This window comes from Choloepus didactylus, chromosome X (assembly GCF_015220235.1).
Source record: "Choloepus didactylus isolate mChoDid1 chromosome X, mChoDid1.pri, whole genome shotgun sequence".
Lineage (NCBI taxonomy): Eukaryota > Metazoa > Chordata > Mammalia > Pilosa > Megalonychidae > Choloepus > Choloepus didactylus.
In genome coordinates this window covers 188,127,272-188,197,431 of record NC_051334.1, presented here as the reverse complement: position 1 = coordinate 188,197,431, position 70,160 = coordinate 188,127,272, and the positions used below count along the sequence as shown (strand labels likewise).

The 70,160-nt window shown below is 42.5% G+C and overlaps 1 protein-coding gene across 1 annotated transcript; it reads left to right on the top strand.

Annotated features, from left to right (window-relative positions):
• The first annotated feature begins 26,424 nt into the window (after nt 1-26,424).
• LOC119522527 (PWWP domain-containing DNA repair factor 3B-like) lies at nt 26,425-29,795 on the top strand. The gene is made up of 2 exons (XM_037820945.1): nt 26,425-27,295; nt 28,769-29,795. The coding sequence occupies exons 1-2, from the start codon at nt 26,425-26,427 to the stop codon at nt 29,749-29,751; spliced, it is 1,854 nt and encodes a 617-aa protein (XP_037676873.1). The 3' UTR covers nt 29,752-29,795.
• The last annotated feature ends 40,365 nt before the right edge of the window (nt 29,796-70,160 follow it).

Here is a 70,160-nt window from a genome sequence, read left to right as displayed (position 1 = left end):
TCTAGGCATTTTTTCTCAAACAGCTCTGGGCTCTCTTCAAAATATCTTTGCCTTTTATCCTCACTAATTAAGACTCACCTTGAATGGGTGGTGTCACATATCCATGGAAATAATCTAATCCAAAGGTCCCACCCACAATTGGGTGGGTCACATCTCCATGGAAACAACCTAATCAAAAAATTCCACCCACAACAAGTTTGCACTCACAAGATTGGATTAAAAGAATATGGCTTTTCTGGGGTACATAATAGATTCAAGCCAGCATGATTTTCTACTCTGATTAGATTCAAAGGCACTAATGGTTCTATTTCCAATAATCAAGATGGCACTGACAATCCATGATTTGGCAGTAGAGATACACAAATATCACCATTTGATTCTGCTGATCATATGCTTATCTGAGGCAAGTCTCTGGGTGACAGTGTTTTTGATACTTCAACAGAGTTTTGTGGAGTTAGAAGGTATAATGATGTTGGCTGGTTTTTCCTAGATATGCTGACACAGTTACAAAAGAAAGGGATGAGCTGAAGGCTTCAAATTTGCTACTTAAAACCAGTATGAAAGATGTAAATGTTTCTGTGTGCCCTTAAACAAAATCTTATTTCCTGTGGCTACAGACTTGAAATCTCTGAAAACCAGACCCAGAGTCTCATTGTGTGGGTAACAAATTTACACCTTAAACTAAATTCTCAACTTTGCAGAGAGTCTGCTGTTACAGTGAGGGCATTGATTGGAAAGGAATAGGACCCTGAAAATTAGGATGGAGACATATGGGTTGATAATGATGGCAGTGGGGACATTGGAACCCTGGATTCTGCCAAGTCTTTGCTAGATAAACCTGTAATGATCTGCCCTGAGGAAACAGTGCCCCCCACCTCCAGTCTGCCCTGAGGAAAGAGCTCCCCAACCTCCAGCCTGCTTTGAGGAAATAGCTTCCCCACCTCCTGTCTGCCCTGAGGAGCCAGCCATTCAACCTCCACCGAAAGAGATTAATCCTTCAGTGCCTGCTAATCCTGTAATCACCTCCCCTGAGGAAGCAGCCTCACTCCTCTGTCTGGAGAGATTAATCCTGTTTCACCAGATGAAACTGCAAGGGAAGGCCCTGAGTTAAATGGCTTGAGGGATACTTCTAATTCTTTTCATGACCCACCCCCACCACCAGTCTTTGCTTCAAGACCTATAACTAGACTAAAGTCCCAGCAGACCCTGAAGGCTGAGGTACAAAGTGTGACCCATGAGGAAGTATGCTATACTCCAAAAGAACTGTATGAGTTTTCCAACTTATACAGACAGACAGAAACCAGGGGAATATGTGTGGGGATGGATATTAAGGGTGTGGGATAGTGGTGGAAGGAATATAAAGTTGGATCAGGCCTGAATTTACCGATATGGGCCACTAAGCAGAGATTCTGCATTCAACGTTATAGCTCAATGGGTTAGAAAGTGCATTAACAGTTTGGTAGTTGGCTGAAACATGGATCAAAAGGTGGATGATATTATCTGAGGTTGAAATGCCAGAAATGCTCTGGTATATGTAGAGGAGGGAATTAAAGGCTTAGAGAGATTGGAATGTTAGAGTGGATTTACCATGGAAGACCTGCTCACACACCCCTGGAATGTCCAGAGGACACACCTCTTACCAGGACTGTGACGAATAAATTTGTGAGACTAGCTCCATCATCCCTGAAGAGCTCTGTAGTCACCCTTCTCTGTAGGTCAGCTATTACTGTAGGAACTGCTGTCACTGAGCTGGAATCCTTAAACACAAGGGGATAATCAGATCCCAAGTGGGCAAAAGCCATGAGACAGCAGTTAATCACCAAAAACAAGGTGGATGTGGCTACCATAATGGAAAACGGGCTCAAAGCAGCAAAATAATCTGACTCATGGAGACTTATGGCATTGGCTAGTAGACCATGAAGTGCTTAAAAGTAAAATAGATGGGCAGTCTACTAAATTCTTGTTTGATCTGTATAAGCAGAAGAGTTCTAGGTCAAGTGAATCAAAGTCTAACTTGACTTACATAAACAGAGAGTCATGGCCCCTTAACCAATTCCCAGACGTGAGACAAGTTACAGACCCAGGACCCCTTGAATAAGGGCAAGGCTGGGTACCCTTGGGGAAGGACCCTGTTACACTGCCAAAAACTTACACTGTTAATCTTCCTCTCAGCCTTCCCCAAAGAGACCTACAGCATTTCACCAGAGTAACTGCATTGGGAAAAGGGAAATGATCAGATGTTTCAGGGATTATTAGACACTTCCTCAGAAGTGACATTAATTCCCGGAGACCCAAACATCACTCTGGTCCACCAGTCAGAGTTGGGGCTTATGGAGTTCAGGTGATTGATGGATTTTTAGCTCAGGTCCATCTCACAGTGGGAATATAAACTTTTTAAACTATTTGAATTGTTTCTCAGTACTTAATAGAAAAAGTAAGCAGAAAATCAGGAAGGCTACAGATGACTTGAGCTGCACCATCAATCAAATTGACCCAACTGGAATTTACAGATCATTCCATCCAACAACAGCAGAATACACATTCTTCTCAAGGGAATGTGGAACATTCACCAACATAGACCATATTCAGGTCATAAAATAACCCTTAACAAATTGGAAAGTGTGTAAATAATGCATCATGTGCTCTCTCAACCATAATGGAAATACAATCAAAATTAATGACAGAAAGATATCTGGAAAATCCCCAAATATGTGAAAGTGTAAAAAATACACTTCTACGTAATCCAAGGGTCAAGAGGGAGTCTTGAGGGAAATTAGAAATACATTAGATTGAAGGAAAATAAAATCACTACATATTGAGAGTCATAAGATACAGCTAAATCAGTGCTTTGTGGTAAATTTTATAGCATTAAGTGCTCATATTAGAAAAGAATGAAGTAAACTCAATAACCTAAACTTCCACCATAGAAAACTAAAGAAAGGAGCAAATCAAATATAAAGCAAATCAAAGAAGAGACACAAATTGTCAAAAATGAAAGTTGGAACATTTCTCCTAAATATACAGCATTAAATGAATAAAAATGAAAATACCACAAACAACTCTATGGTCATAAATTCAGTAACTTAGATAAATGGTCCAATTCTTAGAAAAGTAAGCAGAAAATTAGTAAGGCTGATTTTTTCCACTTAACAAACTACTGAAACTCACACAAGGAGAAATAGATAACCACGATATCCCTGTACCTATTCAATAAATTGAATTTTTATTTTAAAATTCCCAAAACACACAACACCAAGCTGAAATGGTTTAACTCATGAATTTTACTAACATTAAAGGAATAAATAATTCCAATTCTACACAATCTCTTCCAAAAAAATAGATCAGGATGGCACACTTCCAATATAATTGGAAGGCCAGCATTGCTCTCATATCAAAACCAGACAAAGACCTTGCACAAAAAGAATGACAGAGAATACCTTTCATGAACATAGATGAAAAATGTTTTCAAAATATTGGAGCACCAAAACCCATGCATAAAAAGCATAACACATCATGACCAGTGTTATTCATCCCAGGAAAGCAAGGCACTTCATCAGTCAAAAATCAATCTATGAATTTCACCATGCTAGGAAACTAAATAAGAAACAACATATTGATTGATTGCAGAAAAGGTATTAAGAAAATTCTACACCCATTTTTAATAAAAATTCTCAGCCAAACATGAATAGAAGAGAATTTCCTCAACCTAATAAAGAGTATCTATGAAAACTCTATAGCTTACATATTTACTGGTGATGGACTGAAGGCTTTCCCTGTAAGCTCAGGAACTAGACAAGGATGTATACACTCACCGCTGTGGTTCATCCTAGTACTGGAAGTCTAGCTAGCAAAATGAGGGGAAAATAAATAGGACATATACAGATTGGAAAAGAAGAAATGTAACTATTTTTATTTGTAGAGGACATGATTGTCTATGTCAAAAATCCCAAAGAATATACAAAACTTAAAACACTGGAACTAATAGGCAAGTGTACTAAAGCTGTGGGATACAAGGTCAATACACAAAAGTCAAATATATTCCTATATAGCGACAATGAGCAATTGGAATTTCAAATTTAACAAACAAAAACCTACAACACTAGTTTAATTTCACTGGAAAAATGAAAAACTTATGTGTAAATCTAAAAATATGTATATATTCAGGATATTTATCCATAAAACTTCAAAACAATGATGAAAGAAATCAAAGACCTAACAAAGTGGAGAGATATACCATGTTCATGGATTGGAATACTCAGTATTGTTAAGATGTCAATTCTCCACAATGCAATTATTTTTAAATTCCAGCAATATTATTTAAGCAGATTTTAAAATTTATTTGGAACGAAAAGAAACTAGGAGAGTCAAATAGTATCTGAAAAAGAACAAAGTCAAGGGACTCACATTACCCAATTTAAAGTCTTATTATAAGGCCCAAGTAATCAAGACAACATGGTCATGGGGAAAATATAGGCACATATATCAATGGAACAGAAGAGGGAGGCCAGACTTAGGCCCATAATACTGTAGTCAACTGATTTTTGCCAAAGGTCCAAGAGTAATTCAATGGATAAAGGTGAGTCTTTTCAACAAACAGTGCTGGTACATTTGGCCATCCATTTTCAAAACAATGTACCTAAATGCCTACCTCATGCATTTTATAAAAAATAACTTAAATCATCAACCTAAATATAAGAATAAAAGTATAAAACTTCTGGCAAAAATATGGGAAAACTTCTTCCTGTCATTGTTTCCGGCAATGAGTTTTCAGATACATCAAAAGTATGACCCAAGAATGAAAAACTAAGTTGGACTTTATCAAAATTAAAAACATCCACTCTGCAAAAGATACTGTTAACTTCCAATTTCAGCTGCCATATGTAAAGAGCTCAGAAGACGTTACTTCCATCCTTACCACAACACAAAGTTGGGCAAAATGAAAATCCACTCTAACCCTAACCATAACCCTAATGAACTAAGATTGCAGGGTAAATAGTCTAGAGAGACTGCTGCATACTGACAGTTGCAGACAAGATCTGCCTACCTGGAGAACAAGTGGCTGGAGCCACAATCTAGTAATTTTGAATAATTGCTGGTGACTGAGTGTGGACCAGTGTGAGAGTGAGAAATTACTTGGGGACCAGTCTCAGGAGCCTCTCAAACTTTTTTGGGCTTTGCCCCCAGGACTCCACCAGGTTCTCATGGTGACGATGTGAGAAAGATCCCTTGGTGGCTATGGCAGGGGGAGGGGAAGAGGAATAGTCATTAAATACATCAACAGCCTTCTCCATAATAAAGGTTTACTCTCAGAGAAAAAGGCTTTTATTTTGGGTAAGGAAGTCAATCTTCCAACTCCAGTGCTCTATCCTTGCTGTCTTACCTTGGGGAGTAAAATATAGTCAACAGAGCTTTAAGGAAATAGATTGGGAACACTGCAGACAGAGAACAAAGTAGGAGAAAGGGAGGAAAAAGGATATACCATGGAGAAACACTTGTGAAAGTCACAAACCCAAGATACAGACCCACTAAAAGACTGCGATTCAATTGGCACATATTTCATCAGTCTAATTATTCATTCCCTCTCTCCCTCCCCCCCATAATTCTCTCTCTCTCTCTCTCTCTCTCTCTCTCTCCTCTCTCTCTCTCATCTCTCTCTCTCTCTCTCCTCTCTCTCTCTCTCTCTCTCCTCTCTTCTCTTTCTCTTTCCCAGGAGCATTTATTGCAGAAAATTGGTACCTGTGGTACTTGGGATATTAGTTAATTAATTTCCATTGTTGCATATACTCACCATTACTTGATTTAGTGGATTTAAACCGATGTTTCTTTGGGGTCTTCTTTTACATTTATCCAAACACAAATTAGATTGAACTCTTTTTATTCTTATTAGTCATTCCTTTTTCCTTTCCCTTAAAATATCTGTTTAGATGTCTTCCTCTTTTTGCAATGAGTAGTATGTCCTTCTTATTGCTTGGCAGAAATTCTTTATGATATTATAGAAATTAATATTTATGGATGTGTTTCTTTGTCTTTTAAAATAAATTTATTATTTTTATTTGTTCCTTTGTTTTGTCTTGTTTTTATTGATATCATATATGAGTGTTGCACTTATTAAATTCTTTTTCTATATCTATCAAGTGGATAATATGATTTTTCTCTTTAATTTGACAAGTATTTATATATTTCTATAATGTTAAACCAAATTTACATTCCTATGATAAAACTAACTTTATCACATGTATTAATCTTGAAACACATTGCTTGGTTTTGTGTGTTCAGCATTTTGTGTCCGTTTAAATAACTGAGATTGGCTGGTAATTTTCCCTTATCATACTTTTCTTATATTGTTTGGATTCAAGGTTGTCCACGTGGCTTTCTCCCTCAACTCCTTCAAGTCTTTGCTCAGATAACACTAACCAGCTCAGTGAGACCTTCCCTGCTCACAATTTTAAATACTTGATAGGGATTATGGTGAATTTGTAGATCACTTTGTGTAGTACTGACATCTTAACAATATTAAGTATTCCTACTCAGGAACATGGTATCTCTTGCCATTTATTTAGGCCACCTATAGTTTTTCAGCAGTGTTTGTAGTTTTCAGTGTACAAAGCTTTCACCTCATTGGTTAAATTTATTTCTAGAAATTTTACTCTTTTAGATGCTGTTGTAAACGAAATTATTTTCTAAATTTCCATTTCAGATTCATCATTGCTGGTGTATAGAAACACGACTGATTTTTGAGTATTAATCCAGTAGCCTGAAATTTGGCTGAATTTATTTATGAACTCTCCCAGTTTCCTCAGGGATTCTTTGAGATTTTTTATATAAATGAGCATTCTATTCACATATATAGAGAGAATTACTTCTTTCTTTCCTGTTTGGATGCTTTTTATTTCTTTTACTTTCCTAATTGCTTTGGCTATAATTTCCAATCTGATGTTCAATAACAACGATTACCTTTAACTCATTGCAGTTATTTATGAGAGTTGAATTATCATCTTTGATTAGATGTTCCAATATCTGGGCATCCTCAGGGATAGTTTCTCTCACTTTAGTTTGTTCCTTTAAATGTGCCATATCTTCCTGTTTCTTTGTATACCTTGTGATTTTCTGTTGAAGTCTGGACATTTAAATATTTTGATATGCTAACTCTTAAAGTCAGATCCTCACCCTCCAAAGGGTTTAGTAGAGTTAGGCTTTGTGTTGAGGTTCTTCTTCAATGCTTAAGCCGGTTTATATTGAAACCGTAGTTCACCCCATGGTTATAGTCAGGTTCTTCTCAGGTCTTTCTCAGACTAATTCTTGCCCTGGGCATGTGAAGTAACCTTCAAGATTTCCCCCAATATGTGCAAATGTTCCTGGATGTCCTAGTTTCCCCTTCACAAAAAGAGATTTATGTCAAGTGTCTCTGCTCAGGCCCCAGGTGCTCTATGTCTCAACCTCAGGCTTTTGCTCCAGGTGACTGTGGTTTTCTTGGCTTCACCCTGTCCCTCTGCACCACTTTTCTGACTCAGGTAAATTGCAGGTTAGGCTGCTCAAAATGAGCACCTTGAATTAGTCTTCCAGGGAGCAGATTAAGTCAGATATACACATATACCAAAATTTGTATGTTAGGTGTACAAATAACCATACACCAATGGCTTGCACTGGGGTTGCAAAGTGTTGCCCTGGGAATGAGAGCTACTGAGCCACCATCAGTCTCATAGCCTTTCACACCAAGCCAGGGGAGGGGGAGATCCATGGCAAGTGAAAGCATCTTACAGTTTTCCTGCTACTTCTTTTTCCTGACTCAGTGTAGACTTTGCAGCTGTCTACTCTTGATTGTTTTCTAGAGTTCTGGGAAAGTTGATTCTGATAGAGTTTATTTGTATTTCACTGATTCTGATGGGGGTGGGGGCATTCACCAGAAGCAACTTACTCTGACATCTTGCTGACGTCATTCTTGTTCACTAATACTTTACTTAGGATTTCTACATTAGTATTCATAAAGGACATTGACAAGTACTAATATTTTTTGTTGCTGCCATTACCAGTTTGAGGTAGTAATAGTATACTCGCTTCATAAAATGAACTTGGAAGTTTTCCTATATTTTCTATGCTTTGAAATAACTTATATAGTACTGGGCTTAAATGTTTGGAGTAATTCGCCTGGGAAACTATCTGGGCTGTTGATCTAGTGTAAGGTAGTTCCTTGATATTTTCTCTCTACTTTTTGTAAAAGTCATTCATTAAATGATTTTTGTCTTGCTTTTTGTCTTTTGTGAGTCAAAATATATATTAACTGTGTGTGCAGTATGGTTGTAGAAGAGCCTTGTGGTAGTCACTGTTCTCTTGACTTGAAACCTCCATTTCCCTTCCAATTCTGCCTGCAACTGACAAATGATGTTGATTTCATTAAAGGTTCTGCTTGGTGACACTTTGCACATCACACAGACAAACCTCCTAGACATCTCCTTTAACCAGAGCTCTCTCCCCCATTGTTCTAGTTTGCTAATGCTGACAGAATGCAAAACACCAGAGATGGATTGGCTTTTATAAAAGGGGGTTTATTTGGCTACACAGTTACAGTCTTAAGGCCATAAAGTGTCCAAGGTAATGCATCAGAAATCGGGTACCTTCACTGGAGGATGGCCAATGGTGTCCGGAAAACCTCTGTTAGCTGGGAAGACATGTGGCTGGCGTCTGCTCCAAAGTTCTGGTTTCAAAATGGCTTTCTCCCAGGACGTTCCTCTCCAGGCTGCAGTTCCTCCAAAATGTCACTCTTAGTTGCACTTGGGGTATTCGTCCTCTCTTAGCTTCTCTGGAGCAAGAGTCTGCTTTCAACAGCTGTCTTCAAACTGTCTCTCATCTGCAGCTCCTGTGCTTTCTTCAAAGTATCCCTCTTGGCTGTAGCTCCTCTTCAAAACATCACTCACAGCTGCACTTGCACTGAGTTCCCTCTGCCCGTCAGCTCATTTATATGGCTCCATGATCAAGGCCCACCCAATGGGCAGACCAACACTCCATGGAAATTATCCAATTAGAGTCATCACCCACAGTTGGGTGGGGTGCATTCCAAACAAACACTCAAAGAATTACAATCTAATCAACACTGATAATGTCTGCCCACACAAGATTACATCAAAGATAATGGCATTTGGGGGGACATGATACATTCAAACTGGCACACCCATCAACCACCAAGTCCCCATAGGAAAGGCTTATGGCAGCTGCCAGCTCTCTCCCACTATTTCTCTTACTGCTCACCTCCTCATTACACTTCCCCCCTATTTTTTCTTTTTCCCATTACCCTGGATCTTCAATACTGGATCTCTCTATCCCTTTATTATATAAACAATGTAACTTTCTCTTGCTTCCATTGCATCTCCACACATAGCCCCACTCATCAATTCAATGAAGCCCCCTTAGAAGGCTTGAAAAGGACTAGATTGTATATAACTAATTCACATTTTTGAAATCATAATTTTCCAAGTTAGTCTTCTAGGAAGATGTCTCAAGGAGCCTTGTTGATTACCTTTTGGTGCCCCTAGTTCATTCACTGAACACTTTGGCATCTAGTATAGTCTTCTCACCATGATTCCCAACCTCATCTTCTGGCCTTGAAGTTCATTCATATCCTCATTAAAATGATATGCTCCTGCACTCCTGTCTTAGTTTGTCAGGCTGATATCATAAATACCACACCCTGGTACTTAGCACTGAGAGTGAGGTGCTGCTATTACAAGTAGCTAAACATATGGAAGCAGTTTTGGAATTGGGTAATGGGTAGAGGCTGGAAGAATTTTGAGGTGCCTGGTACAAAAAGCCTAGATTTCTTTGAAGGGACTGTCAGTAGGGATATGGATAGTAATAGCATTTCTGGTGAGGGCTCAAAACTAAGGGGAAGCTGTAGAGAAATTGTGTCATTTTAGAGAATAAATAATTCGTCCTGATCAGAATGTTGGTAGAAGTATGGATGTTAGGTACTTCTGGTGAGGCCTTAGAAGAAAATGATGAAAGTGTTATTGGAAACTGGAAGAAAAGTGATCTTTTTTATAAAGTAGCAAATAACTTGGCAAAATTGTGTTCTGATGTTGGATGGAAGGAAGAACTTGTAAGCAATGAATATGGATATTTAGCTGAGGAGGTTTCCAAGCTAAGTGTGGAAAGTATGGCTTGTTCTCTACTTGCTGCAAGAGGAACAAGTGAAATGCGAGAGGAAAGACATAAACTGAGGACTGAAGTCTTAAGCACAAAGGAACCAGCAATTGATAGCTTGGAAAATTCTCAGCCTAATCAGATAGTGTACACTGAGACTAGGTGTGCTGGTTTGGATATATTATTTCTCCCAAAAGCCATGTTCTTTAATGCAATCTTGTGAGGGAAGACATTAATCTTTTGATTGAGTGTTTCTATGGAGATGTGACTCAATCAACTGTGGTCGAATGTTTGATTAAATTATTTCCATGGAGATATGGGCCCCACCTACTCATGGAAGGTCTTAATTCAATCACTGGAATCCTATAAAATAACTCACAAACAGAAGGAACTCAGAGCAGCTGAGAGAGACTTTTGGAGAGAAGCTAAGAGCTGACACTGATGCTGACACTTGGGGATGCTTTGAGATGTTTGGAGATTCTAGTCCAGAGTTTGCTCCAGAGAAACTAAGAGAGGACCCCCAGATAGTTTGATGGACAGGAGCTGAAGAAGCTAAGAGAGACAAGCCCAGAAACATTTTGGAGAAAGCCATTTTGAAACCAGAATCCAGGAGCAAAGGATCAGCAGACGCCAGCCATGTGCCTTCCCAGCTAACAGAGGTGTTCTGGACATCATTGGCCTTTCTTCAGTGAAGGCATCCTCTTGTTGATGACTTAGTTTGGACACTTTTATGGCCATGGGACTATAAATTTGTAACCAAATAAATCCCTTTTATGAAAGCCAATCCATTTCTGGTATGTTGCATTAACAGCAGCATTAGCAAACTATAACACCAGGGCCAGAAGCAGCTTTATCAACTCCTAGTAGTTGAGTTGCCAAAGAACAGGGTTCCACACAAGAGTTTAACTGAACAAACCTTTGTTAAGAAGAATAGGCATATGGACGCAGTCAACCATCTCAGGGGAAGTCAGGATTGGAAATGCATTTGTCCAGGAAGGATATGTGGAAATCCTTTTGCCTGATGGCATGAACTCCCCCTTGAACTACATGAAAAACTAATAAGGTTTTTGAGAATTCTGCATGAACAAAGCACTTCTACCTTGGACTTAAAGGGACAGAGACAGAATGAAATGAAGGAAGAAGGAAAAATGACTTCAAGGGCAGAACCATGGAAGCAGAGGTCTGGACAAAAGAGCTTTCTTTGGGCCAAAAGGGAAGGACTTCTGACCAAGTATTTGAGTAAGGTGGTATTTCCTCCCCAGCTCTTGGAGGAGAAGTGCCTTAGGTATGGCACTTGTAGGGAATGGGTCTTCTGCCCCAATTTTGGAGGAGAGTTCATCTGGCACCTCAATGTCAGAGAGGGTGGGGTCTATGTCCAGGTGTTTGGGCATAGTTTGCCCACCACCCCAAGGCTTGGAGAGGGTGGGGCCTACACCTCAGTTTTCAGGCAGAGCAAGGCCACTACTCCAGTGCTTACAGTTGGTGGGGCCTAAGCCCCAGCATTCAGGGAGAGCATGGCTGCTGTGCAAGTGTTTGAAAGGGTGGGACTACCACTCCAGCAGACTTGGAGGACAAAGCATCAATTTTCAGATGGCCCTCAGCTATTGAAATCTGATGGAGTTTGTCCTGCTGGGTTTCAGACTTCGGTGGGACCCATGAACCCTTTTTACCTTCCAATTTCTCCCTTCTGGAGTGGGAATGTCTATCCTATGCCTGTCCCTCCATCGAATTTTGGAGCAGATAACTTATTTTCTAGTTTTCACATTCCCAACAAACACAGAGGAATTTTGCCCCAGGACAAACTATTCCCATAACTGATTTTGATGAGACTTTGAGCTTAGAGTTGCTACTGAAATGACTTAAGACTTTTGGGCTATTGAGATGGGATGAATGCATTTTTCATGTGGGAAGAAACTGTGTTTTTTTTGAGTCTAGGGTTTGGACTGTGGCAGAGTGAATTATGCATATCAACAAACACATATTCTTAATCTTAATCCACATCCCTGTAGGTGTGAACCCATTGTAAATAGGACCTTTTAAAGACGTTCTTTTTAGTAAAGATGTGGCCAACTGAAACAGGGTGGGACTTAATCCAAATTACTGGAGGTCTTATAAGGAGAACCCGGAAGTTACAGAAGCCAGAAAGGAGAGGACAGGAGGCAGAAATACAAGCTAAGGAAACCCAAAGATTCCTGGCTACCTGTACCAGAACACTACAGATTTTCAGGAAAGAGTGAGCCTTGCTGATATCTTGATTTTGGACTTCTTCTAGCCTTGAAACTGTGAGCCAGTAAATTCCTATCAGTCAAGCCAACCCACTGTGTGATATTTCTCATAGCAACCTGGCAATCTAAGACAACTCCATTCAAATTACTCAACTTCTAGGGCCATACCTCAAAGCTGTTCCAATTTCATATTTTCTCCCTCAAACATCCTACACTCAAACCACTATCTCCTGTCTTTACAGCTTACTTAGTCATCTGTTCTCACTGTAACCATTCACCAACCTCATCAAGACTTCCATTCCACTGACCTTTTTACTTTTCTTCTATCTCTGAGGCCCGTCCTGATTTCTTAGGTTCAACGGCTATCATTTAAGTCAGTCTCACGCCAGTAACCCCCTTTGCTTTCACTGCATTTGTCTGATAAAATTTTATGTCTGCAAACACCCAAGTCTCTTTCTTTGTGCCTGCCTGCCCATACTCCAGTGCCTCTGGGGAAAATTACCCAGTTTTAAAAATCTGTACTAATTTAAACTTATGATTATCAGCCACAGTTGGGCCTGCGTCATTTCCCTCAAATTCTCTAATTTCCATCTTCGCAAGTCATTCTCCCCAATAGCCATTTTAAGCTTTCTCTACTCTACTTAACCTTCAACCCAGCTGCCTCTCCTCACAACCCCTGTGTCATGCTCAGCACTTGACCTTATTCTTATTTTTCTGAGAAAATAATTTACACAAATCCTCTAAATTTTTGCCATCAAACATACAACCTATCTGCATCTGAGTCCATCCTCTTCTCCTGTGTTCTAGCTTCCACGGGCTCTTGCTTCCAGGAAACTTGCATTAGCCACTATTTTTCTCTTTACTATATCTTCAGCCTCTATTTCTCTGCTCCCTCCTTCCCATTAACATTTACACAAACTCAAATGTCTCTCAACTTAAAAAAAATTCCCTGGGCCTTTTTCCAAACTTTGCCTCACTCCCTCTTCCCCTTAGCAGTCAAAGCTTGACAAAGAATCATCGGCCCTTGTTGCCTCAATTCCCTCATTTCCAATACACTCTGTAACCCACTCTAAACCAACTTTGGCTCCTACCTCGCCTCCAAAATGTCTCTAGTTCTGAATTCACCGGTGATCTCCATGTTGCTGAATCCAATGGGCATTCTCTAGTCTTTATCTCACTTGATTCTGAGCACCATCCATCCAACCCTGTTGACCACATTCTCTTTTTTCTTCCCTTCTTCCTGTCTTCCTCTGGCTTCCATACCTACACATTCTCTTGTCAACCTATTATCATTCTGGCAACTTCTCAGTATATTTGTTAGCTCTTCCTCCTCCAATGGACCCTTACACGTTGGAGTTCCCCAAGACTTGGTTTTGCTTTGTTCTATTCTCATTTTATACTTTCTCTAAATGTTTTCATATATGCACATAGCTTTAGTTACCAATTACATCAGAGTTTCTCAAAGTGCAATTCATGGACCAGTCTGTATCAGGATCACTAGGAAGTTGTGAGGGGAGGAGGGGGCAGATATGAAAATGCAGATTCTTTGACCCTATCCAAAGCTTACCAAATTAACTCTGTAAGGGGTACTGAGAATCTGCGTTATAAAAAAGTTATCCAGGTTATTCTCATACCCACAAAAGTTTGGAATCAACATTTGTCAAGGTCTGTCAGTGTGACATTAACAACAACAACCCACCATCTCCACCTAGTGGCTTGCTGACACCATTGCTTTATTTTCCCCAAAACACTTCATGAATGTTAGGGAACAATTAAAAATGAGTCAAACAGAAAAGAAATAAGGAAGAAAAGGTATGAAGTGGATTATCTGATCCATGAACAGCCAATATTGGATTATGTCATCTTTGGACTTTTCTAGCTCCAAATTAGAGATTGTCTATATTAAAGTATTAAGTGTAAATCAACTACTAATTATAAAGGCAATAAATCTTCACTGTAAAACAATTTCTAAAAATATGGATAATTTATGAAAGAAATGAAATTCATCCATAATTCCACTACCCAGAGATAATACTCAATTTTAAATTGGGAGTATTATTTCCTTTCATCCTTTTTTTCTATGTGTATGTGTGTGTGTAAATTTCCCCTAAATAGTTTGTAAATATATTTCAACTTTTGTATCTGCCTTAATTTGCTACTGGCTCTGCAATAATTTTCTGTCTATAATCATGCATTTACCTTTTTCATCTCAAATTTGGCAAACAAAGCTTCCAAGATTTTATTGAATCTGATTATACTTTCAACTTCATAGTTCAACAGGTTAAAGGTAAAACTATCATCTACTATTCTGCTTCAAATTTTCTTCCTTATGACTGTCTCATTGGTCCATATTAATACACCAATGTATTGTATAAGGGATGATTGATGATGATTCCTAGATATCATCCTGTACTAAAAACTGCTTTATTTTTTACTCATCATAAACATTGAGCTGCTTTTTTCCTAAAGTGAACTTTACTGAAGATTATCTATTGTTTTCCTTCTTTATTCATGATAAAAAATTTCCTAAGATTGATCTCCATCACCTTGGCATTTTACTAATGAAAAGAGCATATAGGAATCTGAAAAATTCTGGAGCTTTCACTATGTGCTTCAACAGACCATTTATAGATAATTTATAACAGAAACACCAAGATTTCAAGACTGGTCTTAGTACTAATTCTTAGAAGACCACATTGTTAAATAGTTCTCCATGTAGAACATTGCCTGTTTACTCCCTCTATCGCAAAATGTGACAAAATGCTTTTTCAATTTTTTTTGGTAGCCTGTAGTGCACAACCTTGTCAAGGGCATTTCAAAGCATAAATATTACATCCCTTGTTTCTTTATTCCTAGTCTCAAAGCATTCAAGGTGACAATCAGGCTTTTAGAGAATGTCTTGGTAGATGAAATATTGGTGATGATCTTGAGGTACGTGTAGGAGTTTAACAGATGGATAAGGAAGGAAAAGATGGTTAAAGCAATGAAAACAGCGTTTGCAAGTGTAGAGAGGTATAGACGCACATGGCAAATCTGGGGAAATGCAATGTGGCTTATACACAGGGTATGTCTAGGGATGGAGCTGGCAGGGGAGGAAGAGCAGAAACATGGTCAGAAAGATAGCTTGGGGACCAATTGTGAACCATAAGAGCCAAAATTCAGGGAGCATTTATTATGTGACAGGTAGTGTACTAAGTGCTTTACAAACATTTCTTTGAATCCTTTCAATAATGAAATCCTGACAATTATGAAAACCTTACGCGAAAACAGAGCCATAAAGTTCACTATATTCTCATCAATAGATGTTTGATAATGTTTTCCAATTTCTTTCAAGTATGGTAACACGGCTCCAACTTGAGTAATTAATCCAGAAACTTGATCTTCCATGTGCTGAACTCAATCTTTATTCTGTGAAGCTGGGGTGTAGTGTTTTTTATCAGCACGATACCCATTACCTACTTCTGGTCAAAATCTCCATCTCCCTGGCCACCAAAGTGGCCAGGTATAGTACTTCATCCCCTATAAGTGTGTTCTAGATTGAAGCCAGAGATAAAACTTCCCACTTCTTTGGGATACATGAGCCAGGAGTTGCCACAACCTCTATCATGATGTGCAGAGAGTGGCAGGGATGGATGGTGTTGAGCTTAGAGTCCTTGCAGGGTATCTAACTCCTGAACCCCTATTTTTTTGTCCTTAAGCAGATTGAGTTAGATTCGTCTCTTGTGACCCATGTTTCTTAGTGACTAAGAGTGAATTTGGGGAGAAATTTGAGGTTGAAATCCTAGCTCTGCCACATAATGACTGTGAGACCTTGGGCAAGACACCTAAGTGAGTGACACTTCCCGCACTGGGAAAATGGAGATGTGGTGAGGATGAAATGAGATTATGAGCTTAGAGTGTTTAGTTCATCAGTGCTTCTACTGGCCTAAATTAGTGGATTGCAATATGACTTTACATGTAAAACACACACAGAATAGAACTGTTTTAGAATACTAAAATTCAGGCACCACAAATAACTTTTAAATCCAAGTTTTTAAGATTTCACACAGTAAGACCATGTGTATTTGTATTTGATCAAAATAATATATGTTCATTTTAAAGAATTCAAATAATAAGAAGATCATGGACTGTACTTTTTAAAAATCTCCCAAATCCCACCACCCACAATAGATCATCATTGCCATTGAGCAAACCTCACTCTTTCTCCCACTCAACTGTGAGCCTCACTGCTGACTTGTCCCAGGTAGTAACTTTCACTACTCCCTAGTTAGAAGAGTGAAAATGTAAAAGTATCTACTCAATTTACTTGGCTCCAAAGCACAGGGTATCAGTGAGACTTCTCAGAATTTGATCAACTCCCCAGAATGGCCTCTGTCGATGTAGAGAAAATTAAGATGTGTAGTTTTTCCTTGATCACCAGTTTTTAAAGTTCTCTGTAATACTTTATGTCTCTTTATTTATTTGATTTCTGTTGGAAAATTTCTTTTACTGTTATTTTGTTTTTTCCCTATTTTTGGGTTTATTTTATTCAGTATTAGGGAGGGAAATTCAATGATTCTATTTCAATCTATCACAACAGCTTCCACTCAGTGAAAAGACAACCCACAGAATGGGAGAAAATATTTGCAAATTGTATGACTGGTAAGGGTCTAGTATCCAAAATATATAAAGAACTGTTACAACTCAACAACATAATGACAAAGAAAAAACAATTAAAAATGGGCAAATAACTGATAGACAGTTGTCCCAAGAAGACATACAAATGGACAATTAGCATACAAAAAGATGCTCAACATCATGAGTTATTAGGGAAATACAAATCAAAACCACAATGAGAGAGCGCATCAAATCCACTAGGATGACTGCAATCAAAATGCCAGATAATAACAAAAAAATGGAAAAGCTGATACCAAAATTCATACGTAATTGCAAGGAACCATGGATAGCCAAAACAGTCTTGAAAAAGAAAAGCAAAGTTGGAAGACTCACACTTCCTGATTTCGAAATATACTATAAAGCTACAGTAATCACAACAGAGTGGTACTGGGATAAGGATAGACATACCAACAAAGGGAATACAATTGAGAGTCCAAAAATAATGCAATACATCCATGGTCAATGGATTTTTGATGAGGATGCTGAGACCACTCAAAGGGGAAAGAATAAGAATGCTGCTAGAATAACTGGATAACCACATGCAAAAGAATGAATTTCAACTCCTACCTCACACCATATACAAAAATTAACTCCAAATTGATAAAAGACCTAAATGAAAGACTAAAACTAAAAGTCTTAGAAGAACATAGGGGTAAGTTTTCACAGCCATGGACTTGGCAAATGGATTCTTAGATACGAAGCCGAAAGCACAAGCAGCAAAAAAAAAAAAAAAAAAAAAAAAAAAAAAAAAAAAAAAAAACATGTAATTGAACTTCATTAAAATTTAAAACTTTTAAGCATCAAAGAACCTAATCAAAAGAGTGAAAAAAAACAATCCATAGACTAGGAGAAAATATTTTCAAATCATATATCTAGTAAGGGTCTGGTAAGAATTCTTACAACTTAACAACAAAAAGACAATCACCCCAATTAGAAAATGAACAAAAACTTTGAGTAGACATTTCTCCAAAGAAGATAAACAAATGGAACATGCACATGAAAAGATGGTCAACAGCATCAATCATTAGGGAAATGAACATAAAAACCATAATAAGATACTATTGGAGGTGGGCAGGATGGCGGAGTGGTGAGATGTACGTTTTAGTTACTCCTCCAGGGCAGTAGGTAGAAAGCCAGCAACTGCGTGGACCGGACACCGCAGAGCAATTTGACTTTGGGCATACTTCATACAGCACTCATGAACATGTGGAACTGCTGAGTTCAGCGAAATCTTTGATTTAAAAAAAAAGAGTTAATTAAAAAAAAAAAAAAAGGAAAAAATAATATGCAGAGCCCCCTTGAGGAGCTGGTGGAGAATGCAGGGGTATTGGGCTGCCCCACCTCGATGGTTGCTGATGTGCTCACAGACATAGGGGACTGGTGGTTTGATGGGTTGAGCCCTCTACCACAGGACTTGCCCTTGGGAAGACTGCTGCTGCAAAGGAGAGGCTAGGCCTCCCTATAATTGTGCCTAAGAGCCTCCTCCCGAATGCCTCTTTGTTGCTCAGATGTGGCCCTCTCTCTCTGGCTAAGCCAACTTGACAGGTGAAATCACTGCCCTCCCCCCTACGTGGGATCAGACACCCAGGGGAGTGAATCTCCCTGGCAACGTGGAATATGACTCCCGGGGAGGAATGTAGACCCAGCATCGTGGGATGGAGAACATCTTCTTGACCAAAAAGGGGAAGTGAAAGGAAATGAAATAAGCTTCAGTGGCAGAGAGATTCCAAAAGGAGCCGAGAGGTCACTCTGAAACAGCAGAGACAAGATGCATTGGGTCAACTGGAGCAGAAACAAGATGCTTTGGATCAATTGGAGAAAGACTTGTTTGGCTTTTCTTCCAAAGGTTCACATCCAGACCATTGAGATACTGGTGCCTGAGAAGTCCAAGTTATATATGGCCCTGACTCACACCCAGCAGGCAGTCAGGCAGAAAGCAGGAGAGTCAGAGGATCTCGTGAATTGCCTGCAGTCTTCCCATCAGAGCACAGGATGGCTGGAGCGGACCCTGTCTGCTGTCTCCACTCAGCTGAGGCAGATGGACAGGGTGAGTCCCAGCTTCCCTGATGGGGCAGTTGGCCTAAAGGTCCCTTCTGCAGGATGGAGTGCCTTGATGCCTAGAAAGTAGAATGGGATGTTTCTTGCTGCTTTCATTTGCTTTGGGGGTGCTGCCCTAGAGGGAGCACTGGATCTGGAGCTGGAAGTCTGAGCTCTAGCCCTACCATTACCTGGTTTTAGCCTCAGGAGAAGGGACAAATGAAGGTGCAGAACAGCGTTTGTGTAGAAAGGGGGGAGTATGTATTTATATTCACATTTTTATATATATGGTTGAATATATATATAATGTGTCCTAAAGGATTCACTGGAAACTCAGGAGAGGAACAGGGCCGCTAGGAGACATTGTACTTCTGTACCTTTGGACCAAGTGAAAGTGTATTATCCACTCAAAAACTGAAAAACGTTAAAATACAAATTTAATTTCTGCCTCCATGTCTACCCTCCCTCACAAGAAAAAAAAATGTGGTTATAGAGTTAGACAGACCTGGATGGTCAAATCCCAGTTCTGCCTGTGTGACCTTAGGCAAGGGACTTAATTCTGGGGGGTTGCTGTCTGTAAAATAGGGCAGCTAACAGTAGCTGCCACATATTGTGGTTGTGAGGAATAAATGGTATTGTGTGTATTAAAAATAAATAAATAAATAAATAAATAAATAAACAAACAAACAAAAATCCTGTAATTTTTATTAATACACCCCTATCATTTTACGGTAGGAAATTAATTGAGAGTGCAGGTGTGGAGAAGAAATGAATGGGCAGAAAACTTTCAGTCTGGATCGGTAATCTCTCTGTTTTTAATTTTTTATTAGTAAACTCTTAGACAAAAAAAAAGATACTATTCATACCCACTAGGCAGGCTACAATTAAAAAATTAAAAAACTTAAAATAACACTTGAAGGAGATAATTATGAAAAAAAATTGCCAGAGGGAATGCAGAATGCTGCAGGCACTGTGGAAATTGTTTTACAGTTCATCAAATAACTATATTTTTCAAACAAAAAAAAAATAGTGAAAAGAGCGGCATTGTTTTGTGGTGTTGCAAAACTCTTTAATGTATGGCTGAATAGGAGAGAGTTGGATTGTCTTACCTGCTTCTTCATTCAGCCTATGGTTTGACAGAAGTAGATGAAGACATTTGGCTTTCCAGATATTGGGTGAGGAAAGCAAGACCTCACTGACCGGCCTAAAACTTCTCAGGGGCCTCTCCTCAGGGATCTCAAAATGACCATGTGAGAACTGCTGAGGTAGTTTTCTTTTGTGATCTTTTATTAACCCTTTGAGGGTTATTACTTTATGTGACAAAAGTGGAGACTAGGGAACAGAGAGGTTAATCTACCTGCTGAAAGTCACACAGCTGGAGAGTGGCAGAGCTGAGACTCAAACCACCTCTGTCTTTCTGGAAGTCTCTGTGATTTGAAAAGATGGGCCATGAAAACAGCCCACTGTTTGTCCTCGCTGAGAAACCAGACAGGTTAGGTTGTTTTCATGACTCTACGACCCTTCCATGCACCCTGAGAACCTGTTGACACCCCAGGTTTGAGTTGGACCAGAGGCGTACATCTGGTTCCCAGGTGTATAGGAGTCCAGCTCGGCCCCTCCCTGTGGATTGCGTATGGAATGGGATGGCCGTCTTGCTCTGGAGTCTCCAGGCCGGGCCCGGTGGTTTGCTGGAGCTCGCTCACACCGGCGCCTCAGAGCAGATTCCGGGTGACACTTGCCAGCTCCACGTTCAGTGGCCTTGCGATGGGGGCTTGACATCGCCCATTGGTGGACGATTTCCACTGCAATCGGGAAACCCCGGAAATCAGAACTGTTCCCCACACAGCACACTGCCCGGGACCGACTGATCACGGCCGCCTCCAAGCCGATCCCCGGGAGGAAGAGCCGCGTCAGAGCACAAGTCCGGGATTGAGTGCCGTTCTCCTGTGGGTGTGCGTGCCCCCTCACGACGGGCGTGCGCCCTCACGATGGGCGTGTCCCCTCACGACGGGTGTGCACCTCGCTACAGGCGTGCACCTCACGACAGGCGTGCACCTCACAACAGGTGTGCACCTCACGACGGGCGTGCACCTCACGACGGGCGTGCACCCTCACGACAGGTGTGCACCTCCTCGCTACAGGCGTGTCCCCTCACGATGGGCGTGCACCTCGCTACAGGCATGCACCTCACGATAGGCGTGCACCTCACAACGGGCATGTGCCCTCACGACTGGCGTGCACCTCACGACAGGCGTGCGCCCTCACGATAGGCGTGCTCCTCGTGATGAGCGTTTACGGTGAAAGGCCGTGCGCCATTCTCCTGTGTGACTTCAGCATTTGCTGAGGGCACGGATCCCAAATGTGGGAGACTCAACCTTCCGTCCCTCTCGCCCTGGGTCACCCTGGGGGAGTCTCTTCCCTTCTGGGGACCCGTTTCGTCCTCCTAGCCCTACTCATACACATTGTCCAAACGTAGACCCGGGCTCCTTCGGTCCTGGCAAAACCTGCGTTTCTGCTCTGCCTTCCCTGCCGCGCAGGCGCCTTACGCGCACACGTTTCCTCCTCGGCCTGTCACGGAAAGTGACCGAGGGTTCCGGGGCTCTCGCCTGCACAGGGTACCCGGCCTCGTGTGCGGTGGCAGGGTGAAAGGTCATTCAGACTCCTGGATGCTGGCGTCATGTGTCTCCAGGGAGAACACGACCTGTTCACCTTTACTTCACTTCCCACCTAACCCACTGTGTGAAAAGCTCCCGGGTCCCCAGTGCCACGAGAACTTGGGGGATGGTCTCCAATATTTCACTCATTCATTTATTCATTGGTCTGGGTGGGATGTAAATCACTGGCATGAAGACCAAGGCTCTGCCTCTGAGGAGGTAGTTGGACTTCCTGGTTTCCATGGAAACCTAACGGGCAAGGAGGACGTTTTGTTGACATTCTGGTTTCTGTGACAACTGGGACATACCAGTCTTTCCTGGCAGCAGAAACATTTAACAAGGATGTTTACAGACCAGAAGGATGGAAAAACCACAGAAGTGCCAGGACTAGTGGGTGTCTACTGCCAGTGTGAGTTTCTGTGTATGGGGGGTGGGTGTGTTTTGGAAGTGTGTGGCATTTAGTTGAATGTTAGAGGCTCTAATCACTGCTGTTTATTGGAGAGGCAGGCAGCTCCTGCTGCAGGGAGGACGAGAGGCTGGAGTCACCTGTCTCCCCCCCTTCTCCCCATTTCTGACACCTAAGGTGACACCTGTTGTGTGAGGGGCTTGCGATCTGAGCAGAGATCTCCAAGTGTTTCTGATCTTACACCCCTGCTTAACAAAGACTTTTCTGTGGATCCTTGAACATATAATTTTATTCCTTTCCACCTACCTACAGTAAAATATTTTTATGTGTAAATTATTAGAGAGACTCGGAAGTCATCAAATGATGAGATAAAATGAGTAGGATGGAAGTTCAAATGTAACTTACTGGATCCCGTGGGAGGATAGTTCACTTAAGCTGATGAGCTGACACACAAATTTTAAAAATCTTCTCCAAAAGATAAATTCCTTGTTATCAATCCATTAATTAAAAATGGTAAATGCCTTCCTTTATTATATAAGCATGCAATGCAATCTTTTAAAAAGTTCTGGCTTTGCTGTTGTATGTTTGGAAGTGGATGCTGCTGAAGTTATACTTATTTCTGTTCTTATAATGTTTCAAAAAGAAGGCATGGTCTCAAATGGGCCTACTACTGCTGTCTTTGTCAGGACACAGGCTTTAGGAAGAAACAGGTGCCAGGTAAAGGATACACAAGTCTCTCGGCCCCAAATCCTATGATGCAGAGACTGGGCATCTGCCAGTCCCAATCTGCCTACTAGGTCCCTGCCAGCCCCATTCTGCCTTTACCAACTGGCTCCCTGTTAGGGGCTTCCGGTCGGGGTCTCCAGAGGGAGATGGGAGGTCTGCAGGGAGGAGCAGCAGCCGTGCCTTCCTCTCTGGCCCTGCTCCCCTGGGTCACCCCAATGAAGGCCCTGCACACAAGTGGGGCCATGTGATTTCAGGAAGGGCAGATGGTCCATCATCTTGATCTCCTCCAAACTCCAATGACTGTCCTCAGAAAGACCAGCCACCAGCAGACGGTGACCTCTCCCTCCTCAGGGCTCTGGGTCCCGTCTGTGAGGGTGGCCGCCTCTGAGATCCTGAACCTCCCCCAAGAGCTCACCCGTTCACCATCATCCTCAGAGGGGTCTCAGGTTCCTGGGGTCCCTTCCCCGACACCTCGAGAAACATCATCTACCTGGGTGGCCAGGCCCCTTTCCTCAGAAGTCTGCCTCCAGCTCTGAGGGGACCCTCCTCCCAGCTCACGGGGTCTCAGAACCACCTCATCATTCCTTGGTTTCTCCAGACCTAGGAGTGCTTGCTTCCTCCCACCATTGCTCTCTCCTTGTGACCTCTGTGCTCCCCTTTTGCCTTTTTCAGGCTCCAAATAATCCTATCAAGTTCTCTCCAATTAATCGTGTTAATCATGTTCCTTTTCTGTCTGCCATTATAAGATTTCTCTTTTGATTTTGGTTGTGACGAGTTTTATTATGACGGGCACTGGCCTGTTTGTATGTGTGTGGGTATGCATGTACTTATTATGCTTGGGTTTTTAGGACATTTGGATACACCACTTGATATTTTTCAATACTTTGGAAAATTCTGGGCTATTTCTCCTTCAAATGTTCTGCTTCCCCATCTCTTTTCTTGTGCTCTAATTGAATTTATTTTATGTTGTTAGGTATATAAATTTTAATAATGGCTATTTCCTTTGATTAATATAGCCCTCTGAGAACTTTTCAAAGATATTCTACTTACATTCTATTTTGAATGGTACCATTTTGCTACACTTGTTTTGTTTTTCTTCACTTACATCAGATGTTATGTTTCATATCTCCTTAGGTTATTTATAAAGTAATAGTGGGTGCAAACATACATATAAATACATGTATATGCATCTTCTGTGTAATATTTTACAATATGAAGAGAAAAATAAAGTGTATCCTCACACCAACTTCCATCCTTGATCCACTTCTCTTTTCAGTTTAACAATGTCGTGAGCTCTCACTTTACCATTAAAGACTTGTTTTCATTACATTTGTCTTTTTATCCTGAGATAAAAATAGGCTGCATTGTTCTCCATGTGAATGCATGTTTTCCCTAAACCAAATAGCATTTGTGATTCATCAGTCTCTAACCAGATAATTTTGACCTGATTTTATTCTATGCCAATACATTTAGGTCTGCATCAATCTCTGTAATGCATACATAGCAAAACAATGTTGGCAAAGACTATAGAGTTTTCAGGATTTCCCCTGGATAGCACCTCGCTTCTGTCCAGTTTCACTGTTGTTCTTATGATGAACTATAACGCAATGACTTTCCTTGTGAACACAGGCAACTTTTTATCCTTCTGCACAACAGAGGGAGACCAGCATGTCACTCTCTCACCTGCAAGTTAGCAATTAGGGAGGTTTCTGCCACAAAAAAGGGGAAGTTACCCTTTATTTTTTAACCCGAGCATCATGCATGTTATTATTACATTTACAGATATTGCACGTCCCCACTGCAACAGGTGAATATGGACTGGAGGGGAAAAAAGAGCATCTTTGAAAGAAAGTGGACCTGATGTAGAAAAATATGTATTTACTTGAAAAGGGTTTCAAATATGCTCTTGAGTGAGGAAATACAGTTTTATGTAATATGTGTGGGGATATGTATATGGCTGCATGGATAATGCATTCAAAGAACACACACCATCCTATCTATAGTTATATGTCTTATTTATATATATTGATACATATTTTATAGTCTCTGTAAACACATTTAGGATCAGAAAACATATTTAGGATCAGAAAACACATTAGCGTTAAGGACCACTTTGGTTTCACACATGCACCTTGCGATTGCATGCAGATGTGCAAACACATCCAATGCTACTACTATTAAATCTGTTTTCCCAAGATAGCATAACGTGGGAATATTGTGAAACGCAGCAGAAGGAGGAAAATAAACATGACATCTGCATTATGGACGAGATGAAGGTAGTGTTTCTCTTTCAGAATGACGTGCGTTCTAAGGTTCCAAGTAGAGGGAATTCTTAATTAATGCCCATTTAACTGGCTTGATTTCCTTTCTGCTTCAGGATGTCATAGATTCACATTAGAGGCTGATCCGACCTGGCTATCTCTTCAATCCCTGAAGAACGGTGTGCTTCAGAAGACAGGGCAGGGTAAAGGGCCTGCTGGACGAGCAGGGAAGGTAGAGCATTTGGAAGAGTCAGCCCAGGTCGTTGGGCAGGAGCCCTGTGAGGATCACGAGAGCCAGGTCACAGAGAAAGCCCACCACCATCTACGTGCCCTGGGGTAAGACTGTTCCCGATTCACAAAACACTTCATTTCAATCCTTTCATGTTGGGGTCTCTGGGGGACAATTTATTTTTATTCTTACTCTACAGCCACCTCTGCTTATAAACAGGGGTCACAGATTTGGTGTTGAAAACAAAAATTTTAAACCACAATATAGAAATGGAGAATGGCATGTTCATCCAGTGTCCCGCCTCTCAGGCAGCCCTTAGTAACCAGGATCTGCAGTAATTCCTCATGGGCCTCTGAATCCTGAGGCCGTGCTCCTGGGCAGACATTGTTCTGACATCAAGTACCCATAGGTAGGACATGCCTCGGGCTTCCTTGGGTGAGTAGGGCAGCACCAGCAGCCCAGGAAAGAAAACTGAAGCAAAACCAGCCTAGAAAGTAAAAAAGGAGGTCTTCCCCTAGGCTGAACCCCAAGGAACACAAAAGGCACAGGGTATCTAATAACACAAATTGGATCCCTGCCATGCCACCTAACACACCCCAACCCCCGCATGCAGACTCCCTTTATTATGCAATAATACTAATAATGATAATAATAATAATAACAACAAGATGTTGGGCTTGGGGTCTTATAAAAACCCTCTGGTGCTTCAAGGGTGTTTTTCCAAATACTTGCCATGTATCTACCCCCTCTGTCTAACACCCATTTTTATTTTACTTTGTGGTATTCCTTATAAATCCTCACTGACCAGAGTATTTCTGCTTTGGCAAAAGGAAATTTTTCCTGATACTTTTCTTCTTTTCCTTTTGCTTATTCCAGTATCCTCCAGTACTGTCCGTTCAAAACACGAGCCCAAGCATCCGTGGGAGATTCAGGAGGAGAAGGACAAGGGCAGACGAGCTGTAAACCCGTGTAGACCCAAGGCAAAAGGGGCTTCGTAGAAAACACTGTTTTAGGCAGGACCTGCCTTAGCAGTAGGGATGACAGGCAGACACCTCAACTCTCAAAATCACCTCTTGACACAAATGTCTACACCATAATGGAGGCCAAGTATGTCCTGTGCAAATGGAAAGGCCAGTTATGGCCAGCCAAGGTGCTGTCCAGGTCTGGGACTTCATCAAAAAATAAGAGAAAAAAGGCATTTTCTCTAGAAGTCCAAATACTGTCAGTAGATAAGAAAATTAAAGTGAAAAGTACAGAAATAAAGATCCTAACTAAGTCTCGAATTGCAGCCATGGCCTCCTCACTGGTGACACACTCAGCCGTCAGTGCTCCACCTAGAAAGGAAACAGCCCACAAAAGATCACTTACAGTGGCTCTGGGTATTCTGAGTGAGGGAACAAATCTGAGTCACAAAAGCAGTTCAGATGAAAACGAGACCACTACACCGTCTCAAAATCAACCACCAAAGCGATCTGGCTCACTGCCTCGTAAAAAGTCTCAGAAGCACAAAGGGGACTTAGTGAAGAGTCTCGGGAAATGTAAAAACCCAACATCCCTGTTGGTGACTTCAGAGAGTGATGTTTCCCCGTATGATGACAAATCACAGATGCGCACGATCATTGGTCCTACTCAAAGATGTAGGGAAAGAAAGGCATCAAAGATCTGCAGCTTGTGCCAAAATTGCCATCCCCTTCCACAAGATGGTGACAAGAAAGAGGACAAGAAAAGGATGGACACCTCAACAGTTATGTCCTTGCAGTCCACCATCATGGAGGAGGGGGCACGATCTCCTGGTGAAGAGATCATTCCAAATTTGGCATCAAGTTCCATCATCACTGAGCCAAAAGCTATGAAAGAAATGGCACAGGGCTCCTGCCCAAAGACTCAGGCTGATTCTATTAAATGCTTTACCTTCTTTGAGAAGTTTGATGACCCTGGAGACGGTCCCCCAAAGCCAGGCCTTGAAGGTGCAGCAACATCCTCTGGTGCCTCTAAACTTAGCCTGCGCTATTCAGTCTGTCTTGCAAATAAAAAAAGCAAGCTTCAAATGCCAGACTTTCAGAATCAACTGCAAGAACTTCAATCTTTTGGGGACTCAGAAGCTGTTCAGATGCCCCCAAAGCCAGGCCTTGAAGCTGCAGCAACACCCTCCGGTGCCTCTAATGTTAGCCTGCGTTATTCTCTCCGTCTTGCAAATAAAAAAAGCAAGCTCCAAATACCAGGTTTCCAGAATCAACTGCAAGGACTTCAATCTTTTGATGACTCAGAAGCTGTTCATCCTCCCCTGAAACCAGGCCTTGAAGATGCAGCGTCTTCCTCCGTTGCCTCTAACCTTAGGCTGCGTTATTCAGTCCGTCTTGCAAATAAAAAAAGCAAGCTCCAAGTACCAGATTTTCAGAATCAACAGCAAGAACTTCAGTCTGTTGATGACTCAGAAGCTGTTCAGACTCCGCCAAAGCCAGGCCTTGAAGCTGCAGCATCATCTGGTGCTTCTAACCTTAGCCTGCGTTGTTCACTGTGTTTTGAAGATAATAAAAGCAACCATCAAATACCAGATTTTCAGAATCAACTGCAAGAACTTCAGTCCTTTGATGACTCAGAAGCTGTTCATCCTCCTGCAAAGCCAGGTCTTGAAGGTGTAGCAACATCCTCCAGTTCCTCTAACCTTAGCCTGCGTTATTCACTCCATCTTGCAAATAAGAAAAGCAAGCTCCAAATACCACATGTTCAGAATCAACTGCAAGAACATCAATCTTTTGATGACTCTGAAACTGTTCAGATTCCCCCAGAGCCAGGCCTTGAAGCTGCAGCAACATCCTCCGGTGCCTCTAACCTTAGACTGGGTTGTTTACTTTCTCTTGCACATAAAAAAAGCAAGCTCCAAATACCAGGTTTTCAGAATCAACTGCAAGAACTTCAATCTTTTGAGGACTCAGAAGCTGTTCATCCTCCATCGAAGCCAGGCCTTGAGGGTGCAGCAACATCCTCCGATGCCTCTAAATTTAGCGTGCGTTATTCACTCCGTCTTGCAGATAAAAAAAGCAAGCTCCTAGTACCAGATTTTCAGAATCAACAGCAAGAACTTCAATCTTTTGATGACTCAGAAGCTGTTCATCCTCCTGCAAAGCCAGGCCTTGAAGCTGCAGCAACATCCTCCGGTGCTTCTAAATTTAACCCGCGTTATTCACTCCGCCTTGCAAATATAAAAAGCAAGCTTCAAATGCCAGATTTTCAGAATCAACTGCAAGAACTTCAGTCTTTTGATGACTCAGAAGCTGTTCATCCTCCTCCAAAGCCAGGCTTTGAAGCTGCAGCAACATCATCCTGTGCATCTAACCATAGCCTGCATTTTTCACTCCGCCTTGCAAATAAAAAAAGCAAGCTCCAAATGCCAGATTTTCAGAATCAACTGCAAGAACTTCAAGCTGTTGATGACTCAGGAGCTGTTCATCCTAACAAGGCTAATAACATGGATGGCAGACGATCTACACGCATTGCTGTTGCACAGGAGCCACGTTCGATTGAGAGAGGAATGATAGTCTGGTTTAAATATCAAGATTACCCATTTTGGCCAGCAGTGGTAAAGAGCGTCCAGGACACAGAGCAGACTGCCAGGGTGCTCTTGATTGAAGCAAACATGAACCCTGAAAGGAGTGGCATGAGAGTTCCCCTTCGAAGATTAAAGCATTTTCATTGCAAAGAGAAACAAAAATTCGTGAAGAGAGCCCAGAAAGGGTACAAGAGAAGTGTTGACTGGTGCTTCTCACTCATCTCCAGCTACAGGCGCAGAACGGGCCGTGGTTCCTTCGTGGGCTCCTTCCTTGAGTATTACGCAGCTGACACCAGTTATCCAATTAGGAAAGCCATCTGGGGGGGCCACCTGGAGAATGATTTTCCAAAGGTGAATTATGAGGACCTGGAGGAGTCTGAGGACGAGACCACCCAGGACGGGAAGAGGCGCTGCAGGAAAATTCTCCCGGACCGGATGAGGGCCGCTTGGGACCGAGGCAACCAGAAACTAGTGGATTTCATCGTGAAAAGAAAGGGGGCCGAAAATCATCTTCTGGACATCCTGAAAGGCAGGAAACCATCCCAGTGGCTGAAATCATTTTTAAATTCAAGTAGGTACCTGGTCTTCTTTGAAACATACCTTGAAGATGATGATCAGTTGGACACTGTGGTAAAGTATTTACAAGAAATCTATGAACAAATAGATGAGAAAATACTGACTCTGATAAAAAATGACAAAGTAAACTTTGTTCTGGAAGTTCTTCTGCCAGAAGCAATCATTTGTTCCATTTCTGCCCTGGATGGGTTAGATTACAAGGGAGCGGAAGCAAAGTACCTGGAAGGGCCACCTGTACGTTACCGGGAGAAAGAACTATTTGACAAAAAAGTCTTAAAAGAAAGGAGAAAGAGATGAGCAATAGATAGAGCTGATTGCAAATCTCCTCCTGTGCCCACACACGTTGCACATCTACATAATTAATAAGATAACCCATCAGTGTGAAATTCATGATCTGTTCTCTATGGCATATAAATAAATATTTTCAGGAAATGCAAGACTCTGGAACGTGTGCTTCATTCATTTTGGATCCATCTCTAGCTTGGTCAAGGGCAAATTCATCATCATATCTTGTTTCCACATTTCTTCACAAGCAATTTTGTTAAAATATTGCAAACAGGTATACTCCCATCTACTTTTGGGAATGTGTAATTCCCCCGATATTTTCAAAGAAAAATACCATTGTATTTCATAACAATTCTTTTGACTGTGCTTCATATTTTAATATAGAATGCACATTCTTCTTTTTTACATTAAAGGCATTGGTATCAGATATTAAGCTACAATGATTTTAAACTGTAGCATATATTTTTGCAGAAACCTCAAATGGGTTTTTTCATTCTTTGTTTTAGCTACATTAGCTAATAGATTTCACCTGAAGATAATTCCAGGTTGTCCCTGCTATGCCTAGTTATTTTTGTAAAAACAGCTCTGAGACATCAACCCAGTTTCCAAAAGGCTTTCTTATATATTACCACTACTTTCAAATGCTTCTTCAAAAACAACCTGAAATTCAAACATGAACTTAACAAATTATCTACATCTGTGAGCGAATGACATCTCAGCATGCACAAAGACGTTTCTTCAGCCTTGAACAAGAACGTTCACTCTACAGTTCTCTGAAATGCCATTTATGGGACTGTGTCTTCTTCAATGGCTGAGTGGTTTCTTAAAACAGCCAGGCTTTTGTCTGTCTTCATAACTGACAGTGACTGGATCTTCTTAATAGAGCCGTCTGTCCAGAGTCATCGTATTCACAGTCTAGCTACTCTAGACCTGAGTCCAGGATGACTGCTGAGGAGCCCATCTAGTTTGCTATAAACTGTGGGAAAAGCAAGCCTTTGTTAAACGCAGATAATGAAAAGTTAAATCTGACACCAATGAATTGTTATCCTTACCTGAAACAAGAATTTTTTTTCAGAATAAATTTTACAAATGCTAATTTGTTTTTAAAACTTGATGTGAAAAATAAAGTCTAAATACTTAACATGAACCTGACTTCATTTTTACTTCTTAGCGGGAGTCACTGTCACTCATGGCTTTGAGTTATGTGTTCACATGGCCACATGTTTTTGCAAAATTTGCAAATTTAGGTGTTTTAAGTCACAATAAAACCATCGTATCTTTCACCTTGGACCTTTGCTCCATCATACTTCAGATTGCACAGCTACTTAAGGACTGTGTCTAAGTTTTCAGAAATTGCATATGTATATATAACCTTTTTGGAATTTTTGGTGGTTGTAGTTGTCATCGTTTTAACATACATTATGAATTTTCCTCTAAATCTAAATAAATACTGACTTTCACGCTTGATTATGTATTATTTTAGAAGAGGGCCTTCCAAATTGTGTGAACTTCAGGTCCAACAGAACCTGTTTTGGACCTTGCCTGAAAGAGACCAAGGGCCTTTGGGCATACAAACAAACCGTCTCCACGCTCTATGTGGACCTTATACACTGGGAAAACACACTTTAGGTACTCTGTAACACCATGTCCCTCTGATTGCCATATTTCACTCAACTTCAGCTTTCTCTCTGGAGCCATGTCTATCTCTAAGCATTAATATTTTCTTTGCTGTCTCACTCCGAGACTTACTCATACATAGCCTTGTGTGTCAGGAGAGTGAATGAAATGTGGCTTAAGGCTCTGCTCTGAGGATATATTTCAAGTGGCATAAGAGATGTTCTTTCTGTGACCCAGGTGACAACCTAATATCTAAGAGGACTAGGATACATTAACTCTTCCTCAGAGTGATAAATATTTATCAGCATCATAGACTGACTCCCTGCATTTGAAAACCAGAGCCCCAGCTTTCTCCATATTGTGAGATCGTGTCTTTTAGTTTGGAATGAAGAGAGAGGATCTGATCCTTCCTGGGAAGTTTATGTCTGTGGAATTTACTGAGAAGAGGGAGGTGTGTCTCAGACATGCAGCTATTCTCCTTCTCTTGGAATCTGGGGTCACCGAGTGGCATTTGGGCTGTAGGGGTGGACTTGTGGCTGTGTGGCCTCTGAGCACTTGTTAAGGCAGGCTGGAAGATGGCCCTAAGCTGACCTTCACACGCAGGTATGTGCGTTTGCTGGGAAAGCCCAAGCTGCCATCCACCCTGCCCCACTGGATAAAGGAGACCCTCAGCTCCTCCAGCCATAAGGCAGGCTGCAGAATATCAGGCCCACATTCCAACCATCACATTGGCAGAGCTGCCCAGAGACTGCCCATGCAGCATTACAGCTGTCCATATCGGTATATGAGTCCTGGTGAAGAAGGAGTGGAACCCTGAGATCTGGAAAGGTGACAGCTTGGGAATCCCAAATATCTAAATTCCCCTGATCCCTCAGCCTGGCAGAAGCAACCCCTAGCCATTGCTGTTGGTAGGACAGGAGCCTCTCTGTTCCTGGAGACCCTGAAAAAAGACTTCATCAAAGGCAGGTACCTTGAAAGATGTAACTTTCCTTACTCAACATCCACTACTGCTTCCAGTGTGATGACAATGGCAAGGTACCATCACAGCACAAGGAGAAAATATAGTTTCTGTTTCATTGGGAAATTCCTTATATTCAGAGAGAACTGCGGGACCTGGAAAATATGTACTCCAGTGAACTAGGGTAATATATGTGGGAATGGATTTTGAGGATGTTGAAGGCAGGGCAACAACATACACATACATATAGGGGAGAACTTGCTGACATGGGAGCACATGTTTGTTATCAAAGAAAGGAAGAACTGATAACTGGTGACAAAGCGGTCTCTGCTACAGACATGTCAAGTTGAAACACCTGTTAGAGACCCACGTAGAGGTGTTCAGTCTAAATATATGAGTCAGGAGCTTAGGGAGTAGTCAGGCTACAGATGTGAATGTGGGAGTCACCAGCATAAAGGTGGTATCGAAACCACAAGACGGGACAAGATCGGGGGGAGCATGCAGAGAGAAAAGAAAGGAGCCCAGCCCTCATTGGGGTGTGGGGCCTTTCCAGAGATGAGGGAAGGGGGTAAGATCAGGTTTGGGGGAAAAACTCCAAAAGTTGAGATTAAAATAGGGGAAACAAGGTGGATTTCAGAGATACTTGGTGGTGGTATCAATTATTTTCTTGTTCTTCAAAAGTATAATTTTAATTGATGTATGAGATTGCCAACACATAAACATGTCATCATTCTCTATTGTCTGACATTTAGTTTTATTCCAATTTTCTATTATTACAAATGTCACCACAGTGAAATTTCCTCTGTTTTAATATACTTGCACATCTCTAAATACTTAGTTATAATTATAGGATCAAAGGGAATGAGGGCTTTTAAAGCCTGTGATACATTGCACAAAACTGCCCTTTCAGAGAGGTTGTTCCAATTTTTCACAGCAGTACATGAAACTATTTCCCCTTATCCTTTCAACAGTGAGGATTATTATCATTTTTAAAAATCTATTTTATCAATTCGGTAGAAGAAAACACTATCTCTGCATTTTAGTTTTATTTGGTTTGCATTTGAGATTCAGCATTTTTATCTTGTTTATTGGCCATCTGTCTTTCCTCTTTGATGACAAAAGTAATTCACAAGCTATGCCCATTTTCCCATTACGGTCATTTTTTATTGATTTCCATGAGCTTTTTGTACATTGAAGATGTTAACCCTTTCTCTTATGTGTTGCAAACTATTTCCCCAATTTGTTACTGTCCTTTTGTTTATGATGGGTTGTAAATTTTTACACCCTCAAATCTATCACTTTACCTTTATGATTTCACTTGTGCTTATGCTTTGAAAAAGCCTTCCCTACCCCCCAAATCAGAGAAATATTCCCCTATATTTTTCTGCTAGCTTTTTTATGGTATCTAATTCTTTTATCCATTTGGAATTATTTTGGTATATGGTTATATCTTTATTTTATTCCAAACATTTAAGCACTTTTTTTTTCTTAGAAAAACAGAAAATGGAGATTTGCCTCTGTTAAGAAATTGTATAATGAGCTTAATGTCAGAGACAAGCTAGGCTTTGTTGTTTTTCTTCAAACCAAGTTTGGCTTTGCTGGAGATGCTGAGCCTGATCAATATGTTAGCTTAATAAAAGTGAGATGAGGCTGGACTAGAATTATAAATTCACTTAGCACTTCTGTTGAGGTGTTTTTTTGTTTGTTTGCAAAGTAACAGTGATCATTTTTATAAGAGGGGTTTTATGTTGTGTTCCTTTTCTTTCCTGGGAGAGAGAAACTTCTCACATTAAAAAATTTAGTTAGTTTTCTTCTTAATATTGATTTCTACCTTAATTGTAGCACATTTGGAAAATGCAGCATAATGCAAACTCTTTGAAATATGTTGAGACTGATTTTATGGTTTACTATATGGTCACTAATTTTTTTATTCATTTTATTGAGATATATTCACATACCATGCAGTCATACAAAACAAAGTGTACATTCAATTGTTTACAGTACCATTATATAGTTGTGCATTCATCACCAAAATTAATATTTGACATTTTCATTACCACACACACAAAAATAATAAGAATAAAAATTAAAGTGAAAAAGAGCAATTATAATAAAAAAGAACATTGGGTGCCTTTTTTGTTTTGTTTTGTTTACTTCCCCCATTTTTCTACTCATCCATCCATAAACTAGACAAAGGGGAGTGTGGTCCATATGGCTTTCCCAATCACATTTTCACCCCTCATAAACTACATTTTTACACAATTGTCTTCAAGATTCATGGGTTCTGGGTTGTAGCTTGATAGTTTCAGGTATTTACTGCTAGCTATTCCAATTCATTGGAACCTAAAAAGGGTTGTTTATATTGTGCATAAGAGTGCCCACCAGAGTGGCCTCTCGGCTCCTTTTGGAATCTCTCTGCCACTGAAGCTTATTTCATTTCCTTTCACATCCCCCTTTTGGTCAAGAAGATGTTCTCCATCCCACGATGCCAGGTCTACATTCCTCCCCGGGAGTCATATTCCACGTTGCCAGGGAGATTCACTCCCCTGGGTGTCAGATCCCACGTAGGGGGGGGAGGGCAGTGATTTCACCTGCCAAGTAGGCTTAGCTAGAGAGAGGGGGCCGCATCTGAGCAACAAAGAGGCATTCGGGAGGACGCTCTTAGGCACAATTATAGGGAGGTCTAGCCTCTCCTTTGCAGCAACAGTCTTCCCAAGGGCAAGTCCCATGATAGAGGGCTCAGCCCATCAAACCCCTAGTCCCCTATGTCTGTGAGCACATTAGCAACCATCGACGTGGGGAAGCCCAGTACCCTGCATTCTCCACCAGCTCTTCAGGGGGGCTCTGCATATTTTTTTCATTTTTTTAATTAACTCTTTTTTTTTTTACTCAACTATACAAAAAAAATTTTAAAAAACATACAATAAAAAAACATTTCAAACAAATCATAACAAGGGAATAAGAAAAAGACAACTAACCTAAGATAACTACTTTACTTCCAACATGTTCCTACTCTACCCCAAGAAAATAACCTAATATAGCAACATTCCTGTGAACTTGTTCCTACTATGCCCATCAGAAATTAACAGACCATAGTCATACCTGGGCATTCCCAGAACGTTAAATTTACCCACAATAGCTTATCTGTTCTTACTGAGTTATCATTCCCCCTTCCTTAATTGTTCTCTATCACTAGTTCCCCTACATTCTACATTATAAACCATTTGTTTTACATTTTTCAATGTTCACATTAGTGGTAGCATATAATATTTCTCTTTTTGTGCCTGGCTTATTTCGCTCAGCATTATGTCTTCAAGGTTCATCCATGTTGTCACATGTTTCACGACATCGTTCCTTCTTACTGCCGTGTAGTATTCCATCGTGTGTATATACCACATTTCATTTATCCACTCATCTATTGAAGGACATTTGGGTTGTTTCCATCTCTTGGCAATTGTGAATAATGCTGCTATGAACATTGGCGTGCAGATATCTGTTCGTGTCACTGCTTTCAGATCTTCCAGGTATATACCGAGAAGTGCAAATCTGGATCAAAGGGTAACTCTATATCTAGTTTTCTAAGGAACTGCCAGACTGACTTCCAGAGTGGCTGAACCATTATACAGTCCCACCAACAATGAATAAGAGTTCCAATTTCTCCGCATCCCCTCCAGCATTTCTAGTTTCCTGTTTGTTTAATGGCAGCCATTCTAATCGGTGTGAGATGGTATCTCATTGTGGTCTCAATTTGCATCTCTCTAATAGCTAGTGAAGCTGAACATTTTTTCATGTGTTTTTTAGCCATTTCTATTTCCTCTTCAGAGAACTTTCTTTTCATATCTTTTGCCTATTTTATAATTGGGCTGTCTGTACCATTGTCATTGAGTTGTAGGATTTCTTTATATATGCAAGATATCAGTCTTTTGTCAGATACATGGTTTCCAAAAATTTTTTCCCATTGAGTTGGTTGCCTCTTTACCTTTTTGACAAATTCCTTTGAGGTACAGAAACTTCTAAGCTTGAGGAGTTCCCATTTATCTATTTTTTCTTTTGTTGCTTGTGCTTTGGGTGTAAAGTCTAGGAAGTGGCCACCTAATACAAGGTCTTGAAGATGTTTCCCTACATTATCTTCTAGGAGTTTTATGGTACTGTCTTTTATACTGAGATCTTTGATCCACTTTGAGATAATTTTTGGATCACTAATTTTTTTTTTCATTTTTATTGAGATTGTTCAGATACCATACAATTATCCAAAGATCCAAAGTGTACAATCACTTGCCCCTGGGTACCCTCATACAGCTGTGCATCCATCACACTTAATTTTTGTTCAAGTTTTAGAAACTTTTCATTACTCCAGACAAGAAATAAAGTGAAAGATGAAAAAAGAAAAAAAGAAAAGGAAACTCTAAACCTCCCCATCCCTAACCAACCCCCCTCAATTGTTGACTCCTAGTATTGATATAGTACACTTGTTACTGTTTATGAAAAAATGTTGAAATACTACTAACTGTAGTATATAGTTTATAATAGGTATATAGTTCTTCCCTATATGCCCCTCTATTATTAACTTCTAGTTGTATTGTCATACATTTGTTCTGGTTCATGAAGTGATTTCTAGTATTTGTACAGTTGATCATGGACATTGCCCACCATAGGATTCAGTTTTATACATTTCCATCTTTTGACCTCCAACTTTCCTTCTGGTGATATATATGACTCTGAGCTTCCCCTTTCCACCTCATTCACACACCATTCGGTGCTGTTAGTTATTCTCACATCTTGCTACCAACACCCCTGTTCATTTCCAAACATTTAAGTTCATCCTAATTGAACATTCTGCTCATACTAAGCAAGAGCATCTACATTTCTTCCACAAGGCAGGAGGGAGAGTCAAAGAAGGTAGAGAGGCAAAAGAAAGAGGAAGCAAAAAAATGACAGCTAGGAAGCAGCAAAAGGAAAAATAGCCTTAAATCAAAATAGAATAAAGAATCAGACAATACCACCAATGTCAAGTGTCTAACATGCCTCCCCTATCCCCCCCTCTTATCTGCATTCACCTTGGTATATCACCTTTGTTACATTAAAGGAAGCATAATACAATGATTCTATTAGTTACAGTCTCTAGTTTATGCTGATTGCATCCCTCCCCCAATGCCTCCCCATTTTTAACACCTTGCAAGGTTGACATTTGCTTGTTCTCCCTCGTAAAAGAACATATTTGTACATTTTATCACAATTGTTGAATACTCTACATTTCACCAAGTTACACAGTCCCAGTCGTTATCTTTCCTCCTTTCTTGTGGTGTCTCACATGCTCCCCACCTTCCTCTCTCAACCGTATTCATAGTTACCTTTGTTCAGTGTACTTCCATTGTTGTGCTACCATCTCCCAAAATTGTGTTCCAAACCACACACTCCTGTCTTCTATCACCCTGTAGTGCTTCCTTTAGTATTTCCTGTAGGGCAGGTGTCTTGTTCACATAGTCTCTCATTGTCTGTTTGTCAGAGAATATTTTGAGCTCTCCCTCATATTTGAAGGACAGCTTTGCTGGATACAGGATTCTTGGTTGGTGGTTTTTCTCTTTCAGTATCTTAAATATATCACACCACTTCCTTCTTGCCTCCATGGTTTCTGCTGAGAGATCCGCACATAGTCTTATTAAGCTTCCTTTGTATGTAATGGATTGCTTTTCTCTTGCTGCTTTCAGGATTCTCTCTTTGTCTTTGACATTTGATAATCTGATTATTAAGTGTCTTGGCATAGGCCTATTCATATCTCTTCTGTTTGGAGTACGCTGTGCTTCTTGGATCTGTAATTTTATGTCTTTCATAAGAGATGGGAAATTTTCATTAATTATTTCCTCTATTATTGCTTCTGCCCCCTTTCCCTTCTCTTCTCGTTCTGGGACACCAATAATACGTACATTATTGTACTTTGTTTCATCCTTGAGTTCCCGGAGACGTTGCTCATATTTTTTCATTCTTTTCTCCATCTGCTCCTTTGCGTGTAGGCTTTCAGGTGTTTTGTTCTCCAGTTCCTGAGTGTTTTCTTCTGCCTCTTGAGATCTGCTGTTGTATGTTTCCATTGTGTCTCTCATCTCTTGTGTTGTGCCTTTCATTTCCATAGATTCTACTAGTAGGTTTTTTGAACTTTTGATTTCTGCCGTATACATGTCCAGTGCTTCCTTTACAGCCTCTATCTCTTTTGCAATATCTTCTCTAAACTTTTTGAATTGATTTAGCATTAGTTGTTTAAATTCCTGTATCTCAGTTGAAGTGTACGTTTGTTCCTTTGACTGGGCCATAATTTTGTTTTTCTTAGTGTAGGTTGTAATTTTCTGTTGTCTAGGCATGGTTTCCTTGGTTATCCAAATCAGGTTTTCCCAGACCAGAATAGGCTCAGGTCCCAGAGGGAAGAAATATTCAGTATCTGGTTTCCCTGCAGGTGTGTCTTAGAAAATTGCTCCACCCTTTGATGCCTCGGGTCACTGTGCTTTTCTGCCCAGCAGGTGACGCCTGTTAGCCTATAATCCTTGACTGGTGTGAGGAGGTGTGGCCATGTTCCCCCAGGCTCTGGGGTCTGGTTGTGAATGGAAAGGGCCCCACCCCTTTCCTCCTAGAGAAGACAGACCCCTCAGGTGGAGGTCATTAGCATTTCAATGGTCTCTCTCTCTGCTTGTGGTGTCTCCACCCTTCCCAGAGTCACAGCCCTGGAAACTGAAAATGACTGGGGCTTTCTCCACTGAGCCGAAAAAGAAACAGATAGTTCCCTTCAGATGGAGTCCAAGGCGACCCTCCAGCTCTCCCAGGTCAGTTGTCACCCAAAGCCTCTGTCTGTTTTTTGGGGCTGCGTACCTGTAGTGAGCAGTTCACACTCGCTACTTAAAACCCCAGTTGGAGCTCAGCTGAGCTGTATTCACTTGCTGGGAGAGAGCTTCTCTCTGGCACCACGAGGCTTTGCAGCTCGGGCTATGGGGGAGGGGGTCTCCCGACCTGGTTCCGCAGGTTTTACTTACAGATTTTATGCTGTGTTCTCGGGCATTCCTCCCAATTCAGGTTGGTGTATGATGAATGGACGGTCTCGTTTGTCCCCCCGCAGTTATTCTGGGTTATTTACTAGTTGTTTCTGTTTTTTTGTAGTTGTTCCAGGGGGACTACTTAGCTTCCACTCCTCTCTATGCTGCCATCTTGTCCCGAGTCCTGGATCACTAATTTTTAAATGGTCCATGTGCACTTGAAAAAAGATACATCTTCTCCAAAGGTGGGGTGCAAAGTTTTATATGTCCATTAGATCAAGCCTGCTTTATGTATTTTGAAGCTGTTATTAGGTGATTCAAGTTTTGAATTGTTATAGCCTCTAGTGAAGTGAAACTTTTACTATTATAGAGTGACCTTCTTTATCTCTACTTGCTTTAAAGGCTCTTTTGTCTAATAGGAATACAGCTACAACAACTTTCTTGCCCTTGCCCTTTGCCCTAATCCAGGAGGCCAGTTTCCAAAGGAAGCACTGTAGGGATTCAAACAGCCACATAGCAGGATAGTATTTGAATTTTTGACCTGTCGGTCAGGTGGATGGTGAATGGATTAGGACAGCGTGAAACCTGGGAGGCTGTTACAATCATTTCCAACATAGACTCTTTCCATTCATCTATCCACCCATCATCTATCTGCCCATCTGTCCATCCATCCATTAATCCATGCATCAGTACATCTGTGAATCCATCCATCCATCCATCCATCCATCCATCCATCCATCATGCTCAGGGATGGTTTTCCTCCTCAGGCTTGCCATCACGGTTGCAAGATAGATGTTGCTGTTCTATCATCCTTCCTGACAATGGGATGGCAAAAAGGCTTTCTCTCACATTCTCTTCCTTTATCAGGGAGAAAGTCTGAATTTGAGGTGCCTGGGGAAGATCCAGATGAAAATAACCAGAAGGCAGCTCTGGAGCTCAGAGAAGCACTCTGGAGCTCAGAGAAGAGCTCTGGGCAGACATAGAGGTTTGGAAGTCATCAGCAAAGGAGAGTGAGATGTCACAGACAGAGATAGGAGATAAGCATGCCAGCATGGCATCTTGGAAGCAAATAGGGGGGAAAAGGGGATCGATAGTGTCATACCAGGGGGGATCTGGTACATGAGGCTCATTCATGGGCTCAATGAGCCTTTAATAAGCACACACTGACTGCAGGCACTGTGCTCAATCTAATGAGTTTAAAAGAGTGTAACCCATCAAGGCCTCCTTCTTTGGACAGAATCTGCATTCATACCCCTGCATCTGTAAGCTGGGAGACCCACAGGTCATGATAGGATGCAGAGTGGAAGCTAAGATGATCTGCCCTGCAGATCCAGCAGCGCTGACTTGCTGAGGCTGATCCATACGCGAAACTTGGTATGTAGGATGGCCCTGTCACCACATACTCAGCTGTCACAAGACCAGAGGTGTCAGGTGCCCAGCCAGAACCCTTCCTGCCTGGTAGGACAGTCTACTTGGATAATTGAAATATGATAGATGGTTATCCAGAAACGGGATGATTTTAGGTATCCTACCATAAAGTTAGGAAATGTTGGCCTCTGAGACAATCCTAATGGCCAAGACTAGTCTGGGCTGAGGGGTTTAGGTTTATTGAGATTAGCAATAAAGTTTCATTGTGGTTTCCTGGGCAGGGCAATGACATTCAGTGGATCCCTGCCAACATTCGGTATCGACATTCAGTATCAGGGCGCACCATGCGAAGACTGCAGGGGAGGCTTGGCTTCCTCAATGAACTTCTGGTCTAAAAGGGACATTCAACAAGCACCAAAAATGTTTACATTTTCAGTTGCCTAGTTAACCACTTTATACCTACTTCACAATTCTTTAATCACAGTTCTCTGTTCAAATAGCTGCTCTGGTTTCAGTCTCCTGACTGGCCCCTGATACAGTTTGCCACTATGAGCTCTCTGATATTCAGTAAGGTTTGGGTTGTAACTAAAGGCTGTGCCCCATGTGTTCCATTTGCTTTCCTTCTGTATGAATTCCGTTGTCAAACTTGGTTTATTTTTTTAAAAATTAATAAAATAAAATAAAAACTTGCTTTAATTCACTCTAAATGCTTCCTGAAAGTTTTCTCACTCCTTCCTCCATCCTAGAGTTCTTCTCCACTACAGCTTTTCAGATGTATTCAGTTTGATGGCTTTCTCCAAGCCCTGCATAGCTCCACATGCTGAAGTTAAGGGCAACCCTTCCACAGATGAGACCATCTCACTGTAGCATTTGAGAGAAATACCCCACAGAGCTCAGCATCATCCTGGTGGGAGCCTCTTGTCCTGCCACAGATCCTATCCCCAGCCTTGCCACCCTCTGCTCTTCCTGAAACATTCCTACTGGGCTCCCTGGGACATGCAGCTAGGCAGGGCCCAAATCCCAGGTCCTCAGCCTCTTCTTGCAATATCCCCTACCCTGCTTCTGTCACAGAAACATGGCATATCCTGCACAGCCCAGGATACTGGGTGCTCTGAGCCCTCTTTAGCCCGGCTCTTCTCTTCCACCTTCCTTGTACTACAGGACACAGGGGCTAATTCCAGATCATTGTCTCTTCCTCCTCCCTAAAAATCCCCAATTTCTTTGAAGTACATGCTAGCAGACTGCAAAAAACTGGGGCCAACAGATACAGCAAACAAAAATACCAGGCACCGGGCGGGGCAAGATGGCAGACTGGTGAGCTGTATGTTTTAGTTACTCCTCCAGGAAAGGAGGTAGAAAGCCAGGAACTGCGTGGACTGGACACCACAGAGCAATCTGACTTTGAGCATACTACATACAACACTCATGAAAACGTGGAACTGCTGAGATCAGTGAAATCTGTAAGTTTTTGGGGCCAGGGGAACCGCGCCCCTCCCTGCCAGGCTCAGTCCTGTGGGAGGAGGGGCTGTCAGCTCCGGGAAGGAGAAGGGAGAACTGCAGTGGCAGCCCTTATCGGAAACTCATTCTGCTGATCCAAACTCCAACCATAGATAGATGGAGACCAGACACCAGAGAATCTGAGAGCAGCCAGCCCAGCAGAGAGGAGACAGGCATAGAAAAAAAACAACAAGAAAAACTCCAAAATAAAAGCGGAGGATTTTTGGAGTTCTGGTGAGCGTGGAAGGGGGAAGGGCAGAGCTCAGGCCCGAGCTCGGGCCCTGAGGCGCATATGCAAATCCCAAAGAAAAGCTGATCTCTCTGCCCTGTGGACCTTTCCTTAATGGCCCTGGTTGCTTTGTCTCTTAGCATTTCAATAACCCATTAGATCTCTGAGGAGGGCCCCTTTTTTTTTTTTTTTCTTAAATCCTTTTTTCTTTTTCTAAAACAATTACTCTAAGAAGCCTAATACAGAAAGCTTCAAAGACCTGCAATTTGGGCAGGTCAAGTCAAGAGCAGAACTAGGAGAGCTCTGAGACAAAACGCAATAATCCAGTGGCTGAGAAAATTCACTAAACACCACAACTTCCCAAGAAAAGGGGGGTGTCCGCTCACAGCCATCATCCTGGTGGACAGGAAACACTCCTGCCCATCACCAGCCCCATAGCCCAGAACTGCCCCAGACAACCCAGTGTGACGGAAGTGCTTCAGATAACAGGCACACACCACAAAACTGGGCGTGGACATTAGCCTTCCCTGCAACCTCAGCTGATTGTCCCAGAGTTGGGAAGGTAGAGCAGTGTGAATTAACAAAGCCCCATTCAGCCATCATTTCAGCAGACTGGGAGCCTCCCTACACAGCCCAGCAGCCCAGAACTGCCCTGGGGGGATGGCACTCACCTGTGACATATCACAGTCATCCCTCAACAGAGGACCGGGGTGCAAGGCCTGGAAGAGGGGCCCACTTGCAAGTCTCAGGAGCCATACGCCAATACCAAGGACTTGTGGGTCAGTGGCAGAGACAAACTGTGGCAGGACTGAACTGAAGGATTAGACTATTGCAGCAGCCTTAAAACTCTAGGATCACCAGGGAGATTTGATTGTTAGAGCCACCCCCCCTCCCTGACTGCCCAGAAACACGCCCCATATACAGGGCAGGCAACACCAACTACACACGCAAGCTTGGTACACCAATTGGACCCCACAAGACTCACTCCCCCACTCACCAAAAAGGCTAAGCAGGGGAGAACTGGCTTGTGGAGAACAGGTGGCTCGTGGACGCCACCTGCTGGTTAGTTAGAGAAAGTGTACTCCACGAAGCTGTAGATCTGATAAATTAGAGATAAGGACTTCAATTGGTCTACAAATCCTAAAAGAACCCTATCAAGTTCAGCAAATGCCACGAGGCCAAAAACAACAGAAAATTATAAAGCATATGAAAAAACCAGACGATATGGATAACCCAAGCCCAAGCACCCAAATCAAAAGACCAGAAGAGACACAGCACCTAGAGCAGCTACTCAAAGAGCTAAAGATGAACAATGAGACCATAGTACGGGAGACAAAGGAAATCAAGAAGACCCTAGAAGAGCATAAAGAAGACATTGCAAGACTAAATAAAAAAATGGATGATCTTATGGAAATTAAAGAAACTGTTGACCAAATTAAAAAGATTCTGGACACTCATAGTACAAGACTAGAGGAAGTTGAACAACAAATCAGTGACCTCGAAGATGACAGAATGGAAAATGAAAGCATAAAAGAAAGAATGGGGAAAAAAATTGAAAAAATCGAAATGGACCTCAGGGATATGATAGATAATATGAAACGTCCAAATATAAGACTCATTGGTGTCCCAGAAGGGGAAGAAAAGGGTAAAGGTCTAGGAAGAGTATTCAAAGAAATTGTTGGGGAAAACTTCCCAAATCCTCTAAACAACATAAATACACAAATCATAAATGCTCAGCGAACCCCAAATACAATAAATCCAAATAAACCCACTCCGAGACATATACTGATCACACTGTCAAACACAGAAGAGAAGGAGCAGTTCTGAAAGCAGCAAGAGAAAAGCAATTCACCACATACAAAGGAAACAGCATAAGACTAAGTAGTGACTACTCAGCAGCCACCATGGAGGCGAGAAGGCAGTGGCACGATATATTTAAAATTCTGAGTGAGAAAAATTTCCAGCCAAGAATACTTTATCCAGAAAAGCTCTCCTTCAAATTTGAGGGAGAGCTTAAATTTTTCACAGACAAACAAATGCTGAGAGAATATGCTAACAAGAGACCTGCCCTACTGGAGATACTAAAGGGAGCCCTACAGACAGAGAAACAAAGAAAGGACAGAGAGACTTGGAGAAAGGTTCAGTACTAAAGAGATTCGGTATGGGTACAATAAAGGATATTAATAGACAGAGGGGAAAAATATGACAAACATAAACCAAAGGATAAGATGGCTGATTCAAGAAATGCCTTCACGGTTATAACGTTTGCGGTCGCAGTTGACTCGTCTGGGGGAGGGTGGCGGCCGGTTGCTAAATCCTAGGCTCTCAGGATTGCTCCGAGGGTACCGGCAGCGGGGGCTCTTTCCCGGAGGCGAGGGCGAGGCGGGGGACTTGGCCAGGTCCCCGGCGTAGGCGTGCAAAGTATGAAGGGCGGCGAGAAAGGAACAGGCGGGACACGGTTCTTTTAGGGTGAAGAAACCAAGAGAGAGAGCTTATTAGGGGAGAGTACAAGCTTATATCGGGCGGTTTAGAGGGCGGGGTAGCTGTAGGGGTTAAAGGCTTGGATTGGTTCTGAGAGAGCGCGGAGGTTGATTGAAAAGGGGCGAAAGTTGCTCCTGTAACGGTGTCCGGCAACAATGTATGCGCACCGGTGGTGATGGGAGTTGCGCTGGCAACGGGGAGTGTCCGGGCAAGATAAGGGGGTGGGGAAAAGGCGGTTCCCTCCGGCAAGCCTCCCCTAACATTGGTAATTTGGGTGAGGAAATGGGGCCTGCCTCCGGCCTCACTTTCCCAGGCCTGGGGGGCTGTGGAGGGCGCTGTCGCCCGTGCCCACCACCCTCCCCAGGGGCGGATCTGGTCCCCTGGCCCAGGCCCGCCAAGTTGAAGCACGTAATCAGTGTCCCGCAAACGTTGAATGTAAATGGATTAAACTCCCCAATTAAAAGATATAGATTCGCAGAATGGATCAAAAAAAATGAACCATCAATATGTTGCATACAAGAGACTCATCTTAGACACAGAGACACAAAGAAACTGAAAGTGAAAGGATGGAAAAAAATATTTCATGCAAGCTATAGCCAAAAGAAAGCAGGTGTAGCAATATTAATCTCAGATAAAATAGACTTCAAATGCAGGGATGTTTTGAGAGACAAAGAAGGCCACTACATACTAATAAAAGGGGCAATTCAGCAAGAAGAAATAACAATCGTAAATGTCTATGCACCCAATCAAGGTGCCACAAAATACATGAGAGAAACACTGGCAAAACTAAAGGAAGCAATTGATGTTTCCACAATAATTGTGGGAGACTTCAACACATCACTCTCCCCTATAGATAGATCAACCAGACAGAAGACCAATAAGGAAACTGAAAACCTAAACAATCTGATAAATGAATTAGATTTAACAGACATATACAGGACATTACATCCCAAATCACCAGGATACACATACTTTTCTAGTGCTCACGGAACTTTCTCCAGAATAGATCATATGCTTGGACATAAAACAAGCCTCAATAAATTTAAAAAGATTGAAATTATTCAAAGCACATTCTCTGACCACAATGGAATACAATTAGAAGTCAATAACCATCAGAGACTTAGAAAATTCACAAATACCTGGAGGTTAAACAACACACTCCTAAACAATCAGTGGGTTAAAGAAGAAATAGCAAGAGAAATTGCTAAATATATAGAGACGAATGAAAATGAGAGCACAACATACCAAAACCTATGGGATGCAGCAAAAGCAGTGCTAAGGGGGAAATTTATAGCACTAAACGCATATATTAAAAAGGAAGAAAGAGCCAAAATCAAAGAACTAATGGATCAACTGAAGAAGCTAGAAAATGAACAGCAAACCAATCCTAAACCAAGTAGAAGAAAAGAAATAACAAGGATTAAAGCAGAAATAAATGACATAGAGAACAAAAAAACAATAGAGAGGATAAATATCACCAAAAGTTGGTTCTTTGAGAAGATCAACAAGATTGACAAGCCCCTAGCTAGACTGACAAAATCAAGAAGAGAGAAGACCCATATAAACAAAATAATGAATGAAAAAGGTGACATAACTGCAGATCCTGAAGAAATTAAAAAAATTATAAGAGGATACTATGAACAACTGTATGGCAACAAACTGGATAATGTAGAGGAAATGGACAATTTCCTGGAAACATATGAACAACCTAGACTGACCAGAGAAGAAATAGAAGACCTCAACCAACCCATCACAAGCAAAGAGATCCAATGAGTCATCAAAAATCTTCCCACAAATAAATGCCCAGGGCCAGATGGCTTCACAGGGGAATTCTACCAAACTTTCCAGAAAGAACTGACACCAATCTTACTCAAACTCTTTCAAAACATTGAAGAAAATGGAACATAACCTAACTCATTTTATGAAGCTAACATCAATCTAATACCAAAACCAGGCAAAGATGCTACAAAAAAGGAAAACTACCGGCCAATCTCCCTAATGAATATAGATGCAAAAATCCTCAACAAAATACTTGCAAATCGAATCCAAAGACACATTAAAAAAATCATACACCATGACCAAGTGGGGTTTATTCCAGGCATGCAAGGATGGTTCAACATAAGAAAATCAATCAATGTATTACAACACATTAACAAGTCAAAAGGGAAAAATCAATTGATCATCTCAATAGATGCTGAAAAAGCATTTGACAAAATCCAACATCCGTTTTTGATAAAAACACTTCAAAAGGTAGGAATTGAAGGAAACTTCCTCAACATGATAAAGAGCATATATGAAAAACCCACAGCCAGCATAGTACTCAATGGTGAGAGACTGAAAGCCTTCCCTCTAAGATCGGGAACAAGACAAGGATGCCCGCTGTCACCACTGTTATTCAACATTGTGCTGGAAGGGCTAGCCAGGGAAATCCGGCAAGACAAAGAAATAAAAGGCATCCAAATTGGAAAAGAAGAAGTAAAACTGTCATTGTTTGCAGATGATATGATCTTATATCTAGAAAACCCTGAGAAATCGACGATACAGCTACTAGAGCTAATAAACAAATTTAGCAAAGTAGCGGGATACAAGGTTAATGCACATAAGTCAGTAATGTTTCTATATGCTAGAAATGAACAAACTGAAGAGACACTCAAGAAAAAGATACCATTTTCAATAGCAACTAAAAAAATCAAGTACCTAGGAATAAACTTAACCAAAGATGTAAAAGACCTATACAAAGAAAACTACATAACTCTACTAAAAGAAATAGAAGGGGACCTTAAAAGATGGAAAAATATTCCATGTTCATGGATAGGAAGACTAAATGTCATTAAGATGTCAATTCTACCCAAACTCATCTACAGATTCAATGCAATCCCAATCAAAATTCCAACAACCTACTTTGCAGACTTGGAAAAGCTAGTTATCAAATTTATTTGGAAAGGGAAGATGCCTCGAATTGCTAAAGACACTCTAAAAAAGAAAAACGAAGTGGGAGGACTTACACTCCCTGACTTTGAAGCTTATTATAAAGCCACAGTTGCCAAAACAGCATGGTACTGGCACAAAGATAGACATATAGATCAATGGAATCGAATTGAGAATTTGGAGATAGACCCTCAGATCTATGGCCAACTGATCTTTGATAAGGCCCCCAAAGTCACTGAACTGAGTCATAATGGTCTTTTCAACAAATGGGGCTGGGAGAGTTGGATATCCATATCCAAAAGAATGAAAGAGGACCCCTACCTCACCCCCTACACAAAAATTAACTCAAAATGGACCAAAGATCTCAATATAAAAGAAAGTACCATAAAACTCCTAGAAGATAATGTAGGAAAACATCTTCAAGACCTTGTATTAGGCGGCCACTTCCTAGACTTTACACCCAAAGCACAAGCAACAAAAGAGAAAATAGATAAATGGGAACTCCTCAAGCTTAGAAGTTTCTGCACCTCAAAGGAATTTCTCAAAAAGGTAAAGAGGCAGCCAACTCAATGGGAAAAAATTTTTGGAAACCATGTATCTGACAAAAGACTGATATCTTGCATATATAAAGAAATCCTACAACTCAATGACAATAGTACAGTCGGCCCAATTATAAAATGGGCAAAAGATATGAAAAGACAGTTCTCTGAAGAGGAAATACAAATGGCCAAGAAACACATGAAAAAATGTTCAGCTTCACTAGCTATTAGAGAGATGCAAATTAAGACCACAATGAGATACCATCTAATACCGGTTAGAATGGCTGCCATTAAACAAACAGGAAACTACAAATGCTGGAGGGGATGTGGAGAAATTGGAACTCTTATTCATTGTTGGTGGGACTGTATAATGGTTCAGCCACTCTGGAAGTCAGTCTGGCAGTTCCTTAGAAAACTAGATATAGAGTTACCTTTCGATCCAGCGATTGCACTTCTCGGTATATACCTGGAAGGTCGGAAAGCAGTGACACGAACAGATATCTGCACGCCAATGTTCATAGCAGCATTATTCACAATTGCCAAGAGATGGAAACAACCCAAATGTCCTTCAACAGATGAGTGGATAAATAAAATGTGGTATATACACACGATGGAATACTATGCGGCAGTAAGAAGGAACGATCTCGTGAAACATATGACAACATGGATGAACCTTGAAGACATAATGCTGAGCGAAATAAGCCAGGCACAAAAAGAGAAATATTATATGCTACCACTAATGTGAACTTTGAAAAATGTAAAACAAATGGTTTATAATGTAGAATGTAGGGGAACTAGCAATAGAGAGCAATTAAGGAAGGGGGAACAATAATCCAAGAAGAACAGATAAGCTATTTAACGTTCTGGGGATGCCCAGGAATGACTATGGTCTGTTAATTTCTGATGGATATAGTAGGAGCAAGTTCACAGAAATGTTGCTATATTAGGTAACTTTCTTGGGGTAAAGTAGGAACATGTTGGAAGTTAAGCAGTTATCTTAGGTTAGTTGTCTTTTTCTTACTCCCTTGTTATGGTCTCTTTGAAATGTTCTTTTATTGTATGTTTGTTTTCTTTTTAACTTTTTTTTTCATACAGTTGATTTAAAAAAGAAGGGAAAGTTAAAAAAAAAAAAAAAGAAAAACAAGGAAAAAAAAAGATGTAGTGCCCCCTTGAGGAGCCTGTGGAGAATGCAGGGGTATTCGCCTACCCCACCTCCATGGTTGCTAACATGACCACAGACATAGGGGACTGGTGGTTTGATGGGTTGAGCCCTCTACCACAGGTTTTACCCTTGGGAAGGCGGTTGCTGCAAAGGAGAGGCTAGGCCTCCCTATGGTTGTGCCTAAGAGCCTCCTCCCAAATGCCTCTTTGTTGCTCAGATGTGGCCCTGTCTCTCTGGCTAAGCCAACTTGAAAGGTGAAATCACTGCTCTCCCCCCTACGTGGGATCAGACACCCAGGGGAGTGAATCTCCCTGGCAACGTGGAATATGACTCCCGGGGAGGAATGTAGACCTGGCATCGTGGGACGGAGAACATCTTCTTGACCAAAAGGGGGATGTGAAAGGAAATGAAATAAGCTTCAGTGGCAGAGAGATTCCAAAAGGAGCCGAGAGGTCACTCTGGTGGGCACTCTTATGCACACTTTAGACAACCCTTTTTAGGTTCTAAAGAATTGGGGTAGCTGGTGGTGGATACCTGAAACTATCAAACTGCAACCCAGAACCCATGAATCTCGAAGACAGTTGTATAAAAATGTAGCTTATGAGGGGTGACAATGGGATTGGGAAAGCCATAAGGACCACACTCCACTTTGTCTAGTTTAGGGATGGATGAGTAGAAAAATAGGGGAAGGAAACAAACAGACAAAGGTACCCAGTGTTCTTTTTTACTTCAATTGCTCTTTTTCACTCTAATTATTATTCTTGTTATTTTTGTGTGTGTGCTAATGAAGGTGTCAGGGATTGATTTGGGTGATGAATGTACCACTATGTAATGGTACTGTAAACAATCGAAAGTACGATTTGTTTTGTATGACTGCGTGGTATGTGAATATATCTCAATAAAATGAAGATTAAAAAAAAAAATACCAGGCACCCAGTTAAATTTGAATTTCAGATAAAAGATGAATACATTTTTAGCGTAAGTGTGCCCCATGCAGATCCAAATGTGACTGGGCATCTGTATGTCATCTGGCACCCACTCTTCCTCCTCACCCAGGATTTCTTGACCCAGGGCAACAGTGTTCTTGCTCCCTCTCCTTGCAGTGCATTCACTTAGCAAACCCCAATCCTGAAGACACTATGGGGCATTCAAGAAGCATAGCAAAGGTGGAAATGGGACCACCTTTAGGTTTTTCAGGACAAGGCCAAGGCTAGAGCCATAGTGTTTTACATGCTCAGACACCAAAGAAGCCAAGCCCTACAGCCAAACTCTCACCTGCATAAGGTTCTGCATATCTGTCACCAGAACCCAACTCCACCTTGCAGGTACCCTTCACTTCCTTGGGCTAACTGAAACCTGCTTCTACTCCCCAACAGTGTAGGTTCTCCCACAGCTTCTCTGGCAGAGGCAATTCTCTGGCCCCTTCCAGAACACATCTCCTCCCGTGGTCCTCTCAAGCCCCAACCCCTTTGAAGTCATGTCCCCATTTCACTCCTAGTCTTCTCTGCCACTCCTTCCACCTTCCCTCCTTGGGACTTCAGAATCCTTGGAGCTAGTTTATCAACTGCCCAGGCCTCTCAGGCCCTTATCCTTCTCAATTCAGTTCCCCACTGCCCTGGTCATACCCCTTGCTTCTTACTACCAACAACAGATGCCAAGGACCCCACTCTCTGACCACTCTGCTCTCTCTCTCTCTGACACACTTACTCTATTCCCCAACCATCCCTCAGCCACACCACAAAGCCTCCCACCTTCTCATTGCCCCCAAAGCCGCGTATCCTCACTTCCTCACTTACACGGTTTAACACCATGGGCTCGTATGATGATCACTCTTTTGCACACACCCTGAACTCCTTCACCCTGCTCTCCTCACATCAAAGTCACCAGGCCAGACCCCAATGCAATAATGCTGACTGGTTTCCCTCAAAGTAGGTGACCATTAACCTCAAATGGATCCTTAGAACCACCCAGCAATTGGACTCCATTTTCCTGGTCAGCTCGATCTCCCATTCAGCTATTTCATACCTTCTCCTCCCTTCAAACTCACCCCTCTCTTCCCTCTTCTCATCTCAGCGGACCACACTAGTACACTATTATATGGCCCACCTTGAAAAACAAGAACCTCTCTTGACCCCACATCTCCCTCCATCTACTCTACTTCCTTGGAAAGAAAAGTTCATTGAAAAATCCCTTGCCACTCCCTATCTCTGCCCCCTCCCCTCCTAAACTTTCTTTAACCCATTGGATTAAGGCTTTCATCCATACCCATCATGGCAATTGTTCTTGACAAAATCACCAGTGACTTTTCTCTTACCAAATCCAGTATGTTTTTCAGTCCTCCGCTCTCTGACCCCACAGTAGCCTTTGATGTAGCTGATCACTCCTGCCCTTTTCTACTGTCTTAACCCACTGTTCCAGTTTGCTACAGCTGCTGTTCTGCAAAATACCAGAAATGGATTGGCTTTTATAAAGGGGGTTTATTAGGTTACAAATTTACAGTTCTAAGGCCATAAAAGTGTCCAAACTAAGGCATCAACAAGAGGATACCTTCACCGAAGAAAGGCCAATGGCATCTGGAGCACCTCTGTCAGTTGGGAAGGCACGTGGCTGGTGTCTGCTGGTCCTTTGCTCCCAGTTGCGTTTCAAAATGGCTTTCTCCAAAATATCTCTGGGCTTCTGTCTCTTTTAGCTTCTCTCTCTCAGCTCCTGTGCATTCTTGCTTGTTTTCCCAGGACTTTTCTCTCTAAGTGTCTGGGAGTCCTCTGTTAGCTTCTCTGGGGCAAACTCTGGGCTTCATCTCTTAGCTTAGCATCTCCAAACGTCCTTCTGTCTGCATCGCCAAGCATCTGGCAACTGCATCAGCCTCTGAGCCCTCTTAAGTACTCCAGTGAACTAATCAAAACCCACTCTGAATGGATGGGGTCCACATCTCCACAGAAATAACCCAATCAAAGGTCTCACCCACAGTTGGGTGAGTCACATCTCCATGGAAACATTCAATCGAAAGTTCCACCCTATACGATTGGGTAAAAAGATCATGGCTCTTCTGGGGTCCATAACAGTTTCAAACTGGCACACCCACCTCCTGGACATGGAGCTCTCCTGCTTTTCCTCCCACCTCATCCATACCTGCTTATGCTCCTAACCTCTAAATCTTGGCTTAGTCCTCAGCCTTCTTCTATTCTCAGCTTCACTCACCCCCAAGGGCAGTGGTTCTGCAGATGTGGTCCTAGGTCCATCAGCATCAGCACCCCCTTGGAGCCTGATAGAAAAGCAAACTCTGAAGTCCCACCCCTCATCTCTTGAATCAGAACCTCTGGGGGTGGGGCCCAACAGCCTCGTTTTGATGAGTCTTCCAGGTGGTTCTGAGGCACTTTCGAGTTTGAGAGCCATTGCTCTAGGTCAACTTAGTCAATCCCATGGCTTTAGGCATCATCTGTTTCACTTGTGACTGTACTTGGCTGCTAGCAATGGCAAACCCAACAGGAGATTTCCCTTGACTCCTCTGCCTAAAGTAACCCTGACTCCTTTAATACCTTATCCATCACCCTGCTCTGTCCTCTTCAGAGCATTTATTACCATCTGACGTTATATTAGATATTTATTTCCTTACTTGTTCATGGTCTATCCCCCTATGAGAATATAAGCTCCATCAGGGCAGGAATCCTTAATGCCTAGATCACCATGCCTGGCCCATAGAGGCCCTCAATTCATATGTGCCAACTGATGGAACAAATGAGGCAATTACTTCATGGAGATTTCACCCCCATTGTTTTAACAGGGGAAACCCTTCCTTTGGCCGAGGCTAGGTGAATCAGCAAGCTGGACATTCTCACCACTCTGATAAGATGGTGGGAGTGCACAGATGGGACTTTCTCACACTCATCACATCCATGGTGGCCACACATGCTCAGCACATTCCTCTGTGATGATCAAATGCTGTTGACTGTGTCTTGGGCAGGGTGGTAGTGCAACCCTTCTCTGAGAGGTGCCTCTGCATGCTCTCCAATCTACCCTACTATTTTTTTTTACCCAATGGTCCTGGGGTATCCCCACCAGTAGGCCTGCTGATAGGAACTGGTGATTCAACTTTTTCCTGTCCATATCTACCTCAACTCTGTAATCTGAAAACATACTGTTGAAAAGAATAAATGCTCATATCTTTAAAGTGGAAATTATAAAACTCCCATACCTCATGGATTGGCTGTAAGGATTGGTTGAGAAAATGCATGTAAAGTTCTTAGCACAATGCCTGGTGTGTTAGCCTGGGTCCTCCAAGAAGTAAGTACTGAAACAGAATGAGACTTGCAAGATATTGGTTAGGGGAAATGCATGTGAGGGGAAATGGATAGGGACCATAAAAGGCTGGGAAAACCATCAGACTGCATCAGACTCCAAAGGAAGGAAGGAAGAGAAGTTGTGAGGATGCATGGCAGTCTGCAGTGCAATTCTAAGGAAAGTTCAGCAAGGCCATTGGGAGTCTTGGAGACCAAGTTGGCCATCAGAAGAATCCTGAGTTTTCCAGGGACTGGCCTGCCCCCGTGTCCAACAGCACTGGGTTGTTAATGGGAAGCAGTGCAAATATGATGAATTGCAGAGCACAGAAGCTGGCCCTTGGTCAACGATGCTCCCTGCAATCAGAGGTCTGAGAGGCCCAGTCTCAGAGCCGCCATGCTGAGTATATGCCATGTTCTTGGCAAATTATATTTATTGTTCTCATTATTTCTAAACTCTAAAGGAAATTCCAGAAGTAAAGAGGACTAGAGTCTCATGCTATGAACCTCCTTGTATCTCCATTTCTTCATCTCTATGATGTGGGAAGCAATACCTATATATTGCAGATTTGCAACAAATATGGAGGGCTAAAGGATATCAACAAGATGTTGCATGTAAATAAACTGCAAAAGTACAGGGGGAAAACCCAGTGTTAGATATACCAGTGGAAGAAACAACCCAGGTCGCTGAAGGGCCAGATTATCAAATGAACTGATGTCTCCAGGCCTTGGCAGCATCCAACAGGCTCCTAGGTAGGAGGAGGGTGGGAATGAAATGAGGAGAGACAGGCAGAGCACCAGACAGGCCAACAACCCAGAAATGTGTGTGGTTAAAAGGGGTGAGTGAATCCCAAGTGCCTTGGAAGTTCTTTGCTGATTGCCCCAGGATAAACAAGCTGGCAGCTTTGCAAGTCTGGAAGAAATTGAGGGTCTTTCGCTGGAAATTGCCAAGTGACAGTACCTGGTCAGTAGAACAGGACAAAATTCAAGACTATGAAAGGAAGGACTCAAAGAGTAGCTCTCAGAGTCTACTGGTGAACAGACTCAGAAGATAATGAATTTGCTGCAACAAAGAGATGCAACAAAGAGATACCAGAAGGCTGGAGAGAGTCCACTGGGACTGCGACAAAGGCAGCAGCGGAAAATGCTCCAAAACCCGTGTCTTACTGTGCCGGGGCTGCTATGACAAATACCACCCAATGGGCTGGCTTAAACAGAAATTTATCATCTCAGGATTTTGGAGTCTAGAAGTAGTCCAAAATCAAGGTATCGGCAGGGCTGGCTTTCTCCTGGAATCTGTAGCATTCGGGCAACCCTCCATCACATGGCCATCTCTCTCTCATTGTTTCTGTTCCACTAGTTTCTGCTGACTTCTGGCTTCTTCTGACTTCCAGTTCTTCTGACTGGTCCAAATTTCCTTTGCTTATAAGGGCTCCAGTCATATGGGTTAAGGTCCACCCTGACTCAAGGTGACCTCATCTAAATATGATCTTCAAAGAGCCTATTCAAAAATGAATCAACACTTTAGCTAATAATTACATCTTCAAAGGCCCTATTTACAAATGGGTTCACATCTACAAGAATGCAGATTAAAGATGTGAACATGTCTTTTGTGGGAGACATGATTCAATCCCTAGCAACCCATTTATTTTACTGTCCAAAATTAAGCCCTGGCTGAGTGGGTATTAGAGGTAGTTGGGCAGTCAATGCTGGAGGAGAGGAGCAGCTTTTTATACTACAATTAAATGGAGAAGAGAAAGATTTCTGTAGACCTAATGAAGGAAATGGTAGAAAAAGGAAGCAACAAAGTACAACAGTACTTTGACTGGTTGGTACTTTCCAATAAGGTAGAAATGACTCAAAGCTGAGTCCAGATTCCAGAAAGTTGCCAAACACTACCCAGACGAGCAAGAGGAGGAAGACGTAATATATGCCACAGCACCTGTAGAAGACGCCTACATCTTTTCACCAGGAGGGCAAACACAGACTGCAGATTTTGCTCTGCAGACCTGAGAAGAAGCAAATGCAGAGATACAAAGGGCAGGGGTGAAGGTAAGTGCAGAAACTGAATGAGAGACTCTATCTTCCAGGAGAAAGACTTGACCAGGCAGGGAAAACAGAACTTGGATAAAAAAAGGAGATGCTCCCACCTGTCAGGAGTCACCTCCCAAAAGAGCAAGAAACACACTCTGGTCTGGAGATGAAAGGCTCAGCTGACACTATGTCTGTCTGGGTTTGTCACTGTATCCCCAGTGTCTAGCACAGAGCCTGGCATGTAAATGGGCTCAATAAATATTTGCTGAGTGAATGAATTTGAGAGAGAGATAATCAGTATGCTAAATCAAAAAGTCAGAATCCCCACCTAATCCTCACAGCCTAGAATGATAAGATAAAATTTAACAGGGACAAACTTTAGCCCTACAATTGAATTTTTTAAACAAATGGAACTAACACAGGATGAAAGAATTCTAGCTTAGCAATGAACTTAGGGGTTTAATTGACAATTAGCTCAATGAGCCAACAGTCTGCCGTCACCGCTAAGTTGGGAACATTTTCTGAGGCCATGTTAACAGCAGTGAAGGCCTACTTTCCCTGGATGGTCAGACCAGACCTGGAGTGGTATGTCTCAGGTTGGGGAAAACAATTTAAATGGAATATGGACAGAAATCAATTCCAACCACAGTCCCAAGGAAAAGCCAAAATAAGGTGGGATGTTTCTCCTCGAAGAGAAGATGGAGGTGGATGAGAGAGCTGGTTTGCTTTCACTCAAAAGAGGAAAGCTGGACTTCTGCTGCCACCAATGACAAAGTGACCATCAGCCCCTCCCCCCATCCGAAACCACCATAGAACAGGACTGAAGTGATGAAGTGATTGTTTCCACCACTGGACTCCAGCAGCACACAACTACATGTCTGAGAGAGGGGAGATTGCCAAGGTGGGCCCCCCTGATTGCTGAGACTTCCTGACTGGAGAGGCAGAGATCCGAGATTAAGGCAACCCAAGTGGCTGGAATCTGCAGGGCAGGACACTTGAGGATGGAGCTGCATGGGGCAGGGGGGCTCCAAAGTCTGTGGTGGGGGCTGCCCTGTGAGTCCTTGGCCAAAGGCAGGGCTGTGCTTGCTTCAGGGAGAAGAGCAGAACAGAGGTCCTGGAGGTGCAGCATGGGAAGATGTTGGAGGAGCTGGCCAGCCTGAGAGCAGAGAGGGCCTGGACACCCAGTCAAACCTGGACATCTGGAGAAGGACTAGAGAGACCTTAGGAGTGAAGCCCACACCCTGAAGAAAGGCCTACTCTAGACGATGCTCTGATGTGAGGCAGGGGTAGGGCAGAGCTTGGAGGTTGAGTCCTGACAGGTCTGATTAATTCAGCACTCCCTGCTGGGGTCCTTCACATCATCCTTCTTTATGTCTCCCTGAGGACCAATGTGAAAACATTCTGGGAAATTCTGTGAGCTTGATCACAATGATCTAGAACCATCCAGAATTGCTGTTAGGTGCTGCAGGGAAGCTGCAGGTATGTGGGGATTGGTCAACTGCCCCTCAGGTTGAGGCAGCTCCAGTTCCAGGATCTGGGGTCCTGGCCCTTTGAGACCACATGCAGGACCCTGCAAGAGGAGCTCACCCATAGTTTCAGAGGGCTCTCCCACCTAGGGGAGGAGGCAGCTGCCTGCCACCCTGGGGTTGTGCACCTGCGGGATGAGGGAGAAATCCCAGAGAGCTGTACCGCAAGGGAAGGCCACAGGGAGGCAGAAGCAGCTTGGCCCCTTAAAGGGGACAGCAGGTGTTGAGTACCTCTCCTCCTCCCCTTCTCACCACCCGGCTCTCTGCCAACCACACTAGGCAAATCTCCTGGCCTGGCTAGAGCACAGGGATAGAGAGTGGGCCTGGAGACCTCAGGCCCGGGAAAGCTGCTGCAGGTCTCTCGGAAGCACCAGAGACTTCTGTCCTGTGGTTCACCTGCTCTTCCTTGGATCAGAGGTGATGCTCCAATATATGGCTGTTCAAGTGGTGTCACAGTGGACAGGGGACAAAATACCCCTTGTCATATCTCTGGTTTGCAGCCCTAGGTGTGGTCTGAGGGGAGGAATGCCTGGAAGGTCGGTGGAGCTGCAAAGCCAGCAAAGCCTGATGAGAAGAAAATGCACACACCACCCTGACCAGCAGATGTACCCCACACTGACTCAGGGTCCCAGCCGGCCTAGTGATATAGTCTCTGTTCCAGTTTGCTAGAGCTGCTGTTATGCAAAATACCAGAAATGGATTGGCTTTTAAAAAGGGGATTTATTGGGTTCAAATTTACAGTTCTAAGGCCATAACAGTGTCCAAACTAAGGCATCAACAAGAGGATACCTTCACTGAAGAAAGGCTGATGGCATCCAAAGCACCTCTATCAGCTGGTAAGGCATGTGGCCATCATCTGCTGGTCCTTTGCTCCTGGGTTGCACTTCAAAATGGCTTTCTCCAAAATGTCTCTGGGCATCTGTCTCTCTTAGCTTCTCTCAGCTCTCTGCTTAGTTCTCCTGGGGTGTTTCTCTCTAAGCATCTGGGGGTCCTCTCTTAGCTTCTCTGGGGAAAACTCTGGGCTTCATCTCTTTACTTAGCATCTCCAAACGTCCGTTGGTCCATATCTCCAAGTGTCTCCAAGTGTCGGCATCAGTGCCTATGTTGACTCCTTAGCTCTCTTAAGTACACCAGTGAACCAATCAAGACCCACCCTGAATGGGTGGGGTCCACACCTTCATGGAAATAATTTCATCAGAGCTTCCATCCTAATCAACAGACTAATCAGTCTGCCCCCACAAGATTGCATTAAAGAATATGGTTTTTCTGGGGACATAATATATCCAAACCAGCACAGCCTCCTTCCACCTCTGTTGGGCAAATCTGCTCAGAAGAAGAAGCAAGAGAAATCCTGGGAGGAAGGTTCTGTTTCTGTCATTTGTTACCAATGAGGGCTTTGAAAACACCCCTTCCTCCAGGAGACAGGTGGTGGGAGGCTGTCCATGTGATTTGTGGGTTCATTGACATCTGGGGGGTCTTCTCCATGACACCAGCCCCTGTGCCAGCAGCTGGGTACATAGTGAGCAAGGAACCAAAAGTCTCACACCCCAGGATCCTACATGGAGGCAAAAGAAAGCCACGCCATCACCCTGAAGATCTAAAGGGCCTGGGACAGATGGAGCCCAGTGACTCTCAAAAGCAACCAAAGCTTCCTTCCAAGACAAAGACTTCCATCAAGGAGAAACTTCTGAGAATAGAATACAAATAAAGCAAGACTGGAGCAATGGAGGGCAAAGAAAGGAGGATCAAGAAAAGTGGGGGAGGAGAACAAGTGAAAAGATCTCAGAAAATAAGCCTCCATATTTCAACAGTTCCCCAAAATCAACTGAAGAGGGCACTTCTCACATACAAAATTATAAAGTCTGTCATATAATCTCCCCTCTATAAGTTCAGGAATCATGTATAAATGAGTTAACAGAAAAGGATAAAGGCAAATCCCACACAGAGTTATGAAAAGAAAAAAAGAGAAAGAGTAGCAGAATAACATCCCTCTGGACAATGAAAACATTCCAGCACAACACTTTTAGCAGAAGAAAATTTAAGATAATCAAGGGAAATAAATCTGAGCCAAGGAATTTGTACTCAACTGAGCTCACTTTCAAGGGTAAATGCAGCACACTGTCAGCAACACGCGGAAACTTGGAGAATGTTGTTTCCATGACTCCTTTCTTAGGAATCCACTGGAGAATGAGCTTCAGACGATCAAAATGGCTGGAGGGTGGCAATGAGCAGTAAATGGACATTAATTTGTGGGATCGAGGAGACATATCATAAAGGTGAGGGGGGAATAAGAAGTGGCTAGGTGTCAGACCAAACCAACACTTCCCAGTGGTTAAGAATGAACAGGGAGAATGGAAAGAGCAGATACACAAACATTTTTCAAACTCTTCCATAATAATGGTGAAAGTACCTGTTTTGTTATTCTGAGTGTGTTTTATGAATAATGTGGGATAAAGCAAATGAGAGTGTATGTGATATTCTAATTCTATCATCTCTAAATGCCCTTGAGAACTAGGATTTTCTGGAAAAGAGAGGAACAAATGTAAACTAGAAGAAATTAAGTATAGCCTCTGTGGTCTTGAATATTAATTGGAATTATCATTATGAGCTGGAAGACATTTTATCTTTAATATTTTGTGTGTGTGTGTGTGTGTATGTCTGTGTGTAATTCCTAGCTCTGGTCATTGAAAAGGCTTAGAAAATGGCCAACACGATAGAAAAGAGCCTCCCTAGCAACCAGATTGTTCTTGAAATTCCATTTCCCATGGGTTCCAGGTCTGGGACCAAAAAAAAAAAAAACATAAATGGTGATTCTGGAACACTGTGTCAGACTAGCAAATGAGGACGCCATCAAAGACAACTTCAGTTGTGTTAAAAGGACTTGGTCCCACTGCTCAAAGATGAGACAATTTGAGCATCACTAAGAATGAAACTGCATTTGATTGAAACACATAAACTATGTCTAAATCCACAAGTTCAAAAGGATTAAAATGCAAAATATGATCACCTTTGAAGGATGCTAGAGAATCAACTCTTGAAAATTGATAAAGGGAAAGAATGAAGCATTTATCAGATCTTTCCTATACAGACCGTAGAAGAAGGGAAGAGACTCTTTATAAAAGTGTTCAAACAAATAAATGAAGAAGGAAGATAGCATATTATGGTTTGCAACCTCCAGTGAATTAAGGATCCAAGCATTAAGTATCAACGGCAGCTAATGATGCAAAAAGACACAAGCAGACATTCTGTAACTCTTAATGAAGAACACTGCCGCACCTACAAAGTAGTCTTCTCATGCACGCACACACACACACACACACACACGCAAAATCAAACCTGAATCTGATTTTGCCTCAAAATCTAACTACCAATGTGCAGCAAACACAGAGGACACAGGAGTATGTTAAACTACACCACGGGAATGCAATCAATGATATCCTGCTGAAGAAGACTCCTCAGGGCAAAGGTCTTGGTTCCTTGAACAAATAAATTGAAATTGTAGGAGCGAATAAAAGAGATGGGAAAACTTATATGTTCAAAGAGACCTAAAAGATGATGATGATAGATAGATATAGATGGATAGATAGATAGATAGATAGATAGATAGATGATAGATAGATAGATAGTAGATAGATAGATGGTGGATACATAGATAGATAAATAGATGAGAGATAGATAAATAGATGATAGATTGATAGAGAGATGACAGATAAAAACAGATGTCAGATGGATGGATAGATACATAGATAGATAGACAATTGGTTATAATTTGTCAGGAAATTGGTTAGGCAAAAGACAAGCAAAAATCCAACTATAGTGCTAAGGATGCACATGTGGGTTGGGACACAATTAGGATAAAATTCCCGATAAGGGTTATTCAGGGGGTGGTGTGGAGGGAGTTGTGTTTGGAAGGAGCCTGTGAAGGACCTCTGGGGTGGCTGGCACAGTTCCAGCTCCTTTCACCGCTGATGGTTCCTGGGGCATTTGACTTCAAGTAATTCTTTAAGCTGTACATTTGTTTCATGTTGTTTTCTGTTTGTATTATTTTAACAATAAAAAGTATTTTTAGAAAAAGGAGAGGAATCAGAGACAGTGAATATACTGGGTACACTGAGGAGTTTTGCAGTAAAGGGTTGGGGCATTGGCTGGTGAGGGGAGTGGAGTCAAAAAAAAGTTGTTTTTCTTGTCTTGAGATGGGAAAAAATAACAACATGTTTGTATGCAGAAGGGAATTAGCCAGTGAAGGAGGAATGATGTAGAGGGGACAGGAAAGGATTACTGGAACAATCTCTGTGAATAGGCAAATGGGGGTGGGACCAGTGCCCAAGTAGATCAGAACATCAATGTCTGGCAGGGTGACAGGAATGAAAGCTGCACGATGGACACCGAGGCAGATAGGAGAGTCGGTGTGGGGATAGGATACAGTGAAAGAGAAGCAAGAGAGTTGGGTAGCATAAGCAAGAAAGTGACGCTAATGACATGTCAGGGAATTTAAGCTGGGCAAGCAGAGGAGGGAGGATATAGGGGACAAGGGATAGGGCAAGATGGTAGAATCAAAGTCTTGTGGGTTCTGAGGCTGTGAGTTTGGGGACTCAAGAAAGGGAGCTGGAAAGAGAGGAAGCTATGGCCAGGGGTGACATCTAGGACCTGTGTATGACCACAGGAGTGCCTCTGGGTGGGGGGCCCATGGTCACTGGAGGAGAGGCTGTCTACAGAGCTGACAAGCCAGGCTGTTGGAAAGACCTGCCCTGTGTAAGTCAAAATCACCAAGAATTAAAATAGGAGTAGCACAAAGAGTGGCAGCAACTAAACTCACCAAGAGGTAATGGCGAGTCCTGTAGGGGTGTGGGCGAGATGGTTGGATAAGATTCAAAGCTGTTTGTTGCGTTGTGCTGTGTTTTCAGGGAAGAGGCAGGGAGAATGATCTGGAACTGCAATGGGGAGCACGAAGGGGACCTACCCCCATGTCCAGGGCCTGTCAGAATAAGTTCTATGCAAATTTTTCCCTTCTTTTTACATGCAGAACTATCTTTAGCTCGACCCTATTTTTCTAAGCTAAGAAAACATCTTTTCCTTTCAGTGTGCCAATTACTGAATCACTTAAGACTGTCTTGCATTTTGCCTTGCCCAAGGCAGTGTTGTTCTTTCAACATGTTCTTATCTTTTCTTAGGCCTTAGAATTAAGAACTTTCACCTCTTGGTGTCTTGAGCTGGGATTTTTCCTGCCCAGTATTCAGTGAGCTCTTTGAAGGACGGCTTTGCCCCCTTATCAATGTACATTTGGACTTAATCATACAAGGTGAAAGAGTTGAGTTTGTTACAATCATAAACTTCATAGCCCAATTGACCTAAAGGCAAAACGTTGGTTTTCATTTCATTTCATTTTTTACTTAAAAACCATCCTTTTTGTTGCTGCCCAAAGGCAGGATTCTAATCTAATTAAATGATTTGATATGTGAGAGAACAGCAGGTTTTGTGTCCTTTTGTTCAAGATTTCATTTTTTTTTTAATAAATCAGAAAAGCAGAAAGATTCTTTGGAATCCAGGATTCTGCATCCTTATCTGGGGCGGGAGGGAGGCTCCATTCCCAGTGTTCTCCAAGGGAAAACCACAGCCACATCCTCCAACGTCACCAACACCTGAAAGAACAGGGTTCTGCTGTCCCAGGGACGATGAAGCCCAGGTCGACGATCCCCGAGGGCTTCAGGAAGCCTTGGTTCATGGTCAGAGATGGGAACTCCATGTATCCCAAATGGACAGAGCAGCCATCTTGTCCAATCTGCTCATCCTGTAGACGAAGTTAAGGAGGCATAAGAAGGCTGTGAGCCTTGTCCAAGGCATCATTGAGAGAAGGAAAGGCATGACAAAGCTCACAAACTCACCCACTTTCTTCCCTCCAAGAAAAAGTGCAGAGCAAAAGAGCTGGGAGCCAAGAGTCTCCCACCCCACCTAGTGACCATCTTACTACAGGGGCCTATGTTCCCTCCCTGCCCCCGTGACACCATTACTCTTGACCTCCACTTATACCCTTGGAGAATTCCTCTGACTTGGAGAAAAGAAAGCCATCAGGTGAATGTTCTGGTAAGGGAGCCACAGCATTCTCATCTTCAGATTCTTCTGTGTGAGGCCACACAGCAAAACAAAGGACAGCATGAGAGGCACATGGCCCCTGTCTGATGACAGGCTCCAAAGTAAGGTTTCCCCCAAGAGCTGGGCACCTTTAAGGGGCTGGGAAATCAACTTAGAGGACTGCAGCAGCAGGCTTTAAAAATGAAATAGAATCAAATGGATTACTCAGAGTTCATCATGAGCAATAAGAGATGTACAACTTCACAACACTTGTTTCAGTTAAATATACACAAGTGGGACAGATCAGGAGGCACAGCATTTCCTACTGCAGGCCAAGGCCAAAAAGTTTGTAGGCCACCGGTCTAAAGGAATACAGCACACAACACTTGAAGGAGCCAACAGAACTCTGGCCTTAGCATTCTGATTTCCATCACACAGTCCCCCAGGAAGGGGTTTGGGGTCTTGGGTAGGCAGAACAAGCCCCCCCCCCCACCAAGATGCCCACATTCTAACCCCAAGAACTTGTGTCTATGTCACCTCATGGGGCAAAAGGAGCTTCACAGATGGAATTATTAAGGATCTTGAAATGGGGAGATTCTCCTGGATTTCTGGGTAGGCCCAACGTCATCATGGTGGTCTTTACATGGGCAAAGGGCAGACAGAAGGGTCAGAGGAGGAGGAGGAGATGTGGCCACAGAGGCAGAGGCCAAGGTGGTGGGGCCCCGAGCCAAGGAATGTGAGCACCTCCAACAACTGGAAAAGGCAAAAGGATCTCCCTAGTGCTGGGCCCAGGAGGTGCTTAAGGAAGTTCTAGGTGTGAGGAGGAGATGACACAAGTGCAAACTAACAGTCAGGTGTCACTGAGAAATATGCCAATATTTCCCCTAAATTGGTTTATTACACACTGCCATGGGAAATCTCTCATCATATGGTTAAATTTGATAATGTGGTTAATTTCCTTTGTGGGTGCCTCATGTCCCCGAAGCCACTCCCCACACCCCATTACAGTGCATATGCATTCTGCACAGTGGGCCCCCAAACACCCCTTGATCACCTCCCACACTGGAAACCACGTTCAGTTCCCAGCCAACACACTTGCTGTCTGCAGGACTCGGAACATGTTAAGGGCTGAATGGGTCCCCCAAAAACTCCCTCCCTGCCCAGCTGGACACAGAAAGGCATTGGGTAGGCACACAGGAATGGCTGGTGACCAAGTGTATGAGATCTGCTGCAATGGGACAGTAGTGACTGCACACCAAGTCCACTGGTGGGTGCACAGGGATGGGAGGTGCTTCCCAGGATGTGCAGCCAGGTGGGAGCTGATCAGCTGTGACCCACACTCAGGGCTGGCCACAGGGCAGAGGGAAGTGGACAGAGCCCGGAGAGAGGCCAGAGCTGGAAGCGGAATGTCACGCATGGGAATTGGGGCGATGACTGAGGCTTCCCCAGCCTGGGGCATCTTCACAAGGTGGGGTCAAGAAACCCTCTGACACCTGGATGAATGGTTGAGACCCCAGCTCCGGACCACAGAAGGGCACCTCCTCAGGGGACTCAGAGGTACCCCAGCCCCATTCGTGGGCCTGCAGGAGCCTGATGCCCAAAACCAGCACAAATGAGTCAGGAGGGGAGTGAGTAGAAGAGAAAGGAATCTCCACGTGGGTCCAGTGTTGACATCATTGTAGTAATAGGCCTGGAAAAAAATCAGGGCAAAAACAAAAATCCATGATTTCACTTATGAGAATTTTATTTTTTTTCTTTTAAAGTTTGAAAGATCCATGCTTTTCGGTTTTTAATAAAGAGAAGCTAGCAAGGCCTTTTAATTTTGGCATGCTCATGCTCTACATTCCTAGTAAGGGTGAGAGGTTGTGACCAGAGCATTTTGAGAACTTCTGAAGCTACTGAGAGCCAGTGAGAACAACCCCCCTGTGCCAGCATGGGCCCTGCAGGGGAGGTGCCCGAAACCACAGAAGAAAATGTGGGGCAAGGGCAAAGAGACTCAAGAAATAGCTCAGCTTTTCTACAAACAGTACATTCCAGCCCCAGTAGAAGCAAATATGTTCCTTGGCAATTGCTGAAAGACAGCATTCTCTTCCACTGCACCCAGAAGTCTTAGCCTGGAGCAGCCTGACGGGATCTGGTACATGGACTGGGAACCTACAATCCCGCTGGCTCTCTCTTGTCCCCAGTGTTGTTTCTGTCATGTGAGTCTGTGTGGACTCCTCTCTCCTGGTCAGGCGGGGCCTCGCTGAGCCATCAATAAATCCCCCATCCCCTGGCACAGCCTGGTACCCATGGAGAGCAAAAACGTTTTTGTCCTTTGGATTGATTCCTGCTAGATTGGAAAACGTTGGCATGAAAATAAGTAGGTGCATTCCTATTTCTTTTCCAGTCTATGAAGACACAGGAATGTAAACAGTTATTCTAGCCTACCATAAAGTTGGTTCCTAGTGTTTATCTCCCCAAAAGCTTAGTTAATTTTAACACAAAGATACATTCATTCATTTAACCAACACTTTAGGAGCAATGCCTTATGCCAGAAACTAGGCTGAGAGCTAGGCAATCACGCCAGTGGGGAACAAGAACCTCCAGGTGCAGCACACCCCAAACCGACAGCCCAGCAGAGGGGATGCTGAAATGAGCAGTTGGAAATCAGTGAGACCTGGACTAAGATGGGGGAAGCCAGGGGCTGTGGGAGGCAGTAGCAAGGGCACACACCCATACTGGGCTGGTAGGAAGGCTTCTCCTGGGAAATGAGGGGTGGAGGGGTGGATGCAGAAAGTGAGGCTATAAAGGGCTAGATGGTAAATATTTTCAGCTTTGCAGGCCACACTGTCTCTGTCACAACTGCTCAGCTCTGCTGTTGTGGCATTAAGCCATCATAGACAACACATAAACAAGTGGGTGTGGCCATGTGCCAATAAAACTTTATTTATGGACTCTGAAATCTGAATTTCTGCTCCAATGAGGCCAGAGTGAAAAAGTGAGAAGAGCCTAAGGGACCTGCAGGAGACATGAGTATACATGTACAAGAATCACAATGTGCGGGACACTGATTACGTGCTTCAACTTGGCGGGCCTGGGCTGGGGGACCGGATCCACCCCTGGGGAGGGTAGTGGGCACGGGCGACAGCGCCCTCTACAGCCCCCCGGGCCTGGGAAAGTGAGGCCGGAGGCAGGCCCCATTTCCTCACCCAAATTACCAATGTTAGGGGAGGCTTGCCGGAGGGAACCGCCTTTTCCCCACCCCCTTATCTTGCCCGGACACTCCCCGTTGCCAGCGCAACTCCCATCACCACCGGTGCGCATACATTGTTGCCGGACACCGTTACGGGAGCAACTTTCGCCCCTTTTCAATCAACCTCCGCGCTCTCTCAGAACCAATCCAAGCCTTTAACCCCTACAGCTACCCCGCCCTCTAAACCGCCCGATATAAGCTTGTACTCTCCCCTAATAAACTCTCTCTCTCTTGGTTTTCTTCATCCTAAAAGAAACGTGTCCCGCCTGTTCCTTTCTCGCCGCCCTCCATACTTTGCACGCCTCCCGCCGGGGACCTGGCCAAGTCCCCCGCCTCGCCCTCGCCTCCGGGAAAGAGCCCCCGCCGCCGGTACCCTCGGAGCAATCCTGGGAGCCTAGGATTTAGCAACCGGCCGCCACCCTCCCCCAGACGAGTCAACTGCGACCGCAACAATGGACTCCAAATAGAACAAACTCAAAGAGAGCCACACTGATACACATTTTATAGTCAAACTGTCGAAGGCCAAAGACAATGAGAGTATACTAAAAGATGCAAGCGCGAAGCCACATATCACGTACAAAGAGATACTCAATAAGATTAAGTGCCCATTTCCCACCAGAAACCATGGAGGCCAGAAAGCAGTGGGATAACATATTGAAAGTGCTGAAAGGAAAAACTTGTCAACCAAGAGCTCTACATTTGGCCAAATTGTCCTTTGAATGAAAAGTACAAATAAGATACTCCCAGATAAACAAAAATCTGAGGGATATTGTGACCACTAGGGCTGCCCTATAGGAAATACTAAAGCTACTCTTTCAGAATGAAAGGAAAGGACACTAGACATTAACTTAAAGGCTTAAGAAGAAATAATGATCCATGATAAAGGTAATGACATGGGTAAATACAAATACTAGTATTATTGTATTCTTGCTATGTAATTCTACTTTTTATTTTTTTGTGCTTTATTTGTTGTTTTTATTTTTAATTGTACTGCATTTCCTTAAGCTTTTAGACAGCTGATATATTTACATGGTTCAGACATCATATCCAGCTGATTGAATTCTCTCAACTGGAAATGCACTAAATCTCTCCAGAATAGGGTGCAAGTCCTTGGGTAACATTGATTTACATTAAACTTGATTTCTTATAACTTAAATACTGTGAAATGAACAATACAGCTTATGTCATATGGTAAGGGGATAAGACAGAGAAGAAAACAAAGATATCTGCTTTATGGACAAACACAAATACTCATAACAAAACAAGGAGAGACTATTCATGCCATCATAGTCCTTGTTTCTGTAACTGGTCACATGGCTGTAGTTCATATTTATCACTACCTTCTTCCACTACCCATTCCATGTTGCCTTTACCCTCAGCAAGCACTTCAGCTGGCCGTGGTTCTTTGCCTGGTGGGGTGACCTAAACCTTCATTCCTGAAGTTTCTTGGCCATTGGTAGTCCTGCCTGTATTGGGTTGTTGCAATTTTCCACTGACTTTAACCATAGGGCCTGGTAGTACTAAGAGATGCCCTAGGGGATCTTCTGTATTCCAAGAAAACTCTTCTTGACCTCCATTGTGTAGTTGCAGTGTTATTTCCCCTTGATAGTCAGGATCAATCACCCCAGCCAGTACAGTAATCCCCTTCCTTGCCTGTTGATTCAGAGGCATAAGAAGCCCAAAGTGGCCCAGGTGGCAGTCAATTGACTGATGATTTAATAAACCAGCTGTCTTGCAGTAATGGTTAGGTCGAGACCCCTGGACACCATTGCCTGGCCAAGTTGACACATGAACCTAACCAACACACAAGTGAACACTAAATCAGGAAAAAAGCAACTGAGAAAGAGTAGAAATGCTTAGTGTGTTTGTGCTGGCCCTTGCTCACCCCTTTCCCCAACCGGCAGAGGAATTGAAGATGGCAGCCCATGTTCCAGGGTGGGACCCTGGTCCCTAGTTCCAGGGGGAGCAGAGCAAACCTTATCAAAAATTATTGTGTCTGTGCCTTCTAACCTGTCTGGGGCTACCTGAGGGACAAGGTGCTAGTCTATTCCCCTGAATCAGAACTCACTCAGGGTGGAAAAGTGGTGGGCATTGCTCACAAGCATGTAAGGCAGCTGAAAACCATGGAGGCCAGAAGGCAGTGGGATGATGTATTCAAAGAGAGGAAAGAAAAAATGTAAATCAAGATTCTATATCCAGCAAAACTGAGTGAGAAATTAATAAGACTTGACCAGATAAACAAAAACTGAGAGGCTGTGCTACTAGCAGACCTTCCCTTCAAGAATGCTAAAGGAAGTCCTTCAGACTTAAATGAAAAGACACCAGAATATAATTCAAAATCACGTGAACAAATAAAGAATACTGGTAAAAGTAGCTACATAGGTAAAAGACAGTATAGGTGTATTTTTTGCTTGTAACTCCTGGTTTTTCCAATTTGATTTAAAATACAACTGTATAATGCTATAATTATAAAACTAAGTTGATGGGTGCACAATATATAAAGATATGATTTGTGCCTGAATAGTCTAAGAGGGGGGAACAGAACTATATAGGAGCAAAGTTTATATACACTAGTGAAATTAGGATGGTATTAATCAGAACTATATTTTTTTAGTTAAAACGTTAATGGCAATCCCCAGGGCAACCAGTAAGAAAATAACTCAAAAACATATCATAAAATAAATGTCATAATAAAAATTGTGAACTTTAAAATATGTATTTAACACAAAAGAAGGTAGCAATGGAGGAACTGAAGAATAAAAAAATACATAATATATATAGAAAACAAATTGCAAAATGGCAGACATAAATCCTTCCTCTTCAGTAAACACATTAATGTAAATGCATTAGATACTGCAATTAAAAGGCAGAGATTGATGGAATGGATAAGAAAATCATTATCCAACCATAAGGTTTATACAGGAGATACACTTTAGATTCAAAGATGCTAATTAGTTTAAAGTAAAAGGATGGAAAAATGTTTGTCTAGAAGTGGACACTGTGATCCTAAAATTCACATTGAATCACAAGGGACACAGAATAATACAAACAAATCTGAAAGACAACAAAGTTGGAGGACACACACGTCCCAATTTAAAAATGACTACGAAGATACAGCAATCAAGACAATACTGGCATAAAGGTAAACATATAGACCAATGGAATTGAATTAAGAGTCCATACACAATCCCATACATCACTGATCAACTGCTTTTTACAACGGTGCCAATACCATTCAATGGGGAAAGAATAGTCTTTTCAATGAATGGTGCTGGGACAACTGCATAGCCACATGCAAAAGAAGGAATTTGGACCCCTATCTCATACCATGTACAAATATTAAATCAAAAAATGTAAAAATCCTAAATATGAGAACTAAAACTACAAAACTCTTAGAAGAAAACATAGGTGTAAATCCTTGCGACCTTGAACTAGGCAATGGTTCCTTAGACATGACACCAAAATACAAGCAAGACGATGGGCTTGAG

Bases quoted from the DNA above. Each gene is read 5' to 3' on its own strand.
- LOC119522527 (XM_037820945.1), top strand. From the start codon at position 26,425: ATGGAGGCCAAGTATGTCCTGTGCAAATGGAAAGGCCAGTTATGGCCA. The intron at 27,296-28,768 runs GTGCAGCAACAT...TTGATGACTCAG, and splicing joins CCCAAAGCCAGGCCTTGAAG to GAGCTGTTCATCCTAACAAG.